General features: G+C 37.1%; 8 protein-coding genes across 10 annotated transcripts; 4 read left to right on the plus strand and 4 right to left on the minus strand.

Moving 5' to 3' along the window:
- Positions 1-789: 789 nt before the first annotated feature.
- LOC141600783 (uncharacterized) lies at positions 790-2,049 on the plus strand. Its single transcript, XM_074421032.1, has one exon. The coding sequence runs from the start codon at positions 790-792 to the stop codon at positions 2,047-2,049; it is 1,260 nt and encodes a 419-aa protein (XP_074277133.1).
- Positions 2,050-8,866: 6,817 nt separating this feature from the next.
- Positions 8,867-9,898, plus strand: LOC141600784 (uncharacterized). Its single transcript, XM_074421033.1, has one exon. The coding sequence runs from the start codon at positions 8,867-8,869 to the stop codon at positions 9,896-9,898; it is 1,032 nt and encodes a 343-aa protein (XP_074277134.1).
- Positions 9,899-14,951: 5,053 nt separating this feature from the next.
- On the minus strand, positions 14,952-17,776 carry LOC141599454 (expansin-A16). Of its 2 annotated transcripts, XM_074419459.1 has the most exons (4): positions 17,328-17,776; positions 16,568-16,886; positions 15,341-15,567; positions 14,952-15,140 (listed from the first exon to the last, which is right to left on the minus strand). In XM_074419459.1, the coding sequence occupies exons 1-4, from the start codon at positions 17,479-17,481 to the stop codon at positions 15,133-15,135; spliced, it is 708 nt and encodes a 235-aa protein (XP_074275560.1). In that variant the 5' UTR covers positions 17,482-17,776; the 3' UTR covers positions 14,952-15,132. The 2 variants fall into 2 exon arrangements, with proteins under 2 accessions (XP_074275560.1, XP_074275559.1); XM_074419458.1 differs by having other exon boundaries at positions 14,952-15,567; positions 17,328-17,775.
- Positions 17,777-19,175: 1,399 nt separating this feature from the next.
- LOC141599455 (damage-control phosphatase At2g17340-like) lies at positions 19,176-23,899 on the plus strand. The gene is made up of 12 exons (XM_074419460.1): positions 19,176-19,578; positions 20,621-20,686; positions 21,099-21,165; positions 21,258-21,326; positions 21,481-21,621; positions 21,837-21,965; positions 22,074-22,160; positions 22,598-22,672; positions 22,802-22,879; positions 22,964-23,041; positions 23,380-23,442; positions 23,516-23,899. Exons 1-12 carry the CDS (start codon positions 19,409-19,411, stop codon positions 23,594-23,596), a joined length of 1,104 nt encoding a protein of 367 aa, XP_074275561.1. The 5' UTR covers positions 19,176-19,408; the 3' UTR covers positions 23,597-23,899.
- A 4,051-nt stretch (positions 23,900-27,950) lies between these two features.
- On the minus strand, positions 27,951-34,068 carry LOC141599456 (calcium-dependent protein kinase 5-like). The gene is made up of 4 exons (XM_074419461.1): positions 33,939-34,068; positions 33,093-33,317; positions 32,562-32,709; positions 27,951-28,218 (listed from the first exon to the last, which is right to left on the minus strand). The coding sequence occupies exons 1-3, from the start codon at positions 34,056-34,058 to the stop codon at positions 32,587-32,589; spliced, it is 468 nt and encodes a 155-aa protein (XP_074275562.1). The 5' UTR covers positions 34,059-34,068; the 3' UTR covers positions 27,951-28,218; positions 32,562-32,586.
- Positions 34,069-41,032: 6,964 nt separating this feature from the next.
- On the plus strand, positions 41,033-42,543 carry LOC141599457 (damage-control phosphatase At2g17340-like). Of its 2 annotated transcripts, none has more exons than XM_074419462.1 (4): positions 41,033-41,265; positions 41,460-41,537; positions 41,876-41,938; positions 42,012-42,543. In XM_074419462.1, exons 1-4 carry the CDS (start codon positions 41,083-41,085, stop codon positions 42,090-42,092), a joined length of 405 nt encoding a protein of 134 aa, XP_074275563.1. In that variant the 5' UTR covers positions 41,033-41,082; the 3' UTR covers positions 42,093-42,543. The 2 variants fall into 2 exon arrangements, 1 of the variants encoding a protein (XP_074275563.1); XR_012523837.1 differs by lacking the exon at positions 41,033-41,265 and adding an exon at positions 41,308-41,374.
- Positions 42,544-44,083: 1,540 nt separating this feature from the next.
- Positions 44,084-51,595, minus strand: LOC141599458 (calcium-dependent protein kinase 26-like). Its single transcript, XM_074419463.1, has 10 exons — positions 51,274-51,595; positions 50,997-51,114; positions 49,834-50,727; positions 48,863-49,006; positions 47,461-47,613; positions 46,966-47,081; positions 46,210-46,377; positions 45,540-45,764; positions 44,744-44,891; positions 44,084-44,497 (listed from the first exon to the last, which is right to left on the minus strand). The coding sequence occupies exons 3-9, from the start codon at positions 50,621-50,623 to the stop codon at positions 44,769-44,771; spliced, it is 1,719 nt and encodes a 572-aa protein (XP_074275564.1). The 5' UTR covers positions 50,624-50,727; positions 50,997-51,114; positions 51,274-51,595; the 3' UTR covers positions 44,084-44,497; positions 44,744-44,768.
- A 761-nt stretch (positions 51,596-52,356) lies between these two features.
- LOC141599459 (mitochondrial phosphate carrier protein 1, mitochondrial-like) lies at positions 52,357-57,590 on the minus strand. Its single transcript, XM_074419464.1, has 6 exons — positions 57,238-57,590; positions 55,284-55,633; positions 55,138-55,181; positions 53,486-53,700; positions 53,278-53,402; positions 52,357-52,845 (listed from the first exon to the last, which is right to left on the minus strand). The coding sequence occupies exons 1-6, from the start codon at positions 57,403-57,405 to the stop codon at positions 52,791-52,793; spliced, it is 957 nt and encodes a 318-aa protein (XP_074275565.1). The 5' UTR covers positions 57,406-57,590; the 3' UTR covers positions 52,357-52,790.
- Between the last annotated feature and the right edge of the window lie 13,313 nt (positions 57,591-70,903).

Consider the following 70,903-nt stretch of genomic DNA (forward strand, 5'->3'; position numbering starts at 1 on the left):
TACCGTATCGGCACCCGTGGTTGCTCGTCGGTAGCGTCAGTCTCCTCACCTTCACCGTCTGTCTGCATCGGATCCTCCTGCACAAACTCCTCCTCCGCTCCGGACGCGACTCTGTCCTCCTCCCGAGCCGCCTCCACGCTTCCTACCTCGACCGCTCCCACCATCCGCAGTAATACAAATAAAAATTAACACAAATAATGATAAATGAAAATTATACAGACTTCTAAATTTTAATAATTTACTCTTGAGGAATACAAAATTATACCAATTTAATCATCTTCATCTTCAAAACCCTCGTCCTCATCCTCATCCTCTTCCTCATCGTCATCATCATCATCATAATCATCTTCATCTCCAAACCCCTCGTCCTTCCTCCTTTTCTCCTCCTCCCTTCTCCTCCTCACCTCATCTTCCCCCCTCCTCTCCTCCTCTTCTTCCCTTCTCTCCTAACTATATCTTTGACGACTGATATATTTTGAGTTAGCATACAAATGGGGTTTGAAAGAAAATCATAACGACTATTTCCATTCCGAGTCCAGAAGATATATTGCCTTTAGCAAGTCCCTAATTTTTTTTTATTTTTTTTTACCATAATTCGTATTCGAAAAAAGGATTATTAGGCGTAACCGTAACCAACTACTGTAATACAAACACCTAATGGAATTAGGAGGTTATGTATATGACTATATTATGACACTATTATATTACTCTATATATAACGGGGTTAAGATGTGATAATTTTATAAGTAATTTTGAGAGATAAACACATACAATAATAACAGAAACAATATGAATGACAATGATAATAACGGTATTAGTCACTTTGACAGCCTTCCAAAGGAATTGATATGGGAAATACTGTCAAAACTTCCGTGCATCAAGTCTGTGGTTATGTGTAAGTCTGTTTCCAAATCTTGCTTTAGCGTCATCTCATCTCCTCGATTTATCGGTAACTTTATCACAAAACATGTTTATGGTACTAATCCCGATGTTACAAATCCCAAACATTCTGCCCTCGTCATTCGCCCTAAGCTACTATGTCCTTCCAAGGGCCAACTCTTGTATCCCAAGGATAAGGAGTCGGGTTTCTCTAATTGTTTCCTGCCAGATTTGTTTTCTAGAATGGTCTCTAGCCCGGAATTTCCGGTCAAAGTCATTGCGACTAGTAATGATTTGATTCTTTGCGTGAGAGATGATCGGAAAGCGTATGATGATTCGATGTACATCTGTAATCCTCAGACGATCAAGGGTATTACTCTCCCTCGTCCCCCTCGCTACTACAAGAGATCTTTCAAGGGATTTGCTAGCGTCCCTTGTTCTACTAAGGAGGGTAAACAAGTCATTGAGTATACTGTTATTGTGGTTAATTGTGGTGATGATGATGGTTACGTCAAGAATGAGTATCAATTAGAGGCACAAGTGTTTTCATCCCGAATTGGCAACTGGAAAGAGGTGAGCCTGATGTTGCCCAAGCCTTTTAAGGCATTTTTCTCTTCATGTGGCAGCCTCTTCCACCATGGTATGCTCTACTTCTATGACGATGAAAATGGGATGATCGCTTTTAGTCCGATAATTAGTAAAGAGAAAGAAAAGGGTGATGATGAAAGACTGTCAATTGTGTGCCAATCCATTGATTGGCCTTTAGATTTTGTCGCGGACCACAAATCGAGCGTGACAGTCGGTTTGTGCCAAGAAAGGCTGAGGTTGACGCAAAAAAGAGGCATGTCAGTAAACATTTGGGATCTGAAAGACAATGACAATAGTAAATGGGAGGTCAGGGACAAGATTGATCTAAGAGGGTTAGCTTCACATGATTCTTCTATTCAATTTATTAATAATTTCCACACTCATTTTGTTTTGCTTGGATTCAATCCGTTTGATGATGATATACTGTATGTATGCGTGGACAAGAACCGTATTGTCTCGTGTGACTTGAAGAAAAGGCAACTAAACCAAGTCTTTGTGATTCCCGACGAGTCTAAATCACTAATTCCTGCACTTCATAAGAAATTTTTTGATGATTTCAGACCCTTCTGGTTTATCTTTTAGTGGTAGGCGCCGGTGGCTCACTCATAGGTTCACAGGAGGTTAGACCTGTAATTCTATGATGCCAAGTTAATTTAGTCATTTTTTTCTAACTATTTCGTATATTATTATTTGTGGTATTAATTTTACGATGTTTGATTCTTTATTCAATTTATATTATCCAACTCTCCGTCTTATGGAAGACTAGCTTATTATAAACATACCCATTCCACATTGAATAGAGATTCTGTCACGATCTCTTTGTATTTGCATAAGCTCAGACAGCTATTATTTCAGATAAAAAGGAATCACGGAACTTGCCAGTTCCCACAGAAAACGACTTGTAATGCAGTTACGCAGCCAACATAAATATCCTAACCCAGAACATTATTAGGGACAAACACCAGTAGAAAAAAGAGACGCATGCATTTATGAGCAAGCCCCCCTACCCTGTAGTTTTCATCATTGGTCTAAATACTTGCGAAAACTAGCCATTCGTTATATAGGGTAGGGGGGCTTGCTCATAGCTCGCCTACGTATATTAGTAAAGAATATCTGATCTTCTTTCAAAGACTATCAAAAATGCTCGCTGTACTGATATGTCCTCCTCGCTGAATTCCTCTCGTACTTTTTTTTCTGCCTGGAAATCAGTAAACAGAAGGAAAACAGAGGTACTACACCAAACTAGATACAAAAACCAAGACACTTAATTGATGCACATTCACTGTGACCAGACTATTTGCTTCTTTTAGAACATCTTCAAATGCTAGGCCAACCTTAGTCACTAACTCCCGTTGCCCTCCATATCATAAAGAGCATAACTGCATCAAACAAATCCAAAAATAATCAGTTGTTAGACAGTAGACACTAACTAAAAACAGTCGCTGAGATGCATGTGGAGTTTGAGACAAGGTAGCCGTTATCCAAAGAAAGAAATCCTAATTTTTGGAGTTTGAGACAAGGTGGCTGTTATCTAGGCCAGCTTTAAACCTTGGAAGAGAGGGGACTGGGGAGGAAAGTCTCCCTTCGTCTCCCCACCGGCTTTATAACATGTGGTCTGAAAGACAAGGCCACAACTTAATCAAACCATTATACTAGCAATTAGCCAATTACCCATTTCAGCAATTCACTTAATCTAACCATTATATAGTCTATAGTCTATACACAGTAAAACCATATTTTATCTGTAATTCGATTTTTACCAAAACTTCCTAATTTTCACAGATCCTAATTAACTGATTTGTTCATGTGGCTGACACCTTAATTTACTGATGCATCCAAACTAAATTTTCACAGAAATTCTAAGACATGAGGAGTGCAAGTGACCAATGAAATATTGAATGTATGTATTCAACAGAATATAGCTGCATTAATTTTCAAGTTAGCTTAGTGTCTCTATGTAATGTAAATGCCTAGAAAATAAACACAACCACCGGAGTGAGCCCGATATAATGTTGTTAGCAGTCTGCGGTGGACTGTGGAGTTCCTCTCGGCACTTTGAGACACAACAAAACAACATTCAGGTTTGGTTTATAGTTCTGTAAAATGTAAATACATATAACATTCCCCCTATTCTACACTGTTCTTAGGTTCCAGTAACTCAACTTTTACAGGAAAAAATACATTCCTGTCATCACTATTGATGGAAACCACAAATAATTAGTGACGGCGAATGGTCACTTGAAACGACAATGGTTTGCCCTTTAAGGTTAATATTAGACTGCCAAAACAGCAGCAGCAGCGGCAGAAGGTTACAAATCTGAACTGAGGATTTACGATACCTGATGTTCGTTTATGTAAAAGAGCATTACCAGGGACTGAGGTAAATAGCTAATACAATGCATTTCCCCTTACTGTAACATTACGCAACAGATATATGGAATAGGAAACACTGTGTTATTGTATTTTACGACCTTATATTACATCATCAAAGATTGTCAGAGTATCAGATCAAACAAACCAGTGTCAAAATGTCAAGCATATGCATAAAATTCAAGCTACAAAACCCATGAAAAATCATTATAGTACATGTTTATCGAACCATCATTATTTAGCTTTAGAGCATAGTACTAGTAATTGAGAGGATGAGCAGTTTATCATCAAATCATTTATTCAGTGTTTAGCATAGAGCATAGTACTAAACGCCTTTCAAGTATAAAGCCCTAGTGAGGCAAGCCTCCTCCCACTTGAGCTTTGTGCAGTCGACCTCCACTTCTTCTTTTCCGTCCTGGAGAGCATAGTAGGAAGCTGTGCAACCGGGCCAACAATTCTGAGGTGTGACCCCCTCCTCTGGTGGATACTCTTCCCCGTCATTGACAATTGCAAGAAATCTGATGGCTATAGAGAAATCTTCCCATGACATAAAATCTGTGGGGCACAAGCTTGTTATCTCCTTCATCTTTTGTAGATTTCCCTTGAAGATCATGCAGAGGCGTGGCCTCATTGGAGCTTGAAACGGGTCAACATGAGTAGTACTGTCTTCAATCTTCTTTGTTTCTGAATCATCTGCTGCTGCCACGACATCAACCATCAGGATGATGTGTAGCAACATAAACAGTTTATGAGCCTGTAAGAAGACACATATAAAAAAAAACTAAGCATTCTTCACTATCAAACCAGTTCAGCATTTCTTATCCCCACAATTCCCCCAATCAATTAACATGATTCAGATTTGCTATCAAAACAGCCTGCCCATAACCGTCCCGATCAATATCTCATCGCAACAACAATTATTACTATCAAAACCGTACCACCAATAACACCCCGCCAACCCATGTTCCCAAACCTTTCCTAGGGAGATGTCAGTATTGTCCAAGTAATGGCCATGTTATCAGAGATTGCCCGGACTTCAAAGCCCTCTTCCCGAATGTCACCTTGCTCGACCACAAGCTCATAGTGCTACTACCCTCAATCCCACCGCAACACACTCCTCGACCCTAGACAGCGGAGGGTCTCTTCTTTACACCTTCACCCCATTTCGATTAATAAATTTCATCAAACCCCATTTTAACGATGATTTTATTTTCCAAGATTAATTTCGTAAAAAGACACGGGCATGACGATTCACTAACCAACATTATTATGAAGTACTCGTACATATGGCGATTTTCTACAATCCATCATGCATGTCGTTATTTACCCAATACACACCTAATAAAAATTCTACGGTTGCGAGTTCCACCATTAACCAAATAAATAATATCGAGTATCGACGATCAAGCAATAAAAAATCGAAAGAAACAGAGAAAAAAAGGGAAATGGGAAACAGGCTTGAGACCCCATAGAGATGACAACATAAAGGTCACTACTAGCAGCATATCATCAAGAACAGCAAGATTAATGCCCTACTTCAATCTACGAACATAAGGGTCAAGAAATTTGTCACCACAGTTTGATTTCGTAGCAACTATAGTCTACTTTAGTAAATATAGTCAGTAAAGATAACATACATGGTTCTGCTTGTTTTCATCTGAGGCAGCCATTGCTTAATCAGCTTCAATGGTTATTCTCAAATTACGTAAGAGCAGAGAGCAACTTGTTTTCTGTTTTTTTTTCTCTATAAAATAATATAAAGTGATTTGTTATTGGCTATATAGTTATTTAGGTAGTTAGAGTAACTGCCAATAGTTATTTAGTTAGTTAGTTCGTTATAACTTGTACGGGATAATAGAAGTTATGAAATAACAAATGGTCAATGGGGTCGTGTTAATGTGTTATGCGCACCGGCGAAGAGAAGTTTTGTTTTAACCTTTCAAAATAGAGGTGACAATCAGGTTACGCGGGACGTGTAATATTTGGTTCGGATCAGTGGCGGAGTTAGGATTTGAACTTAGGGGCGAACGATTAATTTCAGATTTTTTTATGAAAAAATTAACTAAAAACTTCGGGTCAGTGATGGACTGATGGGTACGGTCAGGTAGATTTCATGTCGGGTCATCTTGTTGGTCGGGTCAGTAGCGAGTGGCAAGTCGGTCGGATCATTAGCAGATTAACACCGGCAGGACCGCCTGAGGTATTTTTGAGATCCTGTACAAAATTCTAAAAGCGGTCCCTAATTATTAGGGGTGTTCATTGGTCCGGGACCGGACCGGATCGGACCAAACTCTTTGGACCGAAGACCAAATAAGGGTTAAGAGGTGGACCGAGGACCGGACCATATTAATATTGGTCCGGTCCGGTCTGGACCATAAAAACACGTGGACCGGACCGGACCGGACCAAATGAACCAAATATTGTTGTCATTGACATGTTTTACCATATAAAACTAGAACTCGAAAAGTTCGTAATGATCAAAATAAGTAACATTATTTTCTTACTAAATTTAACTACATAATTACACATCTAATATAATACATGTAAATAAAGTAGAAATAAAATCAGTAATATTGCAATCTTAAAAATTCTTTTCTTATATAACTTCGGTCCATGGTCCGGTCCGCGGTCCATTCGGTTTGGTCCAGGACCGGACCGAAGACCAAAGTAGAGTAAATAGGTGGACCGTGGACCAGACCAAATCAAATTCGGTCCGGTCTGGTCCGGACTAAATGGTCCGGTCCGGTCTGGTCTTTGGTCTGGACCACTGAGTGAACAACCCTACTAATTATTTTAGTTACATACTCCCTCCATACCACACCAATGGTAACATTGAGAATCTTGGCACTATTCATGGTCGTAGGGAATCTTCGATATTATTCTTAATCTATAAGACAAAATATAGTCATGTGAGATCTTGTTTGATTTATCGTCATTAATGCTATAAGAATATCAAATTTTTATACTCCCTCCCAGTCGTTATAATGTTCCCCTTTGATATGGGCACGATACTTAAGGAAAAGTATTAAAATATTAGTAAAAGAGTTGTGTGGGGTTGGTGATAGGAGAGAGGGATGAATTATTAGTAGTTAAATAAAGAACTGTGGGGCCAAAACATAAAGGAAATTAATAAAATAGGAGTAAAAAGAGTTGTGTGGGTTTGGTGATAGGAGAGAGGAATGAATAAAATAAGAGTAAAAGTTTCTAAAAATAGAAAGAGGAACATTAGTTGAATAATCCGTTTTGGGAAAGAGGAAACATTATAGTGACTGGGAGGGAGTAATTTTTAATAATGTGTAACTAAAGATATTCACTTTGCAAAACGTGTCTCAACAAGTGTGAAAAAGTCAATGTTACCATTGGTCTGGTATGGAGGGAGTATAAAATAAGTCTTTACCTACTTGATTTGCAAAAAATTGAGCCCAAAAATCCGGGGGCCCTGTTTTAATGAACAGGTTGAACCTCTTATATCCAGCCCTGAATATCAGGCCAGATTATCAGCATATATTTTAGGGATAATTCTCATGGTACCTTTAGGTTTGAATTTTTTTCCAAATACCCCTACTTTTGTCAAAAAAAAAAAAAAAAAAAAAAAAAAAAAAAAAAAAAGTATGACTGGTCATATCTCTTATTTACAAGATCGAAAAGCCGCGAGTTTTTTCCTAAGCTGGTCGTTTTTGCGAGATCTTCAATTTGAAAAAAAAATCATGTTTTATGATATCTTAGAACGGAGATACGACTTGTCAAAGTTTATTCGTTTAAAAAACTTTGACCGACTTTTATTTTCAGTCACACATACAGAAAATGAAGTTTTTCTTTTTGAAAATGATTGTCTTTTCGAAATCTACAATTCTAAAAAATAAATCGCGATTTTACGAAGTCTTGTCTAAGAGATATGAGCAGTAAAAGTAATTTTTCAGAAAAGTAGGGCATTTGGAGAAAAAACACAAATTTTCGGGGTATCATGTCTCTCACTAAATTAGTGAGAGACGGTCTCTCATGAGACCTACTGACAGACAAATATTCAGTGGAATGATAGTATGTGGAGCAAAATGAAAGTACGAGAGAGAATTGATGGACAAATAAGGAAAGCGGAAAGTCATTGTGACTTACCATTAATGTAGGATCATATTTATACTTTTAAGTTCAAGTTTTAATTGGTTCCTGTTATAAAATATGTATAGTGGATGACCATGATACCCATACATCCTCAACCATTGTATCTATTCCCAACCATTGTAACTTTCCATCTCCTTATTCTTTAGGAACCATTGTTACCTTTCACCAAGAGGTATCTTTGTAATCTATATATATATGTATCACATGTACATGGATGAAAATATATACAACAACAATACTCACTTTCTCTTATATTGTTTTCTCTCTTTAATCTTCTCTTATCAAAGTAGAATTATAATACATTATCAGCACGATTCTCTATTCAAGATCAATAACACATTTGGGAGAATCATCAAATTTAGGTTTGTTGCGAACTTATAGTTTTTCGCCTTTGATTTCGACTTTCGATCCTTGCTTAACAAATCTACCAAATTAATTTGTAAGTTTTCTATCTATACTAAATTGATATTATTGTGATTATGACACAAGTTTTTACACATTCACTTGTATATATGAATTCTTTTGTTCACATAATCTTTGCATGTACATAATCATACATATAACCGTAGTTAAACTCTTCAATGATAAATAATTGATATTAAAGATAATGATAACTTGCATTATGAGACTCCATTTGCATATTACACAATTTGTTTGATAAATTTGTTGATTTTCATGTTACACATCTATATACTATATTCATTCATACATAATTAATTTAATATATTTGGTCTATTGTATACTTTGTATACAGATTACCACTAACATTGGTGTCTACTATGCACTTTTTGTATAGATTACTCAAGAAAACTTTTATTTTATTTTATTATTGTTTTGTTTTGTTATTTTTTTATTTCATGATAATTTTCATGACCTAATTTATATTATTATATTGTTCATAGTGAAAATCATGTCAAACCTTGCAAAACTTAAATTTGCGGCCCTTGAAATTTCGGGAAAGAATTATTTACCTTGGGTGTTAGATGCGGAAATACACCTAGATGCAAAAGGGCTTGGTGAGACGATAAAAGATGGAAATAAAACAACATGTCAAGATAAGGCTAATGCTATGATATTTCTTCGCCGTCACCTCCACGAGGGTCTTAAAAACGAATATTTAACTATTAAAGACCCACAAATCCTTTGGAGCAATCTAAAGGAAAGGTATGATCACCAGAAAACCGTCATATTGCCAAACGCTCGCTATGATTGGATGCATTTGAGATTGCAAGATTTCAAATCTGTCAGTGAATATAATTCAACCATGTTCCAAATTACTTCTCAATTGAAGTTATGTGGCGAGAAAGTCACAGATATGGATATGTTAGAAAAAACATATTCTACTTTTCACGCTAATAATATTGTCCTGCAGACACAATATCGTGAAAAGGGCTTTAAGAAATATTCTGAATTAATATCTTGTTTGTTGGTGGCTGAGCAAAATAATGAGCTTTTGATGAAAAATCATGAATCGCGTCCTACTGGTTCTACCCCATTGGCAGAAGCAAACATTATGTCCTATAATGAAAAGGGGAATTATAGAGACCATGCCAACAGCAGTGGTCAAGGCCGTGGCCGTGGACAATGGCGAGGCCGTGGGCGTGGACGTGGACGTAGATTTGGTGGTCGTAATGGAGGTCGTGGAGGTTATTTCAAAAAGACGCATTCCCACCTGCAGTGGAACCGAAAAGATCATACGGGTGAGAAAGATAAAAGCGAAAATGTGACCAATATATGTTATCGTTGTGGTGCAAAAGGGCATTGGTCACGCGTTTGTCGCACACCCAAACACCTTGTTGATCTTTATCTTCAATCAGTAAAGCAGAAAAGAAAGAATACCGAAACAAATATAGTGATTGAAGATGGCGAAGGTGACTTTGATTCAGGCGATACAACTCACCTAGAAGTGGATGATTTCTTCCCGACCCCCGAAGGGAATTAGATAATAGTTATGAACTTTTAAGACTATCAAATTATCTATATCAATTCGTATTAGGACGTTTTATGCTTGTTTTATCATTTATATGGTGTGTTTAGAATTTAAAGGATCCTATGTATAGTTTATATGTATTATTCAATATGGTATTTTTATTTAAATCTATATTTATCATTCTTATTATATTTATGTTTGTTTTAGTGACGCATATTTTATTTCCTTGAAGAAAATGAATACCCCACGAATTCGAATGGGAATAAATGATGAAGAATTATGTATTGCTGACAGTGCAACTACCCATACAATACTTAAGAATATGAAATATTTTTCTCATTTGACGATGAAAAAGACTAGTGTGAGTACTATATCGGGTAGTACAAACATTATTGAAGGCTCCGGAAGAGCAGGTATATTATTACCTTGGGGAACTAAAATTGAAGTTGTTGATGCATTATACTCTCCTAAGTCTCAAAGAAACTTGTTAAGCTTTAAAGATATTACGAAATGGATATCATATTGAGACAATAAGTGAAGGGAATAATGAATTCCTTCAAATCACGAGTATAACCCAAGGCACGAAACACGTAATAGAAAAGTTGCCTACATTCTCTACTGGTTTGTACTACACGAAAATTAATACGATTGAAGTCAATGCTATTTTAAACCAGAAGTTTAGCGATAACTCTATAATTTGGCACGACCGGTTAGGCCATCCCGGTTCAACACTGATGCGAAGGATAGTGCAAAATTCATGTGGACATTCTTTGAAGAACCGGAAGTTTCTTCCTAATAATTTTCCCTGTGCTGCTTGTTCACAAGGGAAACTTATAATTCGTCCTTCACCAGTTAAGATAAATTTTGAATCAATTAGTTTTCTGGAACGTATACAAGGGGATATTTGTGGACCAATACATCCATCAAGTGGACCATTTAGATATTTTATGGTTTTAATCGATGCATCGACTAGATGGTCCCATGTATGCTTGTTATCAACTCGAAACCTGGCGTTTGCGAGATTACTTGCTCAATTAATAAAATTACGAGCACACTTTCCAGATACACCTATCAAGAATATTCGTCTTGATAATGCAGATGAATTTACTTCTCAAACTTTTAATGATTATTGCATGTCGATTGGGATAAATGTTGAACATCCTGTAGCCCATGTTCATACACAAAACGGTCTAGCTGAATCTTTAATCAAACGACTTCAACTAATTGCTAGACCATTACTGATGAGGTCTAAACTCCCAATTTCTGCCTGGGGACATGCTATACTACATGCAGAATCACTTATTCGCATCAGACCAACGAGTTATCATAAGTTCTCCCCGTCTCAATTGGTTCATGGTCAGGAACCAAATATTTCCCATCTTAGAGTTTTTGGTTGTGCGGTTTATGTACCAATAGCTCCACCACAACGCACAAAGATGGGTCCCCAAAGAAGGTTGGGAATATATGTTGGATTTGAATCTCCTTCAATAATTAAATATCTTGAACCAACCACAGGGGATTTATTTAAGGCTCGTTTTGCAGATTGTCATTTTAACGAGTCAGTTTTCCCATGTTTAGGAGGAGAAGACAAACAGTTGGAAAAGGAAATTAAATGGAATGAATTATCACTATCTCATCTTGATCCTCGTACTAAACAATGTGAACTTGAAGTTCAAAAGATAATTCATTTACAAAGCTTAGCTAATCAACTGCCAGATGCTTTTACTGACCCAAAAAGAGTGACTAAGTCACATATTCCAGCTGTAAATGCTCCATTTCAAATTAAGATCCCAGAAGGACAAACTAGAATTGGTAATGAATCTTGTGCACGCTGAGCGTGGAAGACCAATTGGTTCCAAGGATAAAAATCCTCGAAAAAGAAAAGGAGCAAAGAATGAAAGTGGCCCGTTCGAGGATGTAAATTTACACAAATCTCTTGAAGAGACTATGGACATGATTGAAAATTTAGTTCGGAAGAAACTCGGTACACGAAAACGAAGAGATCTCAATAAATTATATCATGTCCGGTATTATTTGGAACCGAAATCAAATCGACGTCGACAATATTTTTGCATGCAATGTTGCATTAGATGTTATGAAAAATGAAGAGGATCATGAACCCAAGTCTATTGATCAATGTAGACAAAGAGATGATTGGCCAAAATGGAAAGAAGCAATTGAATCAGAATTGAAATCTCTTGAAAAAAGAGAAGTTTTTGGACCAAGAGTCCGTACACACGAAGGTGTAAAGCCGATGGGACACAAATGGGTCTTTGTGCGAAAGAGAAATGAAAATGGTGAAATTGTGAGATATAAAGCTCGATTAGTTGCACAAGGATTTTTACAAAGACCCGGTATTGATTATGAAGAGACATATTCTCCTGTGGTGGATGCAACTACTTTTAGATTTTTAATCGGTCGCAAAGTGAAAGAAGGTCTTGACTTACGCCTAATGGACGTAGTCACAGCTTATCTGTATGGTCCACTGGATAATGATATATATATGAAACTCTCAGAAGGTTTTCAGTTGCCAGAAGCAACCTCATCAAGTTCTAGGGAACATTTCTCTATCAAGTTGAATAGATCTCTTTATGGATTAAAACAATCTAGGCGTATGTGGTATAACCGCCTCAGTGAGTACTTGACAAAGGAAGGATACAAGAATGATCCTATTACCCCCTGCATTTTTATAAAGAAATTTGGATCATGATTTGTTATAATAGCGGTGTATGTTGATGATTTAAATATCATTGGAACACCTGAAGAAATTTCAGTGACAGTGGAATATTTAAAGAAAGAGTTTGAGATGAAGGATCTCGGGAAAACCAAATTTTGTTTGGGTTTACAAATTGAGCATTTAAATAATGGAATTCTCTTACACCAAACAACATACACGGAAAAGGTACTTAACAAATTTTTTATGGATAAAGCACATTCTTTGAGTACTCCAATGGTAGTACGATCACTTGATATTGATAAAGATCCATTTCGCCCTAGAGAAAATAATGAAGAGATTCTTGGTCCTGAAGTACCTTATTTAAGTGCAATTGGCGACCGATGTATATTGCAAGTCATACTAGACCGATATATCATTTTCCGTTAATTTATTAGCCAGGTTTAGTTCTTGTCCAACCCGAAGGCATTGGAATGGGATTAAACATGTACTTCGTTATCTTCAAGGTACGAAGGATATGGGTTTGTTTTTCCCTAACATGTCCAGAGAAAATCTAGTTGGTTTTGCAGATGCAGGTTATTTATCAGATCCTCATAATGCCCGATCACAAACTGGATATGTGTTTACCTGTGGTGGTACTGCCATTTCTTGGCGCTCTATGAAACAAACTATAACGGCTACTTCTTCCAATCATTCTGAGATTTTAGCAATTCAAGAGGCAAGCCGTGAATGTGTATGGCTAAGATCTGTAATTCAGCATATACGAGAAGATTGCGGTTTGTCCTTTCAAAAAGAAGCACCCACAGTTTTATATGAAGACAATGCAGCATGTATTGCACAACTAAAGGAAGGTTATATCAAAGGTGACAGAACAAAGCACATATCACCAAAATTCTTCTTCACTCATGATCTTCAAAAGAGTGGCGATATTAATGTTCAACAAATTCGCTCAAGTGAAAATTTAGCCGATCTATTTACTAAAGCTCTTCCTCTTTGCAACATTTAAGAAGTTGCTTCATCAAATTGGATTGCGTCGTTTCAAAGATCTTGGTGATATACTTGTCGGGGGGAGTTTTTTTGTTGTACTCTTTTTCCTTCACCATGGTTTTTCCCATTGGGTTTTCCTGGTAAGGTTTTAACGAGGCAAAGATTCCATGCGCATCACCGACATTATGTTATTTTAAGGAATGGTCATCCAAGGGGGAGTGTTATAAAATATGTATAGTGGATGACCATGATACCCCTACATCCCCAACCATTGTATCTATTCCCAACCATTGTAACTTTCCATCTCCTTATCCTTTAGGAACCATTGTTACCTTTCACCAAGAGGTATCTTTGTAATCTATATATATATATGTATCACATGTACATGGATGAAAATATATACAACAACAATACTCACTTTCTCTTATATTGTTTTCTCTCTTTAATCTTCTCTTATCAAAGTAGAATTATAATAGTTCCCTACATTTCATATTTCCATCTTTAGTTCAATCCAATCCGGCCTAAGTTCAACCTTACTAACAAAATAAATAGGCTACTCGTCAGTTATTACAAAATGTTTAAGTATCCGTGCAATGCATGGGCATCAAATCTAGTAACCAATAAATGAAATAACAATGAAACAAACGGACGTTAGTTGTGAGTTTTGAATGCCTGATTGCTAAACGGAAATAGTATAGGTCCTTATCACAAAATAATGGTAAAGTTTAGGTCCTTCCCACGCTGTTAGCTCGTTTGGAACAACAGTAGTCTTCGAGACACTCGAGTAATGTTAATTTTAGTATAAATTCTTTCATGTCTGAGTGTCTGACTATATACAAGACCAACTTGTTGGAAAGAGAGATATTTTCATTTTTTTTTTCTTTTTCCGACAGGAACATCCAGTTAAGCTGCAATCATAGATCTAGCATGCTAACAGAAGTTTGATGGATAATCATCATAATAGAGATCAAAGCACTATAGTACAACTTCATGAAAATACGAATCAACCTCTTGCAGATTTCAGTGGCAGAGGTAGGATTTTTTTCCCTTTGAGGCTAACATTTTTTAAGAAAAATAATAATCAAAACTTTCAGCTAAAAATCGAAAAATTTCCATTGTCCAAGGGTGCCCTCAGGGGTGGCGATGACCCTTACCAGCCTCTTTAGATCTGCAACCGGCATTTGTCTTTTTGTCGATCAGGAAACTCTTTAATGAAGCTCTTTTGTCCCTCAGGATTAAAGCAACAAGAAGAAAGTAGTCAAAGATGATGTGCATTGGAGCTAGTCCCACTCTTCCACTCAATAAGTTAATAAATAAACACTTTAAGATGAGCTTTGATAACAATAAGATTATCGCAAACATTATGAAAAAGACGGCTATAATAAACGGTTACTCAGACATATATTGAAAGAGTAACTAAAAATATATAAACCTCATTTAAGATGGATTCGTACAAAAGTTTTTGATATATCTAGTAGTATTTCAACCACAACATCTAGCCGCTTTGGAGAATCGAGGGTTGTGGAAGTGGTTCTGCTATCTCTATTCCAACATCAGAACTGAAGTTCGATCCTCCTGCCCACATTTACCAACCTAAAATAGAAAAAAAAAAAATCTAGCCTCTTCGAAACATACAAACTGAAATATCATCACAATTTTTAGAATTCCCCCATTTTTCAATAATCACAAAATAAAAAACCCCAATCCATTTTAACTGTAAATTTGCCTGCCTTCAAATGTCTGACCAAACTGCCAGTTTCCAGGAGCAACATTGAAAGAAATCACGGACTTACCACTGCTAGTCGTCACCTCGAAAGACAGTGGTTGTCCTTTGAGATTAATATTAGACTGCCAATACTGTCCCCAGTTTCTTGACATTGGAATCCAACCAGTTCTTGATCCTTTGATTTTTACGGCTACCACTTCACCGTCCAATCCCACGTTGGTGATCAGTACTTGGTAAAAGTTGGCATTTCCGGTTACTGTAAATCTCATTCCCCCATCTCTTTCACAGTCCACCCTGCATCATAATCACATTATTTCTCTAGCAATTAAGCAAATCAAAGATCTAATTTCAGTCGGTGCCTGTGACCCTGGTAAAAAAGGTGTCTGATTTTGTGTGCGTGATTTAGAGGCTGTCCTGTGTATTTTAGGATCTACTACTGGTGCTACAACAGCCAAAACACAATCAATCTATAACGGGATTAAACATAAGGAAAACATTTTTATATGGGCACAAGTACAAAAAACGCGACCTTTATTGTGACCTGGTTTCAGTCTCAGCTACGAGCCTACAACTGTCGCATACAGGTATCTGTCTACACTCTACAGCCTACACACAAGATACTGTGAAATTAAAGTGTCGAAAAAATATCAATGTAGGTATTTTACAAGGTTGGCCATCTAAATTATGTGAACAAATATACAAGAACTGATCTTTTGTTAGGAATCTAGCTGGTTGCTGAAGTAATACAAAATTCAATCTTTATGCTAGCATTGTAAAATTTTAACAGAATACTACCATAAGAAAACAGTTTTTTCTGTGTCAGCAATCTAAAGGGGAAGGATAAGGGAAGTGGAGCTGGAATGAAGTCGATTGACTAATACGGAGTATCACTTTGCCTCCAAATCTTTCCTATGTCCAAGAAATATTATTAGGCTTGTTTGAGGTAAAACGGATACCTCTATTTTCTACCTCCACCATCTCCCGACACCCCCTACCACACTTACTAACCAAACACGCCCCTTCCTTTTAACGCCCCTCCCGTGCCCCCCAAATCCTTCCATCAAAACAAAGCCAAAATGTTTGCTGAAGTAAACAAGAACCAATCTTTTTGTTAGCAAACTATAATGTTCGCACAAATAAACAAGAACTGATCTTTTTTATCGCACTTTGCAATGCAAATATTTACACACACATAAATGGGATGGAGGGAATAGAACGGCTGCAAAAGTACGCAAGAACAAATCTTTAGAGGCGAATTATGAAGTACTCCATTGCTAGTAGGGGTTTATTTTACCTTCTGTATTGAACTGGAATGAGATTAGCTGATTTAACAGCGATTTCAGAAAACGCATCCTCAGACATCTCAAAATGCTCATTGGGGAAATTACACCAACCACCATAATCAGCAGAAAGACCATAATTTGGTGGGCAAAAATCAGTAGCAGTGACAACAACGGAAGGGCTGCCAGCGTGGCACCACCGGACATGATCAACACACCTGATCTCGAAACACCCTCCACATACACTCCCTTTGTTGAACAACATTGTACTCAATCCTGTTCCATATCTTCCATATGTTGCCTTGTGTAGATCCCCATATCCACATGCCCCTTCTGCATAATGTAATTATAACTAAATTACAAAACTGCAGTTATAAAAATGTCGAGAGTAGCAACAACAACAACAACATGCCTCAAGCGATCCCACAATGCCACTAATCACAAATGAATTGAGCAATTAGAAAGTTAACTAGACGTCTCGAGTTCCAAATTCTATCAGGCTCTAGCTAAAGTGTCTTAAGGGCTCTCGTAAATTTCGGGACAAGGGTTAAAATGTGCACACCCTTAGCTAAATGCTAACTAGGAGAAGCGGTTTTTAAATGACCCAAAATGAAAATTGCATCAATATGATAGGATCTAAACTAAAAATAAACACTATTTCCCGTCTTAACTTAAGACGACTCTCACACCCCGAATAAAATAGAAGTGGAAACGGTCTTAAACAAGAGCAACTGAATAAATAAAAGGGAAAGAAAGAAAAGAAGTACTCCATACCATTAATGATAGAACCATTAGCCTCTTTAGTAGAAGTTGCAGAAGCAGACTGCCATTCATCTTCAGAAGGGTATTCATCATCATAACTTGAGAGTCCAAATGTTGATGTTTGCAACAATATTAAGAAAATAAATGCAGCTTCAAATGCACCCATAACTGTAGTACAGTATGATTCTATCTGTGTTTCACTTTGGTTTGTGGGAAAAAGAAGAGTTGGGATTTTCTGAAAGGGGGAAATTAGAGGAAAAGTAGGTGAAGGGAAGTCAAAAAGAGGAGAGCATTTCTGGGTATGACACCATTATTGATGCAGTTCAAGGACACTTCAGGGTTTCAGCTTTTGCAGCTGGTGGCAGACACAAGGGAGCCCAAAAGTCTTTGTAAAAGCTTAGTTTTATCAAGTTATTTGGACCAATTTGGGGTTTCATTTGATAGAACCTTCAAAGTGTTCAAACTCTTCTTTTAAGGAGTGTTCTTTTGTAGGCTCCACCTGTCACAAATTGGTAATTTATTTTCACAATACCAATTACACAAAATCTCATCACGTATCCGTCATTGTGGAGTGACGAATACCATTTTCTCTCACAAATGACCCAAATAGAGGAGAGAGGGAAGCACATGGAGGTGCCCCCACCTTGTTCTCCTTATCCGTTTTGTAAGTAGCATTACCCGTCACTTGCTCCGACTCGTCTTCAGCAAATCTAACTGTACCAATTATACCCAATACAGTATTTTGCACAATTCTTTCATTTATCACAATTCTTTCATCGGAAAATTCACGTGGTGCCCTCAAACTTTGCCATTTTTCACGTGGTACCCAACTTTTTAAGTTTGTGCACATAATATCCTTGAAATTTGATTTTCAAGCACAACGTGCCTTTTTATCGTTTTTAAAATTTTCGATTGGTCATAAATTATAGATCAAAAATCGGAATTGACTAATTTTTTTTTTCAAATTGATTACCTCTTCGAGATCTATAAATTGATAAAACGAAAATGGTCATTCGGAAATTTAAGATCAAAGATATAGTTAATTTGAGATTTTCGTTAAAAAAAATCGTATAAAATGTCAGTCGACAATTTTTTTTTTCACAAATCGTAGATTATGACGAGATAATCATTTTAAGAAAAAAATTTGGTCGATTCTGAATTTCGTTCTAGGAGTTATGCGCAATTGAGTTTTTTTATAGCGACAAAAATGACATGTTGTGAATAAAAATCAAACATGGAGGGTATAATGTACATAAACTTAAAAAGTTGGGTACCATGTGCAAAATGGAAAAGTTCGAGGATACCACGTGAATTTTCCGTTCTTTCATTTACATACTCTTATAAACTAAAAACATACCACAAACCTAATTCTATTCTATTGCAACGAAGCACCCTTTTAATACCCTAAATATTTTATAATATTTTACTTTGCATTTATATAAACATATTTATATTTATAATATTTTACTTTGCATTTATATAAACATATTTTGTATGTTGAGGAAAATGTACGAAAAATTGAACATTAGATTTTGGCATGAAAATGTATTTGAAAATATATGTTTTATAGTTGGAGTAGTTGCTTATATGATAATGAGAGGAATGAGTGTTTCAAATGTGAAAATAAGAGTATATTATAAAACGCAAATAGGCAAAGATAATCCAGGCATATTTACATCCACGATGATTTGGAGGTAGAATGGCAATAACATTGTCGCGGGTATTGAACAAAAATGAGCAGCTCTAGGTAGCACAAAAATGAGAAAAAGGATTACGCATCTGAGGTACTACCTCATACCTTGTAATTTTTGAGCATATACACATTTTTTCTGAGCATATTACCATTTATAAATGGATATAATTCAACCGGTGTTTTCCGATTTTATTCAATTTGATGCGCCTTTCTTAGATGCCGTATACGGAGATTATCCATCGTTAACTTACGGCTACGAGATCCACCCGCCATTACAAAAGAAAAAAAGAAGACAGTACTATAAGCTTTGTGAGTCAACGTAGTCTTCAACAACTCTCGATCTCCCAAATCCCAATCATCAAACATCACTCACAATCCGCCATAGATTTGCAGAGAGAAGATGGAGAGCTCATCAGAAATGGTACCATTTCCATTATTAACAACACCCATCGAATCCAACTACAGAGCATGCACTATTCCTTACAGATTCCCTTCCGATAACCCTAATTTACCCACTCCTTCCGAAATTTCTTGGATTAATGTCTATGTCTCCTCCATCCCCTCTTTCAAGTATGCTTTTCTGCATTTATCATATTCATTGAATATTCATCTGATTTTGGTTGCTAAATGTGGAATTTCATATTTTATCGGTCTCAATCATTTTTATTTTATTTTATTTGCGAGTCGTATTTTAATCAAACTAAACAAATGATTTGACCGGAGTCATATTGAATTATATGATCGCATTGTTATACTAATATACCAAGATGTTTAGTCTAGTGGTTAGGGTAAACATTAGCTCCCAGGTTCGAATCTGCTTTCCATTGTAATGGACTACTAGAAATGAATGAGTCCAAGTAGGAATATTCTTAATTGAGTATTCGAAACGGAGAGTTGTTAGATTGCTGATGAGCAGAGAGAAGACGAATGAAATGAAATGAGACGAACGAATATGATCAACCACTCCCAATACTGGAGGTGTTTGACCTCTGATTAGCCCGACGGAACTGCTTTAAGTCTAACATTTAATAAAAAACTCGAGTGTTATATGGATTATGTATGGTTCACTACACTTCATTTTCTGCAATCTGGTCATGAATTTCATGGCCTAAAGCGGGGTTTTTAGTCTGAAGTTCTAGGAGAGTTTAATGTACTAAAACTGTATAATAAAATGCTAGTAAAACCATGGACAATGTTACTAAAATCTTATCCAGTAATAGGCCAAGGAAGATGAGTAATTACTCAGCTTCCAACTCCTCGCATAGGCTGGACCATAGAGTCCTTTGCTGTGAAGACCCTAAGCTATAGCTCATTGTTGTCCTGGTCCTTGCCGGTGGTCCTTTTTCACTGCATGACATGTCCATGGATGCATCACCATGTCGCCTAGCCAAGACCTCTACCTGGTCTTGTGGTGCATAAAGCACACTCATATGATGTAGCCTAAGGGTAAATGAAAAGTGGCAGAGAGGTGGATGGTGGGTAGCGATAAACCTGACATTGGTAAATATGTATAGGAGCTTATGGATAGGATTGTGGTTCGGAACTTTTGTTGTATTATTATTGTTGAATTGTTCTGTCTTCATTTATGTTTGTTTCTTTTGAATCTGTTAAGGAAACGGGCAGAGAGCGATGAAACTGTTCCAGACGCCAAAGGTAGAGCTGAAAAGTTTGCGCAAAGGTGCTTTATTTCTCTTCATTACACTTTGTAGTGGGCATACATATGTCCCTTCCCATTAATTTTTGTAGCAAAAAAATCTCTTGAAATGCAGTAGAGACTTCTTGTTAGGTGGCTTCTGTTCTACTTCAACATGCAATTATATATGAAACTTCAAAAAACAATTGTTCATTTAGCAATGCACAATAAGTTATACATTCTTTATTGATTATTTATGTCCAATATTAGGTTTTCAGCCTAGGGAAAATATCAAAAAAAAAAAAAAAAAAAAGTTGACTGAAAAATTGTACAATATGTTACGAAATGCTACATTCCAGAATCCAGAGCCATCAGCCATGCATGTAGAAACCGAATAAGAGTTGAAGGTACTAATGGAGTATAAATTGTTGATTAACTAGATCTCCTGGTTGCATAGGTATGGAGAAATTCTGGAAGATTTGAAGACAGATCCTGAGAGCCACGGTGGGCCTCCTGATGTCATTGTAAGGATATTACTAAATTCATTGTGGAGTTCTTCTTTTGTGACTCTGGCTGTTTACTCATCATCCCTCTTATCTCTTGTTGCAAAATTTAGCTACTTTGTAGGCTTCGAGAGCAAGTGCTACGAGAAGTAGGATTCAGAGATGTTTTCAAAAAAGTTAAGGTAGACTCATTGATGATGCTTTACTGTTTATTCCCTTAAGCCTGATTAATGCTGTATGAATCTCTTGTTGAAGTATGCCAGTTGAGCCTCATTGCTTGATTTCCTTACATGCTTCCCGTGTAGGATGCATACCTAACAACCATTAATATGTTAGGATGAAGAGAATGCAAAGGCTATCTCACTTTTTCCCGCTGTGATCAATCTCAATGATGCTATCGAGGATTCAGAGGATCGGTTGGAAACTTTGGTCAGAGGCATATTTGCTGGAAACATATTTGATCTTGGTGCTGCACAGGTAATTTCTACTTCTGTGTTGTAGTCTGAGAATTAATTGAGCATTATTTTACTGTCGTATCGAAATAGTTTTTTATCCGTCTTTTGAATTTTAAAGTTTGCACATTAATTTGATGTCAAGCTAGAATTTGTGCTTACATCTCTTTTGTGAAATGATTTTTTCCATATCCATATATAGTATACACCTATATGCTGATTGCTATATATATCCTGAAGCTTGCAGAGGTATTCTCAAAGGATGGTTTGTCCTTTTTGGCTAGTCGTCAGAACCTTGTTCCTCGACCGTGGGTTATTGATGACCTTGAGACTTTCAAGCTGAAATGGACAAATAAGTCGTGGAAGAAGGCAAGTTATACATGTAGCAACATAGTAATGTTGTTGTGGTCCTTTATATGAGGATTATTTACTCAAGCACGTGTCTTCTTTGACACTATCTATGTTGCTTCCATGTAGGCTATCATTTTTGTGGACAATTCTGGTGCAGATATAATCTTGGGAATCTTACCATTTGCTAGGGAGCTACTTAGGCGTGGTACACAGGTCTGAAGGCTTGCTTTACTAAGTCATGACGATGCTACAATTGATTTTCTCCATCTGCGTCGTGATGTATAGTTCATACTTCATATCATACCATAACGCCTTCTAGTTCTACTGCCCCAATCTGGAAAACCGGCTTAACATTACTTAACTAGTCGCGTTAAATATGTAAGCCCTTGTAAGGGTGCTACTTGCTTTATTTATTTGCATGGGATGGATGTATGGTTCATAATATGTATCACTGCCCTATTTGGTCCGACCATAGTTCTATCCCGGTTTCTCATTTAAGTTGCTTGTGTTATAATGTGGCTGATGGTGAACTTTATAACTGATCAGTTTTAATTTTCCTTTTTGTTTTTTCTCACTGCCATTCATGAAACTTTCGTATTTCGTCTATTTTTTAGCTATGCTGCATGCTGATTGAGTTTCCTTATTTGCAGGTTGTCTTAGCTGCAAATGACTTGCCTTCTATTAACGATGTTACTTACACAGAATTAGTTGAAATCGTCTCAAAGGTAATTGAATCCTGTACAGATTACGGATTAGCTGTATATTTTTAACCTGGACTGTGTAATGTCTTATCTTCTTTCTCTACATGAAATAGACGTGCTTCTACTGAAATATCTGTTTTTTTATTGTATTAGTTGAAGGATGAGAATGGGCAGCTCATGGGTGTTGATATCACAAATCTATTTATTGTCAATTCTGGCAATGATCTGCCAGTGAGTAGAAATGTCCTAAACTTCAAATCCGTCTTAATCTTAAGCTTGAAACTGTTGTGTGGTAATTTATCTATACTTTTACAGGTAATTGATCTTTCCCGTGTGTCACAAGAGTTGGCATATTTGGCTTCTGATGCTGATCTAGTAATAATGGAAGGAAATGTATGTTCATTTGCTTTGCTTATGTAGCTGTTTTCTTCATCTCATGTTCTCAAAAAGGCATAAAAATAATAGGGCGACAAGCACGGCAGGACGCGCCACTGGGCTGACACCCAAGCCATGGCTTCATATTTTTATGACAGGCACGACAGCACAGTGGGTTTCCTAGCTGGGCCTCAGACAGGGTATTACACACACGATCCCTAGACTGATGTTTAAGCCTGAGGCAAGAACAAGTATGAAGGGGGTGGGCTGATAAGTTAGATGCCTTTATATGATGGTTTTACACAAGACAAGACATTCCGTGAGATTAACGTGTGGCTACCTTCTTGCTTTTGCAGGGTCGTGGAATAGAAACAAACCTTTATGCTCAATTCAATTGTGACTCCATTAACATTGGATTGGTAATTCTTTGAGCCTTTTTAATATAACCAAACTTTTGTTTACAATAACTCAGCAATTTGTTTCGAAAATCAGGTTAAGCACCCGGAAGTTGCTCAGTTTTTAGGAGGAAGGTTGTACGATTGTGTCTTCAAATACAAGGAGGTTTCCAGTTAACCTGCAAGCCTCTCAGAAATGGTCTTCTTTTCTTCATACGAGATGTAGCAGGAGCTGAGGTCGATGCACAAAGACCTCAGAGAAGTCGACACTCAAGAGTTAAGATTAGAAGCACAATTGATGGAGGAGGGGGAGATTGTGAGGGTTCCCAAATTGCATTATGAAATGGACACATTTTAAAGATTATCATGAAACCGGCCTTTGAACAAGAGTTTCGTACTTTGTTTCAGATTTTAGCAAGTCAGTGCCTATGAATGTGGTTTTTCTAATTAAATAAGCAGGATGGTCGGAAACTACAAAAACATGACACCGTGTTAACTGAAGACCTCTCATAAGCTCCTTTTTCTTTCACCTTTATTTTTAATATTTTAATTAGGTGTGAGAGTGTTTAATTAAAACGGTCTTAAACGAAAATTGGTAACACACTGGCATCTCCCATCAATGGAAGATATCAACGAACAAAAGATAGCTCAAGTGATAGGAGCTCTTTTACCCAAACCATAAAATTGGGTTTCGATTTTTACCCGTGACATAAGTGCGCTCATTTGAACTAAAAATAATAATAATAATAATAATAATAATAATAATAATAATAATAATAATAATAATAATAATAATAATAATAATAATAATAATAATAATAATAATAATTCTCGTAAAAAAGAAAATATAAAAGTAACAATTGGATGGAGGGACTGAGGTATATTTTTTGGAATCTAAAGCAGTATTTTATTTTTCCATAAAAATACTTGCAAATAATTCTTCAAACCGGGGGAAATATGGAGTATTGGAGTATGCCTAAAACTTGGAAAAAAAACCAATCAAAGGTGCACCTACAATCATCGTACACCTTATGATGAATCCTAATTTTTCCTTAAACTTAATAGTTAAAAATTTAAAATCTTCAAAATCTGTCAAAAATCTTTTGAATATACTGAAAAATCCAAAAGTATGCAATAAAAATAATTTGGATATCTCGTATGATACGAATATCCATAATCATGAATGGTAATAATAATTGATTAAGGAAACTTTCACTTATACACACTTTCCTCAAAAACTTTTACCATGCAGTATAAATACAGTCATTATAGCATAGAAGTACATGCAATATTGCAATATCAAATTAATTCTGAATAAAAAGATTACTGTTTTGTGATAGTAAGGATGGACGATAGAGGGGACGAGTATTATTGGCGAATTGATGTTGGTTCAGAACGCATCAAGGATACGACTCTATCAACCTACAATGGTAATATTCTAGTAAAAGTCGAGTTTATAGGTACCACCATGAAACATACATACGCATGTGCTCTGCCTCAAGACGCTGATTATAATCAGTGTGAAGACCGCTGGGTTTCTAATGACAATGGATCTTTTATAGAAATCACTCTTGGTAAACGTTGATTTACCCAGAATAATACTAGTAGTATCCTTAGAGCTATCTATTTATGTATTTTCATTATTGTTCATGGAATATTAGTCTACGCTATTATGAACGATAATATTAGTTTTACAAGCAAATTTTCAAATTGTTGTTAAATTCAGATTTCGATGCTTTTATTTCAATTTTGTTTGTTATCGTCTCGATATGACAAGCCTATTGTCTAGACAGAAAAAAAGTTTTTACTCCAAATTTTAGAATTTTTCTCGAGGTTACCTTATACTATTAATTGCCCTTGCCCGCGCCTGCTGACTTCAAATCATGGCCTTCGCCATTGACTAGTATGTGTAAAATTTATCCGAAGGCCACATGCTGTAAACGGACTTTTCAGCATTGGCTATGGTTTATCGTCGAAAATTTCACCCCCCCTAATATTGAAGATTTCACTTGTGGCAGTGCCGCTGAGGTGAATGTACGCAGTCTTACCCTAGTCTTAAAAACAAAGAAACCTTTTCCACATGATTAGAGACTCGTACTCGTAATGAAAATTACACCTTAAAAAAATAAATCAACGTTCTCGTACTTCACAATACAAAGAAGCAGGAAGAGTTTAGTGAAACATTTCGACTTATTAGAAATGCAAGCGCAATCTTACACAATCAACATACAAAGAGCACTTCTAAAATCACATTGCTAAAACTATCAAATTGAACAATTTTTTTTTTCTTTTCTCCCAAATAGTCTTTCGAAAGCACAAAACTCGGACTGCGCCATCAAGCAAAAAGAAGCTGTAGTTGATCAAATCTTAATCTTATAAGATCTCTATTTTAAGATCAACAATATACCTTTAATTATGAGGGTAACTTTTAAATATTATTTATTGATAGATTAAAGAAATATTATAATATCTCTATTTTGAGATTAACAATAAATGGTTAAAAATCATTCAACACCTGAAAAAATATAATATAAATGATAAAAAAAAAGAATTATTGTCATGGTTGAAAAAGTAAATTGTGAAATTTTAATGGTTTTTCATAATTATCTATATTTTTTTTACATTAATTATGAGGGTAACTTTTAAATGTGGAATGATAATTTTTTTTCATGTATACTACTATGCTAATATTTCCACGTGGACTATATTTCGCAACGTCACAATTAATTGTTGTAATGTCACATTTATTTTGCCGATGTGGCACTAAGCCCATGTCTACTTGGCTTTTAATGCCTAGCTTTTTAATAATATTTATAGATTGGTTATTTACTCAGCAAACAGTGACATCCTCCATCAATGGAAGATAAGTATCAACGTAAAAACATTTTTTTCGTTGTAAATAGTTCCTCCCGTTTTAGTCTTTTCTTTTTAGTGTTCATAAAGAGAATAAGAGTTAGCTCGAATAGTAAGAGCTCTCTTACCCCAATCATGAAATTGGGGTTTTAATTTTTAACCGTGATATAATGTGTGCCCTAAGGACACACGTTAGAAAAACCCCTAATAATAATAATAATAATAATAATAATAATAATAATAATAATAATAATAATAATAATAATAATTCTCATAAAAAGGAAAATATAATATAAAAGTAACAATTGGATGGAGGGAGTGTATTTTTTGGAGTCTAAAGCGGTATTTTTCCATAAAAATACTTGCAAATAATTCTTCAAACCGGAGAAATATTGAGTATGCCTAAAACTTGGAAAAAAAATCGAAGGTGCACCTACCATATGGTCCATATCATCGTACACCTTATGATGAATCCCAATTTCTCCTTAAACTTGATAGTTAAAAGATTTAAAATCTTCAAAATCTGCCCAAAATCTTTTGAATATACTGAAAAATCCAAAAGCATGCAATAAAAATAATTTCGATATCTCGTTTGATATGAATATCCATAATAATGAATAGTAATAATAATTGTTAAGGAAACTTTCAGTTACACACAACACACTTTCCTCAAAATTTTTTACCATGCAGTATAAATAGAGAGTCATATAGCATAGAAATTACATGCAATATTGCAATATCAAATTAATTCTGAATAAAAAGATTACTGTTTTGTGATCGTAAGGATGGAAGATAGAGGTGATGAGTATTATTGGCGAATTGATGTGGGTTCGGAACGCATCAAGGATACGACTCTATCCAACACCAATGGTAATATTCTAGTAAAAGTCGAGTTTAAAGGTTCCAACAAGAAATATACATACTCCTGTACTCTGCCTCAAGACGCTGATTATAATCAGCGTCAAGACCGCTGGGTTTCTAATAACAATGGATCTTTTATCGAAATCACTCTAGGTAAACGTTGATTTACTCCGAATAATATTAGTATCCTTAGAGCTATCTATTTATGTATTTTCGTTATTGTTCAGGGAATATTAGTCTATGCTATTATGAACGATAATGATAAATAAAAATAATAATTATTATTATAATAAGATATGGATTACAAGTTTTACAGGCAAATTTTCAAATTGGTGTGAAATTCAGATTTCGATGCTTTTATTTGAATTTTGTTTGTTATCGTCTCGATATGACAAGCCTATTGTGTAGACAGAAAAAAGTTTAGTCCAAATTTTCGATTTTTTTCAAGGTTACCTTTATACTGTTACTCGTTAGCCCCGCTAACTTCAAATCATGGCCTCCACCATAGACTAGTATGTGTAAAATTTATCCGATTTCACCCCCTTAATACTGAATGATTTCGCTTGTGGCAGTGCCGCTGAGGTGAATGTACGCAGTCTTACCCTTTTGTTCAAAACAAAGAGACGTTTTCCACGAGTAAAAGACTCGTAATGAAAATTACATCTTAAATAAATCAGCATTCTCGTACTTCACAATATAAAGAAGCAGGAAGAGTTTAGTGAAACATTCCGACTTATTAGAAATGCAAGCGTTAATCTTACACAATCAACATACAAAGAGCACTTCTAAAATCACATTGGTAAAACTATCAAATTGAATTTTCTTTTCTCCCAAATAGTCTTTCGAAAGCACAAAACTAGGATTGAGCCATTAAGCAAAAAGAAGCTGTAGTTGATCAAACCTTAATCTTCCAAAAGAATGCAGGTCAATATATACAACAGTTTAAGGGGGTTGTTTTCGACCACTCAAAGCATGGCGCTGCGCATCATTAACAGTGTTTACAAACCATATTACCTTTACAATAAAACTCGAGTGAGGAAAAACACGACTACGCATCACGCCTTTATTATCCATTGCTGTACAGTCCTGCAAGTTTTACAATATCACCCATCTTGCATAAATTCCAGAGTTTGTTGCAGCAGCTCAATTTCAATACATTACGGTACAAGTTCTCAAAATAATAAAACTCGCGAGCTAAGCAGAACTCAGTTGAAGTTGTTGGTGATTTAAGAGTAATTACCGGTTCATTTGGCGTAATTAAGATTGGTTCATAGATGGGTAATTTCTAAATAATGTAATGCGAGTTCGGGAAGTACGGAGTATACACTCGCTTAATTATTTACGGGATTACGGTATAGTTTTCGGTTCGAATAACTATGAAGGGGGTCTCACTACTCGGATTTTTAATTATTTGTATCCGGAATTTCTGAAGAGTTGTAACTCTTCAGAAATACATCTCCCTGTACCCTGTTTTGTCATTATAAATAGACAAAGGGATGAGAAGAAAAAGTTACAGTAAAAACATAATCTTCTACTTGCATCAAAGAACGTATGACATTCAACACAAAATATTTCTATATTACGTCTCTGATTTTTGTGCCAAAAATCAGAGGGGCACCGTCTTATCTCAGTAGAAAGTTCGATTATACCCAGGCACTGTTAAGGGTCGAATTATTCTATTAGGAAAGCAGGAGTCGATTCGGTGCGGTGTTTTTATTGTCAACCCTTATTCGTGCATAGTCAATTATCTAACAATCTAATAGAATAAGTTTCGAAATCTGTCGGATGACGAATGACAAGGAATGACAATGAAGGATTCTTAAGAGTATTTTTCGTTTGTGATAATGATTCTATCCGTATGCGAGGGAACGGTAATATCTGAATTGCAAGAATTGGTGTAATAGTTCCATCTTCAGTATGAAACGGAATGTGCAGATAAGCAATTAAATTATTGCAACTGGGATAATGCATGTGGTATCAGATAAGTGAAATTTCTCGTTGGTAAATGTTTATAAATAGACCAAGTTTGGAGGCACAAATAGCAACAGATAAGTCACTCTTCTGTTATACGATATGCACCTTGTTTTAATATTTAATTGGGTCATGTGCATTAATTGAGAGTGGAATTTCATGATCACAATTGACTGCATATTATTAGAAAGTTTTTATCGTCATCATGAATCGATTATTTGCTTTTGATATTGTATGCGTAATAATGCATGTTTCTAAGGAAAGGGAATCTGTTGGTATAATGCCTAAGATGTGACTGTCATTGAATTTTTTCGCCATGGTGTAATGGTAGTTATCAAATGCTATTTTGATATACATCAGTAGAATTGCACACCATGTTTCAATCTTTGTTTTGATTGTGTAGTAAAACAATTATATTTTTATAATTGATACCTCTTACAAGAAGTCCTTTTAAGACTGTTTCATGTCTACCTTATACATATAAGAGTAAGATATAATTTATTATGGTTGTGATGTGTTTTAGAATTTTGATCATGTTCATAATCTGGTTAAATCTCGTTCTAGCACTTGTATTGTATAATATTAAGTGGGGTTGTATACTTGTATAGTAGAATATCTTTTGATTGTATGTTATGATTGAGAGTTGTTTGTTTTGCAATTTATGTATTATAACCACAATGGATGATTAGTTTGTGAAGTAAGTATGGTTGTCATTATTAAACTTTCTTTGGGATGATACACGGAAATGCGGGATTGAATGATATCATATGGGTAATTGTATGATTCAACCAATAGTATAGTGTATTGGTATAGGGTGTTGTCAAGATCCGGTTATGTGGACTTGAGACATCATGACTTGGTTCAAGGAAAGTTGTAGTTACCTTGTAAAAGGTGGTTATGTCTCCGTGTTCCTTTATGAAGGACATGGGGAGGTAATATGATCCTTGGTATTAGGATCAAGGGTGAGAATATGATTATCATTCTCCGGTTAATATTCCTAAGGATTGAGTATGACGTTATCCAATAGTAAAAGTGGAGTTATTACTCGAGTTTTCACAAGGGCTTAATTATTGCGGTTTGACAAGTTGAGTAAGTATACTAGTATAGTTAGTACTCATCTTTGGCAAGGGATTAAGCAAGTGTGACAATCTATAAAGTAAACCATGAATTATGGTTTGTTCTATGTCAATTTTCCTTCGGTTTTAGAGGGATAGTATTTTGCAAATTGAAGTACCAAATGTAGAAGGTGATTTTCTACTATTGGTAATGTATTTTACTTGGGAAAGTACCATGAGTATATGGATTTCCAAGAAGCAGATTTGCATTATGAGTTTGACATTGGAGTTGGAATGTGTAGTATTAGCATAGCCGGTTAAGGCATAGCAAAGGAAATTAATCTACGGTATTACTAAAAGTATTAGACCAATTTCATCATTGATTTTGATAGTGAATAATGGTGCGCACCGCGGTGTTTGCTATAACACGGTTTATGGACTATCATAAAAGGGGGTTGATCTTGGTTGTCTTTTGTGAGATCTCAGTTTCAGTTTGCATGAAGGGTCAATTATGGACTTGGTTATAAAGTCGGTTGACGGGATGAGTTTAAAACTCGTATAAGATCCTTGGCGATAGGATACCCAATTCCCCTCCAATACAACGTTAGAGGCTGAATTCAATGTGGAAGGCTTATTGTTAAGAGATTGAAGCACACAATAATTTATATCCCGAGGTGTGTGCTTAGACTTGCATGTTGTAAGGTTGATCTTTTGAAAAAGTGTGTTTGCAAGGACACGATGAAAAGAATCAACCTATATGAACATGAAGTACAGCCGCTTCAAGGGAGTATGGGTTTGACTCCTGATATGTTCATGAATAGATATGGGACACTAGGCTTGTAAATAAGTGTCGGTTTATGTAATTTTTAGAAGTAAATTAGTTTATGTGTGAGTTATCTTCATGTATTCAAAATGGGTAGAAAGGGTTCAATGCTTAGTCACACCCCGATACTCGAATATTTGGAATGTGTAATTTCACTAAGTGGAAATTCAATCTTCGTGACATTTCCATTTATGCATAAATTGGTATGTTTGTTAGCTGTTTAATCTTGTATTACGCTTAAATGGGGGAGGATTGTTGGTGATTTAAGAGTAATTACCGGTTCATTTGGCGTAATTAAGATTGGTTCATAGATGGCTAATTTCTAAATAATGTAATGCGAGTTCGGGAAGTACGGAGTGTACACTCGCTTAATTATTTACGGGATTACGGTATAGTTTTCGGTTCGAATAACTATGAAGGGGGTCTCACTACTCGGATTTTTAATTATTTGTATCCGGAATTTCTGAAGAGTTGTAACTCTTCAGAAATACATCTCCCTGTACCCTGTTTTGTCATTATAAATAGACAAAGGGATGAGAAGAAAAAGTTACAGTAAAAACATAATCTTCTACTTGCATCAAAGAACGTATGACATTCAACACAAAATATTTCTATATTACGTCTCTGATTTTTGTGCCAAAAATCAGAGGGGCACCGTCTTATCTCAGTAGAAAGTTCGATTATACCCAGGCACTGTTAAGGGTCGAATTATTCTATTAGGAAAGCAGGAGTCGATTCGGTGCGGTGTTTTTATTGTCAACCCTTATTCGTGCATAGTCAATTATCTAACAGAAGTAAACTTCATGTGAATAGAAGAGGGCTAACAATCAGATATATCTTTTAACAAAGCGTCTTGCTTGTGACGGGCTAATCCCGTCACAAGCTGAAGACCTCTCACAAAAAGGGAGAGGGGACAAGGTAGACCTGGCAAAAGCAACCCGACCCGATTGACCCGACCCGAAAAAGCTGACCCGAGACCCGAAGTGACCCGAACTACATCACCCGAATTTGACCCGAAAACCCGAATTGACCCGACCCGACCCGAATATGACCCGAGCTTTCTTGACCCGAACTGGCATGACCCGAAAATGACCCGATCCGAAACCACCAAACCCGAAAATGACCCGACAAAATATAACTCCAATTGAACCGAAAAGACTTGAAATGACAATTTCTCTATTATTCATTGACCCGAAAATGACCCGACCCGAAACAACCCGACCCGCTTGACCCGGAACTGACCCGACAACAAACCCGAAACAGACCCGAAACCCAAAATGACCTGTCCCGACCCGAGTTAACCCGAAATCAATGAGAAACCCGAACTGACCCGACCCGAATTGACCCGACCCGAACCCGACCCGTTGACCCGTTTTGCCAGGTCTAGGACAAGGTGGGGCACCCCCCATATGCTTCCTCACTCACCACTTATGGGTATTTTGTGAGAGGAAACAGTATCCGTCACAAGCTTGTGACGGATATCGCCGTCTTCAATGAGATTTTGTGATCTTTTAAATCAACAATAGACCACGCTAATGTACAGGTGCAATATTCAAGCCAAGTTAAGAGAAATACGATACCATCTCGTGGAACAACTGTAAAAGGCTAGACATCTCCAGAGGCATCTCTCATGCTCATATTTATGCTGTTGCGCATTGTCCTTCTTCCTATACCACCATTGCCCTTCATCATCATTTGCACAAATTCCCCATAATCAATTGTCCCATCCTGAAATTCAAGTTAAAACATAAAAACAAAGGCGGTGACAATGTGAGCAAAACAAACGCACAAATCCAATTATTATTTGTCATTGGAATATTTCCATTTCTTTTAGTGTTACAGACTAACTATTCTTCGGTTGTGGACTATTATAGAATAAAGCAAAATGGCTTATTTAAAGTGGCAACCCGTTTTATTGTGAAAAAGCACACACTCAATGCGATTTTTGACATACATTTTCATTATGGGCATTTGGTAAAGAGTCTATGTATTATTTACACAAGCCCGAGAATAAGGTTGCCTGCATCTACTCGGGTAATGTAGTTATGTTTTGCCTTCCGAAACTCGACAAGCTCAGAATATCCACATCTCAGAGTCAGAAGAGAACATACATTATTTTGGTCGACCTCTTTAATTATATCTTCAAGGAATAGATCATTAAGTCCCTGATCTATACAGGCCTGCTGGAGCTCATCAATTGTAATAGATCCACTTCCATCCTTGTCAAAATACTGAAATGCGGCCATAAGATGTTCATCTCGCTCAAGCTTGTTGAGATGAATAGTTGCAGCAATGAATTCCCCGTAGTCTATAGTACCACTGTTGTCGATATCAGCCTGCAAGATAAATGGTTTGGAGTAGAGCATGCTTAGCAAAGGAAACTGAAGTCTAAAATACAAACACCAACCATCCAAATATAACTTTTTTCACTTTGATGTAGTTTGCACAATCTATCATCGTGTACAAGACTGTATTATTATGTTCATTCGACTCTGATATCTAGGGCCTAGTGCCGCATCCGTGTGCGACACAACACTCAAGGATATGGGTATGAAATATCTAACCGCCCTTACCAATCCGACACTTTTCCAAATATATAACAAGTATTGACTTTTTTCATTTTGATGTAGTTTACACAATCTATCATCGTGTACAAGACTGTATTACTATGTTCATTCGACTCTCACATCTAGGGCACTAGGCGCATCCGTATGCGATAAAACACTCAAGGATATGGGTATTGCGCCCTTACCAAACCGACACTTCTCCTATGAGAGCAAAAAAAGGAACCCACATGACAAATGTAGAGGAAGAGAGGCATTCTAATTTTTGAATGATATTTAATGATCTAAATCATGATTTCTCAACCATCTCTCTATATCAGACTAACAAACTTTAAATACGGAGTATATTCTAATCTGTAAGCAAACAAGAATGTTTGGTATAAAAATCATTACCGCATCCATCAGATCACGTATCTCTGTATCTTTAAGATTTGTACCATATCTTTTTAAACCAGCTTTAAGCTCCTCAAATGTAATTGCCCCGCTGTTATCAGTATCCATTGTTTGAAACATTTCTCTTAATCCAGCACTGACAAGCTTTCAGCTATTACCTGCCAAAAATAGATGAAGGAAGGAAATTCAAATTCATTTCTCCTCTATCTTAATTTCTCTAAGAATATTTCATTTACTTGTAAAGTAAATATCAGCTGATAACAGGTCGGAAATGATTCATGGAGAAATATTGCATTCAGACAACCACAGCAAGAGTCAGAACAAAAAAACAACTATAGCCGGAGTCCGGATACTGATGCTTGCCTCATACAACACATTACTTGGACATTTCATTTTATGCCAAAAACACACTTTTCAGGAAAATAGCATGTCTGACTCTTGAATAATATCAGTTCTACGTTGTACCGTGAGTTTTTCGGTTTTCTACAAAAAACAATTATACAAAAAACAAATTTTTTAAATTCTATGGTGTACCCCTTACCTTTATAAATTAGTCTATACCATGACCATATTTGTTGTCTTTGCAACTTAGTTTCTTAGTTGATCTATTAAATCGTCTATTTACCATTCCAATTACTCGATAACCTACTCATTTACTTATTAGTTCGCTGAACTACCCATTAACCCACCAAATAGTATAAGAATCTGTTAGGGTGCAAACCCTTGTCCCACATCGGTAGAATAAGGATGGAAGATCATCTTTATAAGTATCTACAAAATATAATAGTACGAGGCCTTTTGGGAAGGAGCCCAAGAGTAAATCCGTGAGGGCTTGGCCCAAAGCGGACAATATCGTACTATTATGGGTTGTGGACACAGATGCAGCAGAGGCCCAACACGGGATATTCACGCTTTCGCACAACAGAATCTAACTAAAAATCATGAAATCTCCATTAGAGTCGGAATCCATTAGAGTCGGAATAAAGGTTGGTGTACGGTTGTTTGATAGCGATAAAGTTAACGAAGAGTTGAAAGAGGTCATGATGGAGAAATAAGTAAGAAGTTTAGGGGTACATGATAGTGTCAAATTGTGACGAGTCAATAGGTTAATGTTATCACAATAAACATGCTTGATACCGGGTTTTATTTGGACTTCTTGTAATATACCGGTTTGCACTTTTGGTTGTAATTTTAGAGTTTTAGCTTATAACTTACCAAGGCAAAGAAGGAGAGCAAAAGGAAAGCCAAGGGAATAAGTGCAAAATCAAGAGAAGCAAGCAAAAGGAAGAATTGATGCTTTGGCATAGACAAACAAGAGCCAAAATGAAGAATTGAAAACTCGGTTTCACAAGGGTCAACTTCAACTGGATATATCTCGAGTTCTAGACCTCGTATCGATTCAAGGCCAAGTTGAGGTGAAAGCTTGTGATCTTAGCTTTCCAACGGTATATCACACGCCTTATTTGTTCAAGAAACGAGGGAGATATGGCTCTCGCAAAAACGCGCTGCAAGGCTGAAATGCGCAGGCTGCGCTCCTAACGCGCAGGCTGCGCTTTGTCTCGGGATTCACTAATTTGAAGACCCAATTTTGCCTTAACCTAATGCCAAGAGCCAAGGGTATAAATACCCACATTATGATATCTTAGATGGGGACTCCTACACACATCATACAACTTCCTTACCATTAAGATCTCATGCTTGGCTTTAATCTTGTAATAATTAAAACTTAATCTTTCCTTAATTCATGTTAATCTTTCTTCATTTTATGGGTTGTAAGCAAACAATGGAAGGCTAATCTTTCTTTACTTGGTGTAATTTGATCAAAGTATCCAACTTTGATGTTGTAAGACTCCTAAATCTCTCTCAATTTATCTATTGTTCTTTCCTTTGTTCTTAAATTCTTATGTTGAGTAGATGAATGTATGAATTGATCACTCTTGCATCTTATTTACCCAACTATTGCAAATTCTAGAGAAATGGTTTAATCTATCTAGAATTGTTTGGAGCAAACTTGTTGTATGTTGATTTGGTTTAAAGGATTCATATTTCAAGTAGGAAATTACATGTCTTTTCTTGCTAGCATGGTTTAATCTAGTAGGATTTGATTCTAGCTTACATCTCTTGGCAAAAGCTTCATGCTCAATTCTAGTTTTCATTCATGGTTTAATGAGTTGTGGTTGGAATTGAAGGACTCACATATATGGTTTAATTGTGTGTGTCAATTTCTTGAGATGATAGTATTGGATAGATAACAATAGAGAGAAAAGAGTCAAACTTTGTCATTGTTGGATTACTAAGAGAGAATTACACCAAGTCTTTCCCATATTTGATTGTTGCATATCTAGTGTTTGTTGTTTTGCTTCTATGATAAAAATTGCATCTTTACTTTTCCTTATGCTACTTCAAAACCAAACTTTCTCCATTTATGTCATACTACATGTTAACCATTGTTCATAATCATTGTTTGTTGATAAACATAATTAGTAGGTCTTGATTGTGGTTAGTGTCTTGATTAGTCCATAGAGTCCTAATTAGTAGTCAATAGTTTACAATTCAAGTTTTTAGCTTAAAAGTCCTTCTCTTGGGTTCGACCCTTACTTCCCTTTACTACTATTCTTAATTGCATAGTGTAGAGTCGAGTTTGGCTTATAAATTGTTAATTTGGTAGGTTAATTCTAGTATATATACGACACCTAGTTTATTCTTTATCAGTACACATTCTTTCTTGATTATTTATGTCCAATATTAGGTTTTCAGCCTAGGGAAAATATCAAAAAAAAAAAGTTGACTGAAAAATTGCACAATATGTTACGAAATGCTACATTCCAGAATCCAGAGCTATGCTTGTAGAAACTGAATAAGAGTTGAAGGTACTAATGAAGGAGTATAAATTGTTGATTAACTAGATCTCCTGGTTCCATAGGTATGGAGAAATTCTGAAAGATTTGAAGACGGATCCTGAGAGCCATGGTGGGCCTCCTGATGTCATTGTAAGGATATTACTAAATTCATTGTGGAATTCTTCTTTCGTGACTCTGGCTATTTACTCATCATCCCTCTTATCTCTAAATGGGATATGGTTAGTGTTTGGCAACAACTTGAAAACTTGGATCTCCCTACCTCCATCTACAAAAACTATGAAAAATTGATGAACCCCAAAGCTATTCACTCCCCTCGGGTCTATAATCAATCTTGATACGAATCTCCCGCATTTCACTCCGTCCGAGATATGATTGCTGCTCAAGGTTGGGAAAATCTACTGGAAATTCGTGAACATGTGTTTGTAAGTGAAGTGGTTCAGTTTTTTGCAACGGTACATGTGGACAAGTCCGGTGATTTTCTCACGGCTAAGGTCAATGGTAAGCCCCTCAAAATCTCTCAATCTGATTCTGCACCTATCCTTAAAATTTCACCCGGAGGCTATGACGACCTCCCTGCCGAGACCTGGGTCTCCTTACCATATGCCTCCCCTCTAGCAGTTGCAAAAGTAGTCTACCACAAAGCAGTGACCTGTGGACCCGTGAGTAACACCACAATACCCTCTCCTCTTCGTTTAATTTTCAACATCCTTTGCCGTTCTCTTTACCCCTCGGGTAATCGGGGTAAATTATCCATCGCCCAACAATACCTCATCTATCACTTGGCCACTCACAAAAAGATCAACCTAATTGGCTAATGTTCAAACGTTTTGCCCTCATCTCGGCTAAACTCCGTAAAACCTCAACTAGTGTCCTTCATCTTCTTTATGGTATGTGGTTGTCGGTGGTGCTTAAGGCACAAGGAGTCCTTATTAGCTCTAGTGTGGGATCTTTGAATATGTGTGACACGATGAGTGACGGACAAATGGGAAAAATGTTGATTAAGGTTGAAAATGATGAACTTATTTCGGTGAAAATCAAAACGGATCCGGAGGGTGGGTCTTCTAGTCATGTTGGCACGGGTAGTTTGAGTGAAGTGTTTCAAGTCATTGCAGATTTGAGTGCTTGGGTGAAGCAAGACGCGCTTCAAAAGGATGCGGCTATCTCGACTCTTGCCTCCACCGTGGACATGATTCGTGGAGAAGTGGATATCATTTCCACTCTTGTCTCAACCAAGGAGCACGGTGACGATGGTGTAGCTGACCCGTTGGACGAGGACCCCTTGGGTGAAGAGTCGGATGGTGACCAAGCCTCCTCCCCTTAAAGAAACTCCCTATCCCGTATTAACCTTGCCTTGTTTTGTCCCACCTTGTTGCGCCCTCTTAAGACTGTTTTTTTTCACTCGTAATACTTTGCTTGGTGGTGTATGTTAAACTACCTTACCTTGTTATCTTATGACGTTTGTGTGTGTCTTTTCGTGTTTTCTTATGCATGCTTGATCTTGAATGCCTTTGACATCCCTGCCCTTTTGATGATGTCAAGAGGGGGAAAAGGTAAACTCATGTTCTTAATCTCCTTGTATATTGATTAACTCATAACTAGGCCTAACTTTCACAACTTTTACTCTTGTTTTGGGGCAATTTAAACTTGCCTTGGTAAGATTGATATAAGTTCTTGCTCCTTTAAGGTAATATAGTCCCCTCTCTCATATGATCTTACTTGATTAAAATCTTGAAATAAATTGTTTACATTCGTTTTAGGGCTTGTCATCATCAAAGGGAGAATTTGTTGGGTTCCTTTGATTGATGATAACATGCCCATTTAATGTGTGCTATCTTAGTTTACCTTTTCAGGATTTATGATTAAATCAAGCTTGGACTAAGAAGTGTTGAGTTGTTGATCACCCAATTGTATTGAGTCCTAGGCGTCATCTAATGTACAAGTTAGAAAGTAGAGTATTTTAAAAAAATAGAAACAGTCAAGACCACTGTTACTTTTACAAGTAACAGCAGCCTGGACCGTTACCGTGATTCGTAACACTTGAACTTCTTTTTATCTGTCAAAAATCATTTACGTGTTTTGTATTTGAAAAAATGACTTTCAGATTTTTACAAGGATTTGGCCTTCTAGAAAAAGTGGTTTGAGTAATTATCATTTCAAATTGTTTCCTCTTTGTGCAAATTTGACTCTTTGGTCTTTCATAAAATAAGGATTGCTTTTTGCCATTTTTGTGAAAGTTTGTCATCATGTGACTTGTTTTCCATCCTTTGTTTTCTGAAAACTTATGATCTCTTTTGGATAATTTCAAACACTCTTTCTCTCCTTTGCCTTTTGAATAAGAACCCTCTTTTGTGCAAGTTTGGGAAGTTGTTGAGACTCATCACATGTGATGGTCTTTGACCCTTAAAACCCTAACAACCCACCTTGCTTACCCTCCCTATAAAAGGCGTGCCTCATCCTCTCAAAATCTCAAGACTTTTTCTGAGATTTCATCTAAGTTTGCAAATTGTTTTCAAAGTTTAAAAACTGAGTCTTTACTTTGCAAAACTTTTAAAGTCTTCAAGTGTTACAATCATGGCCCTACTGTTACTTTAATATACTAGACTCTCTCACTTATGAATCGTTGATCTTGTAAAGTTGTCCATCTCAATTCTTTTTAAGAATAAGCTAGTGGAAACTTGATCCTTATAACATTCTAAATTTGTGTGTAGAGTTTAGGACGGAGTAGTCTTCAACTCTTTGGCAATCGGAGTAGGTTGCGAGTTGACTTGTTCTAGAACGGAGTAGTTCTTGAACTTGTGTCACAACCGGAGTAGGTTGTTGTCTTTATATTGTACGGGTTTTTTAGTAGTCGGAGTAGATCACTAAAATTAATCAATAAAAAGTAGATTGGACGTAGGCACTTGAGTTCTTGCCGAACCAATTCAAAAATCTCGTGTTTGATTTTATTTGTTTTATTCCGCTGCTCTTTATTTCGTTTGCATTTGCTTTGCTTAACTCTCGAAGTAACAGTTCCACATACTGTCACATTTGGTCTGCAGTCTGTACTTCATAAACTGAGACAAATAGCTACAGTCAGAACAATTGTTACCTTCTTACTTCAGCAAACGTTCATTTTAATACTCGTTTAATTTCTCTATATTATATTATTCGAAGTATTCTTATGTCTCCTTCTATTCTACAACTCACTTTAAATTGATAAAGTTGAAGTTAAAATTTTTAAACAGTACATAATTCACCCCCTCCTCCTCTTAGGTATTTGAATCCATAAACTCAACAATTGGTATCAGAGCCTCGTACTCTTGATCGAGGCTAATCGCCTTAGAGTTTGATTCGTGGGTAATGGATTCCGAGAAACACTCCAAGATCCCGGTCTTTACCGGTGCGAATTTTGGATGGTGGAAACTCAAAATAGAACATTACATCAAAAGCATAGACTATCAATGTTGGAACATCATCCAAAATGGACCTCTTGTTATTGAGGAAACCGATATCTTAAACGGTTTCACCAAAACGAAAGAGGAAAAAGATTACAATGAAAATGACTTCAAACTTGCCGAAAAGAACTCCAAAGCAATGTCGATTCTTCAACGTTGTGTTGGTGATGGGGAAGTTAGTCGAATCTCTGGATGTCCTACGGCAAAATCTATTTGGGATTCCCTTGTACTTGCTTATGAAGGGACATCCCAAGTGAGAAAACACCGTGTTGACCTTCTCATGCAACAATATGAGATGTTTAGAATGTCAAAGGACGAGTCCATAAATAGTTTTTTTTCACGTTTTTCTTGTATTATTAATGAGCTAAAGAGTCTAGGAAGGAATTTCGAGTCCGAGGACATCATTCGAAAAATCCTTCGTAGTCTAACCTCTAAGTGGCAACCCAAGGTCACCGCCATAGAGGAAGCTAAAGACTTGTCAACCCTATCTCTTCATGAACTAATGGGATCACTAATGGCTCATGAGTTTAATCTCGACAAGCATTCTAGTGAGTCCTCAAAGGGAAAGAGTCTCGCCCTCACATCATCTCCAAGTGATGGAGAAGATGAGGAGGAAGACGAGTTTGTATGTTCTCAAGGAATCTAGCCGGGTTAGTCAATGGTCAAGGAAACAAAAAGTTCACTAATAATTACTCGAAAAAACGCTTTCCTAAGAAACGACCTAATTCCACCGTTGGATGCTTTAAATGTGGTGATAAAACTCACCAAATTAAAGAATGTCCGAAGTGGGATGACATCAAATCCAAGGAAAGAAGAGAAAAAATTAAAAAGGACTATAAACATAGAGTCATGAGTGCTATTTGGGGAATGTCCGACTCCGAGGAAGATGAGGAACTCATCGAGGAGGAATTAGAGGCTAAAATGTGTCTTACAAGTCATCTTAAGGACAAAGTCTCAAAAACCTCAAAAATCGAACACCTAAGATGCCTCATGGCTAATCCCGATGACTCCGAATCCGATTCCGACAACGAGGTAAATCATCTAAAGGCCAAGGCTAGAACTTCAAATCCGTCTTAATCTTAAACTTGAAACTGTTGATATCACAAATCTCTTTATTGTCAATTCTGGCAATGATCTGCCAGTGAGTAAAAATGTCCTAAACTTCAAATCCGTCTTAAACTTGAAACTTGAAACTGTTGTGTGGTAATTTATTTATACTTTTACAGGTAATTGATCTTTCCCGTGTGTCACAAGAGTTGGCATATTTGGCTTCTGATGCAGATCTAGTAATAATGGAAGGAAATGTATGTTCATTTGCTTTGCTTATGTAGCTGTTTTCTTCATCTCATGTTCTCAAAAAGGCATAAAAATAATAGGGCGACAAGCACGGCAGGACGCGCCACTGGGCTGACACCCAAGCCATGGCTTCATATTTTTATGACAGGCACGACAGCACAGTGGGTTTCCTAGCTGGGCCTCAGACAGGGTATTACACACACGATCCCTAGACTGATGTTTAAGCCTGAGGCAAGAACAAGTATGAAGGGGGTGGGCTGATAAGTTAGATGCCTTTATATGATGGTTTTACACAAGACAAGACATTCCGTGAGATTAACGTGTGGCTACCTTCTTGCTTTTGCAGGGTCGTGGAATAGAAACAAACCTTTATGCTCAATTCAATTGTGACTCCATTAACATTGGATTGGTAATTCTTTGAGCCTTTTTAATATAACCAAACTTTTGTTTACAATAACTCAGCAATTTGTTTCGAAAATCAGGTTAAGCACCCGGAAGTTGCTCAGTTTTTAGGAGGAAGGTTGTACGATTGTGTCTTCAAATACAAGGAGGTTTCCAGTTAACCTGCAAGCCTCTCAGAAATGGTCTTCTTTTCTTCATACGAATGTAGCAGGAGCTGAGGTCAATGCACAATCACCTCAGAGAAGTCGACGCTCACAGTTAAGATTTGAAGCACAATTGATGGAGGAGGAGGAGATTGTGAGGGATAACAATGTCCCCAAATTGCATTATAAACGTCACATGATAAAGATTATCATGAAACCAGCATATGAACAAAGTTTCAGAGTATTTTGTTTCAGATTTTAGCAAGTCAGTAGCTAAATGAATGGTTTTTCTAATTAAATAAGCAGGATGGTCGGAAACTAAAAAAACACGAGACTGTCGTGTTAACTTAAGACCTCTCATAAGCTCCTTTTATTTTCACCTTTATTTTAATATTTTAATTGGGTGTGAGAGCTGTCTTAAATTAAGACGGTTTTAAACACAAATTGGTAATGTATTTACTTAACAGCACACAGTGACATCCTCCATCAATGGAAGATATCAACGTAAAAACATTTTTTTCGTTGTAAATAGTTCCTCCCGTTTTAGTCTTCTCTTTTTACCGTTTATAAAGAGAACAAGAGTTAGCTCGAATAGTAACTAGTAAGAGCTCTCTTACCCCAATCATGAAATTGGGGTTTTAATTTTTAACCGTGATATAAGTGCGTTCATTTGAACCAATAATAATAATAATAATAATAATAATTCTCATAAAAAGGAAAATATAAAAGTAACAATTGGATGGAGATTGGAGGGAGTGTATTTTTTGGAGTCTAAAGCAGTATTTTTCCATAAAAATACTTGCAAATAATTCTTCAAACCGGAGAAATATTGAGTATGCCTAAAACTTGGAAAAAAAATCGAAGGTGCACCTACCATATCATCGTACACCTTATGATGAATCACAATTTCTCCTTAAACTTGATAATTAAAAGATTTAAAATCTTCAAAATCTGTCCAAAATCTTTTGAATATACTGAAAAATCCAAAAGTATGCAATAAAAATAATTTCGATATCTCGTATGATACGAATATCCATAATCATGAAGAATAATAATAATTGATTAAGGAAACTTTCACTTATACACACTTTCCTCAAAAACTTTTACCATGCAGTATAAATACAGAGTCATTATAGAATAGAACTACATGCAATATTGCAATATCAAATTAATTCTCAATAAAAAGATTACTGTTTTGTGATAGTAAGGATGGACGATAGAGGGGACGAGTATTATTGGCGAATTGATGTTGGTTCAGAACGCATCAAGGATACGACTCTATCAACCTACAATGGTAATATTCTAGTAAAAGTCGAGTTTATAGGTACCACCATGAAACATACATACGCATGTGCTCTGCCTCAAGACGCTGATTATAATCAGTGTGAAGACCGCTGGGTTTCTAATGACAATGGATCTTTTATAGAAATCACTCTTGGTAAACGTTGATTTACCCAGAATAATACTAGTAGTATCCTTAGAGCTATCTATTTATGTATTTTCATTATTGTTCATGGAATATTAGTCTACGCTATTATGAACGATAATGATAAATAATTGTTACTATAATAAGATATGGATTACAAGTTTTACAAGCAAATTTTCAAATTGGTAAAGAATTCATATTTCGATGCTTTTATTTGAATTTTAGTTGTATTGTCTCAATATGACAAGCCTGTTGTGTAGACAGAAAAAAGTTGTCCAAATTTTCGATTTTTTTCTCAAGGTTACCTTATACTATTAATTGCCCTTGCCCTTGCCCGCTGACTTCAAATCATGGCCTCCGCCATCACCATGGACTAGTATGTGTAAAATTTATCCCAAGGCCACATGCTTTAAACTGAGTTTTCAGCATTGGCTATGGTTTAGCGTCGAAAATTTCAGCCCCTAATACTGAATGATTTCGCTTGTGGCAGTGCCGCTGAGGTGAATATACGCAGTCTTACCCCAGTCTTAAAAACAAAGAGACGTTTTCCACATGATTACAGACTCGTAATGAAAATTACATCTTAAAATAAATCAACCTTCTCGTACTTCACAATACAAAGAAGCAAGAAGAGTTTATGCACGCGTTAATCTTACACAATCAACATACAAAAAGCACTTCTAAAATCACATTGGTAACATTATCAAATTGAACAATTTTTTTTTCTTTTCTCCCAAATAGTCTTTCGAAAGCACAAAACTAGGACTGAGCCATCAAACAAAAAGAAGCTGTAGTTGATCAAACCTTAATCTTCCAAAAGAATGCAGGTCAATATATACAACAGTTGAAGGGGGTTGTTTTCGACTACTCAAAGCATGGCGCTGCGCGTCATTGACAGTTTACAAACCATATTACCTTTACAATATACCATCATAGAACTCGAGTGAGGAAAAACAAAACTACGCGTCACGCCTTTATTATCCATTGCTGTACAGTCCTGCAAATTTTACAGTATTACCCATCTTGAATAAATTCCAGAGTTTGTCGCAGCAGCTCAATTTCAATACATTAACGGTACAAGTTCTCAAAATAATAAAACTTGCGAGCTAAGCTGAACTCAGTTGAAGTAAATTTCATGTGAATAGAAAAGGGCTAACAATCAGATATATCTATTTAAACCAACAATAGACCACGCTAATGTACAGGTGCAATATTCAATCCAAGTTAAGAGGAAATATGATACCATCTCGTGGAACAACTGTAAAAGGCTAGACATCACCAGAGGCATCTCTCATGCTCATATTTATGCTGTTGCGCATTGTCCTTCTTCCTATACCACCATTGCCCTTCATCATCATTTGCACAAATTCCCCGTAATCAATTGTCCCATCCTGAAATTAAGTTAAAACATAAAAACAAAGGCGGTGACAATGTGAGCAAAACAAACGCACAAATCCAATTATTATTTGTACAACAACATTACCCCAGTGCCTCAATGGCTCCCGCAAATTGCAGGGTAAGGGGGGGTCGGATGTACGCAGCCTTACCCTTGTGTTAGCAACACAGAGAGGCTGCTTCCGAATGACCCAAGATGAAAATTGCGTCGAGAACTGCATCAAAGGGCCACTACTTCACAAGAGAAAGAAGGGCAGCCACTTTAGTGAGCCATTTTGCTTTATTCCATCATAATCCAGAACCAAAGAGTAATGAATCTTTGGCTACATTGGAAATATGGAAAATCCAATTATTATTTGTCATTATAATAATTTCACTTCTTATAGTGTTACAGACTAACTATTCTTCGGTTCTGGATTATTATAGAATAAAGCAAAACGGCTTACTTAAAGTGGCGGTCCTTTTTATTGTGAAAAAGTACTCACTCAATGCAATTTTTGACATAAATTTTCATTGGGTCATTTGGGTACAAAGTCTGTATTAATTACACAAGCACAGCCACTCGGGTAATGTCGTTATGGTTTGCCTTCCAGAAACTCGGTAAATTCAGAATATCTACATCTCAAAGTCAGAAGAGAACATACATTATTTTGGTCCACCTCTTTAATTATATCTTCAAGGAATAGATCATTAAGTCCCTGATCTATACAGGCCTGCTGGAGCTCATCAATTGTAATAGATCCACTTCCATCCTTGTCAAAATACTGAAATGCGGCCATAAGATGTTCATCTCGCTCAAGCTTGTTGAGATGAATAGTTGCAGCAATGAATTCCCCGTAGTCTATAGTACCACTGTTGTCGATATCAGCCTGCAAGATAAATGGTTTGGAGTAGAGCATGCTTAGCAAAGGAAACTGAAGTCTAAAATACAAACACCAACCATCCAAATATAACTTTTTTCACTTTGATGTAGTTCGCACAATCTATCATCGTGTACAAGACTGTATTATTATGTTCATTCGACTCTGATATCTAGGGCCTAGTGCCGCATCCGTGTGCGACACAACACTCAAGGATATGGGTATGAAATATCTAACCGCCCTTACCAATCCGACACTTTTCCTACGAGAGCGAAAAAAGGAACCCGCGTGACAAATGTAGGGGAAGAGACTTTATATGAGGCATTTTAATTTTTTAACGATATTTAATGATCTTAATCATGGGTTCTCAACCATCTCTCTATATCAGACTAACAAATTTTAAATATATTCTAATTTCTAAACAAATAAGAATGTTTGATATAAAAGTCATTACCGCATCCATCAGATCACGTATCTCTGTATCTTTAAGATTTGTACCATATCTTTTTAAACCAGCTTTAAGCTCCTCAAATGTAATTGCCCCGCTGTTATCAGTATCCATTGTTTGAAACATTTCTCTTAATCCAGCAATTTCCTCCTCTGACAAGCTTTCAGCTATTACCTGCCAAAAATAGATGGAGGAAGGAAGTTCAAATTCATTTCTTCTGTATCTTAACTTCTCTAAGAATATTTTATTTAATTGTAAAATAAATATCAGCTGAGAACAGGTCGGAAATATTTCACGGAGAACTATTGCATTCAGACAACCCACGGCAAGAGCTAGGACGAGAAACTACTATAGCCGCAGTCCGGATACCAATGGTTGCCTCATACAACACATCACTTGGACATTTCATTTATGCCAAAAACATAATTTTCAGAAAATAGCATGTCTGACAATTGAATCTGAGTGACTGAGTCTGGGTAACATCAGTTCTATACTTCTATAAAATGCAATTATACAAAAAACATTTATAAAAGTGGGGACCAGTGGACCACAATACCAAGCAGTATGTATGTGATTACGACATACTAATGTGAGTTGGAAGACCCTTAATTAAGTTACTCGAAGAGACTGCGAATGCGAACTATGAAATGAAATGAAAGACTGCCCCAGCAATATCATGAAATGAAGCCTAAGGTTGTGATAACATAGTGATATTCCATAGGTGTTGCCAAAAGTTAAGTCGGGTTATTAGATATCACATACCCGTAAAGCCATTTTCTTCAGTTTGTTCATAGCAGAGAAGTGTTTGAGACGAGAAAGAACAGCAGGGTCCAATGCTCTATCGGGTGCAACCCCATTTTCGCAAACCCAAGGATGACCTATAACACAGCCATTGCATTTTTGGTAAAGCAGAGTCCCACAAACATTACAGGAAAACATTAACTAAGGGGTCGTTTGGTTCAATGAGATGGAATGGAGTGGACTGGAATCTCATATTTTATAGAGATTTAGATCCCCATACCCCGCTAAACTTGTTTGGTTTGATCAACTCTTACACTCGAAGGTGGAGTTGAGTTAGAAACTTGGGGAGAGAGCAAGGAATGAATTTCTAGGAGGTTGGAATGGAGTTAGAATCAATCAAGTATCTAACTCCGTTCCAACGTAAGCCAACCAAACATTATACATTCCAAAATACTCTACCAAACATTCCATAAGAGTACTTATCTTAGACACAAAATAACTGAGAATACAACTCACATAAGACTTGATGGGCAGTTAATCGTTCTGAAGGCTGCGAACAAAGCATCTTTCTAATCAGATCTTTTGCACTATCAGAGATTAGAGGCCACGGATCTGACTCAAAGTCAATGTGGCCCTTTAAAACTGCATCAAATATTCCCTGCTGGGTTTCTGAGAAAGAATACACAAGAACATGAAAATTCAATTACTCGCCTGAGAGAGCGGAAAGTCTCATTTCAGACGGTTCGTAACCGTCTTAAGTTAAGACGGATAAAATGTGACCATATGTGAACATTTCCTGCTAAAAAATCACCGCAAGTTTATTGTTAGAAAATGACAATTTTAGTTATAATTTTTTATCATTAAATAGTCACTTTTTGTTATAAATGGTGGCTGAAATGAGAATTTGTGCTGAGAGATAGCCTCCTATAAATCAAATGTGAGACCAACTCATATAACTTAATATCCTACTCATCCCCTATTTACTAAAAGAATAGGCGAAATTCCAAATTTTCCCGCCTAAACATATTTCCTAAAATAAAGTTTAGTTATTTTTAGCATATTCTACAAGTATGGTGGACTATATAATACACATAATCTTTCAGATTTATATATTTATGTCACTTAGTATTTTACATTCTACACAAAATTATCTCCAATCTTTTTATGATTTAAAAAGGATTTTTTTTTTTGTTTAAAGAATCATACGAAAAAAATTCATTGATTTGATTTTTTATGATAAAAAGTTGCGGCCAAAAATATATTATCAGTAAAATTTTATAAAATAACACCATTAATCTATCGGTAATTAGGAAAAACTTTCATTGAAATACTCATTTCATGATTAATACAATTTTGACTTTGATTTTTCAAATCAAAATATAACGATGAGAAATGTAAAAAAAAAAAAGATTAATTAATTTAAATTTCATAAATAAAATACACTAAAAAAAGTAGAACTCCACATATACCGTGCATACATTGCACGGGAGCTAAACTAGTATAACCCATTATCCCACTAAAAACTGATATTATTACAGAATAACCACTCCACCATATGGGGCGGTCGGTTTCATGATAATCTTATCAAGACACCGATTCATATGAGAATTTGTGACCCAAATTTATGTAATTATATTTGTGAGCTGCATGATACTTCCGCCATCCAAATTTATTGTCTCCATTTGATTGTAATGGTAAACCAATATTTAACTTTGATCATCAATTTCTCCAAATAAATGTAGAGCTACAACTGTACTATTTGTGCTGTTTAATTTATCAAAACAACTAATCCGTACTACACTACTGAATAGTTGTGACTATTACATGTGAGAAAAATCAGTCAAAGTCAACATCTGTTGACAACCAAAGTCAAACAAGACGATAAATGTGAGATATTGGGAGTATAAGATCTACATACCAGCCCAAAACGGTGGTACACCACTGAGAAAAATGTACAATATGACTCCGGCAGTCCATACATCTGCTTCTGGGCCGTAATGCTTTAAAAGAACCTCAGGTGCAACATAATAAGGGCTTCCAACCACATCTCTAAACACCTGACCTGTAATAACGAAGCACATTCATTTAGTCCTAAAATGTTGAAAACTCCATGATCAATAATCACAGCTAGAAAACATTACAGACTCCCTCCAATCCATCGTTTGATATTAAATTGTAGGTCATTTTAGTTGAATGTGTACATTTCTATTTTTTGGACGAATATTACTTAATAGAAGACCAAGTTGCCTAAATTTCTGCATGCGGGATTGTTAGGTTGAAAATCTTGTTAGGGTACATGTGTAATTTACTACATTAGTAGTCCTTGTACCCCCACCTTTCTCACTAGATTGGAGAGAGTAATATGTTAGTGTCATCTATGCAGCAAAAATCATGAGTTAGAAAGTACTAAAACCATCAAAATTTATTGTCCCCATATGACTTTGGTGCAAGTGATTAGCTCTGAATATTTTTTTCAATAAAATTTTTAAAAGTCATAACTATTGTGTATATTCTAAGAGAATATCGATCAAAGATGACCATTTTTGACAACTAAATTCAGATGAAAACTATATAGATGAGATCGACGGAATATTATGTTAGGAATATAGTATAATCAAGATTTGAGCGCCCCTGGCTACCATTGGACATCATGTCATACAAATTAAATGAATGCCATGTTTTCATTATATGGTTAACTGACCTCGATGCCATGAATAACACTAATGTTATCTAAAAGCACATCCCTTCACGTCTACTATAAACGATGAAGAAGTTAAAAAACATAAGCCACTAGTAAGAGACTAAGAGATCATGAATGATGTAAAAGCAATACCAAAAGGTAGACAGTTTTGCGGGGACAGTGAAAAAGAAAATCAATTGCTTTAGTACCTGGTTTGAAGAAGACCGACAACCCAAAGTCAATGGCTTTGAGAGAGAAATCATCATCCTTATTGACCAATAAGAAATTCTCGGGCTTGAGATCTCTGTGCATTACGCCAAGCGAGTGACAGGTCTCAACGACCCCCACAACAACCTTTGTCAGTTCAGCAGCCTTTCTCTCACTATAATGCCCCCTCTGAATAATTCGATCAAACAACTCACCCCCGGAACAAAGTTCCATCACTATATGTACATATAAAGGATCCTCATAGGCACCTTTTATCATCACAATGTTCTTGTGACCAGCCAAATGGTGCATTATCTGAATCTCTCTCCTAACATCCTCCACATCTTCCTTGGATATCAGCTTCCTTTTAGATATTGATTTGCACGCGTAATCAATCCCAGTAGCAATCTCTGTACATAAATAAGTAGTCCCAAATTGCCCTTGCCCCAATTTACGGCCTAACAAGTAAAGATCACGAATGTTTGCCGTCTTATGACCCATCACACAGTAAGCTTGGTTATCATTTGGCTTCCTCATGGGATTGTCTTTACTATTGGACATAACAACAGGATTATGATCTTTCTTCGGAGGGTTTTCCCGGGCAAGTTCCTGATTAACAACCTCTTGGTTCTTTAAACTAGTTGGAGAAAGATCAGAAGGGTTTTTCTTAGAATGATTACTATTAACTGTATTGGAATCGGAATTGGAATTAGTCGTGTGCGAATGATCCTCGGGCTTATTTTCAGTCTGATCAAGTTTTGTTCCTAAGGATCCGCCACATGTATTGCCCATGATTCCATGAAACAACTTCAGTTCCTCCAGTTATTACAAGATAAAGTTCAATTCTTTCTCATCAAACACCAAAGTTTTCACCCAACCAATATGATATAATTACTCTGAAATAACAAAAACCCAATAAAAAGCTTTAATTTCCACATTCAAATCAACAACCCATTTGCAAAAGCTTAAGACGGATATACCCGTCTTAAATGAGAATCTGCCTTGCAATAAAAAGGCTGAAAAATGATCACAAACAATAAAAGAAACAAACCCATCCAACAACATCAACAATCACATTGAAAGTCATCATTCTTTTCACAACAAAATGCAAATAAAACAATTACACATAAACAATATTAAATAAAAAAGAAATAAAAGGGTGTACCAAGGTAAAGTGAAGGAATTGATGGAAGCAACAATGATGAACAAAAGAGGAGATAACCAGCTTGGCAAAGGAAAGATCCCAGATTATTGTGTTTATTGGGATTTGGGAATTAACAAATCTGGAAGAAAAATGATTAATTATTAAGCTGATTAAAAAATAGTTGATGTCAAAAAAATAATTTAATTTATTTAATTAATCATGAAAAAATGGGATTAAAGATTGTTTCTTTATCAAATTTTCTGTCTTTTTTTTTTAATTATTTTTAGGAGGTGCTGACCAGCTCTGCTATAACCTGTAGCTTTCCAATCTCATCAAGCAACACAATGAAGGATTGACTTTTTCTTCAGCCATATGTTAACAAATTCTTCTCATGGTTTCCTAATGTGTTTTTAGAGGAATAAAACCAATCTACGACTCCAATCACCAGCTTAAATTGAAATATTTTTTTACAGTGTTTATTTTGTACTGAATTATGAGCTTGTTGTTCTCTTTGGACCGTTTGGGATGAGGTTATTATTAGGGCTAATAAATAAATTTAATTTAGCCCTCAGAATAGAGTTCGGAAGCGAATTTATGACAATTTTGTTTGAAAAGTGTTTGTTGAACCAATTGGAGATATGTAGACTAATCAAGTTTTATCATTGTTGTAATATGTCACTTAGACGAGCGTGAGATATTCCAGATACAGGAGAACTTTGTTTACTAAGGATACGGATGTGGATGCACTCTTACAACAAAAAATATAATTGTAAATTTGAAATATTGAAGTTTTTAAAGCGCAATTTAGAGATTTTAGAAAAAGAAATCTAAAGATGAAACCATTGTCCCAAATGTTTCATACACGATCTCTTGCTATATCTTTCTCATGCAATTTCCCATTCGGATCGTTTAGAAGAAATGTCGTAATAAGGGTGAGTACAACTAAAATATAAATACATATCTTAAATGGCGTTTGGGACATAATACAAATTGAAAGTAAAGTGTCAAATTAACATAGTTCATTCATACAAGTAATTTATTGTACGAAGTAATTGTAACTTTGTAAGAGTTTTTATATACAAGTAATTTTACTGTGCGACATTTCTTCTAGAGCAAACATCCGACCTCAAGTTTTAAGAATTTGCTCATATAATCCTGCATAAAATTACAAAACTTACATTAACATCGGACAACTAAATACAAATGTTCGACTGTGAAATTGCAGAAAATTCAAGGCACAAGTTGTGCTGTTGATTGTTGAACTAGATTGTGGGTCGACATGAAGGAATTCTTCACAAAATATAAATGTTTTTGTTTTACTATATCAATCTGAAGTTGACCTGCCACAACAATGGTCCATGGGTTTGATGACATGCTTATAGAACAAGTTAGCTGACATCTATAAAACGACGACATCACGACAGTATACATAATACATACCCCGAAATCATCTGAAAGCATAAAAAAGATCGACATTGAATCTCCTCTCCAATCTATATTTTAGCATATAGCTTAAATGCCCAAGCGGCCTTTTATACAATCCAAGATACAGCATCTATACAATCGCCTATCTATGTTTTTGTCTGCAGAAAATAAGCTGAGAAGTGATATATATGTGCATAATCAGGATCAGTTAGGCCAATGCTATAATATAGTATAGCTCTTCACTTCAAAACCATCATTTCGGAAAGTCAGCAGCAATGCAATACAACTTCGCAGTCACCAGTATAAAACACTGGATTTATGGCTTCGTACTTAGCTAAGGTACTCGCTTCACCTAAAAATTGTTGCTGGAAGAATCGTAAGTTTCTGGGGTTAACCAGCGGAAATCGATTCCTCAACACGTGTGGGAAGCCCTCCACTTGCAGGCCTTCAAAAAAGAACAAGTCGGGAACACATCAAGTTACTGAAAGACTCGACAAAATCATGAGAACACTAAGGCAGTTTAATAAGTAATTTTGGAAGCTATTTTCTTCAACCTTAAAGTGTGTGTTTAATTTAACCCTAATGAATCTTATCCGACTGAAAACCCGAATCTGACTTTATCACGACTGAATTAAAATTGGAAGTAACTTGATTCAGAAATGACCGGAACCACACTGAACACGAATTGAACTGAACCGGAATCCTGTTTGACAGGTCTAGGTCAAAGTGAAATCTAATATAAGGAATCAAGTCCAAAGAACGAACCACCACCAATTAGAACTTCACCAGTCCCGGTTAAGTCGGCTTTTACAAAATTCGGTGTTACACCAAGCCAGACAAGAAACTCATCAAGAAAATTAGCTAGGAAAGCACTTACAGTCCACTTAGAAGTTTAATAGTGTCATACAAGAACCATTGTATAGTCACAACAGGCCCCACAACTGCAATTCGAACAGGTAGACTTCTTGTGAAAAGCTTCAAGACTCCTATTTTCTTCACAGCCTGAAAAACATATAAACATGTTAGTTCAAGTATTTGAACATTTACCATGATGGGTATGAATGAGGGTTCTCTTGCATCCAAACCTGAATCACGGAGTCCGCTTTTTTGTTGTAAAGAGAGGAAACAATGACATCAGCAGGATTTGAGATGACAGTACCGACAGCTCCAGCAGAATACCCAGCCAAGCATGTCACTCCGAGCTGCTGGAGTCTTGTGCAGTTCTCCTTTTCTCGCTGAATGATGTTACGATATATGAGGTCGGCTGAGTACTCGAATGTTGTAAACATCACCATAGAATCTGTACAGAAATAGTAGACACTAATCAATTATATATATCATTCCTATATCCGAAGATTGACAAAAGAAATTCAATTCAAGAAAGCACAACACTGCATGAGAGTTGGGAGGACACCGTATTTATTCAATTTCCTGATCAGGATAGCAGAAGAGAAAGCTATGCTCTCACAAAAACAGACAAAAACATCTAAGTTTGTCCGAATTGCTCAAACTAAACATCACAAGCATATGCAGTGTTCATAAGGCCACCACAAATAATATTCCTCATTAGTTGATAAACCCCATTATTCAAACTCCTCACAAGAGGAAAAAAAAAAAGGCAAGTGGTGTTTATTGACTCAAATGGAGGGAGTCATATAACATGGTTTACGTGGTAGCAATCACAATCCTTGATATAAGACTACAACAAAATTACCCATGTGCCTCAAGAGCTCCTGTAAACTGCGGGGTAAGGAGGGGCCGAATGTACGCAGCCTTACCCTTATGCTAGCAACACAAAGAGGGTGTTTACGACTTACGAGTGACCCGAGATGAAGACTGGGTCGAAAACTACATTGAATGACTGATACTTAAGAGTAAAAATAAGCGCAGCCAGTTGGTGAACCATTTTGCTTTATCCCATCATAATCCATAACCAAAGAATAACGAGACTTTAATTCCATTGGAATTTGAAAAATCCTTCATATCAGACTACACTCATAAATCGACAATGTAAGAAATTCCAGAAATCATGTGTCAATTCTATCAGCACTCAGCGTCAAGACAGAAAACTAACGAATATCGCATAACACAATCAACACTGACAATGAAATCAGAAAAAATAAATGAAAAGAGGTCCTTGATGCGAACAGCCTTAAAATGATTGCATATGAGCTCAAATACTCTGACTTCCGCTGCTACTTCATTGTTTGTTTATACAAAGATGAGTACCACATGATATGTTATCAAGTATACAGGAGAACTGTATAAAACATGTACTCGTTCCACTCCCTTGATTACTCAATACATTTGCTTTTGGACCATAGTTTTAGCCCTTTAGGAGATGAAAAAACATGTGAGAAGAGAGTGAGACGCACAAGCAAACGGAAGCGCATGCTGAGAGGGTCATTTCTTACTTTAAAGTGGAAGTAAATTTATTTCAATGTCCCAAAAAGAAAAAATGATTTCACAAATGAATAGAGGGAGGTAATCAGCAACAAGTATACCATGGATTGAACGCTGGCTGACACTATAGTGCTGTGACTGGAATAAGAGATAGCATGAGCAGGTCTTTAATCAACCACACTGAATAAACATCATATAGCTCATCCAAAACATGAAGCTGGTTTAATTTATCTAATCTCGTCAAGCTAACAAGCGCACGCACCTAGCTAAAGAGAGACAGTATGACGCACAGGAAACCAAGTAGAATTCTGGACGCAAGAAAAGGGAATATTACATGGGAGATTACGACACCAGAGTGGAAAAAGACCTTTGTAGAATCTGCAAAGAAGATGCCAGTGTTCAGTTGCCTATATATTTTGAAGAAACATTATAAAACCGCAATTTACAGCAGCAAACCAAGAATTACGTTTTCGTATTTACCCAGAAAAGCCTTCAGTTCTGTACACTTTTGGAAATCCATCAGCTAAACCCCTGGCGAAATTTGTTTGTGTTTGCACCCGGACTTTAATTGACTCAAATGGGCAAAGAGCCACATCAGCAAACACTTGTGCTGACGCACCACTCAAGAAGTATATCGTGCTCTTGTTTTGAGTAGCCAGTACATCCGAATATAGCTTCTTAAAATATTCATAAAGACCAAACCTGAAGCCACCTTGAATTCCATAACCAAAAAACTTTCCTGACCAACCTCTCCAAAGGCCAGAAGCCCCGTGCTCACTCCACAAGATGGTGAACCCCGACGAAATGCCATTATATTTGATAGGATTTACCTGACATTTTTTAATCAGTGCACAAAAGATAGAATCAATTGGAGCTGAGACAATCCAATCTACAGTAATTGTGAAATTAAATGTACAAGGCACCGTGGACAAATGGGTTTATTTTTACATGCTTGGAGCCACCGTAGAAAGCAATTAGCATCACCAGAGAATACCCACTCACAGAAAATTTAAAAAGTAGAAAACTTGGATCAAAAGCAGTCAAGAGAAACCCTCATAAGTCATCCACCATCAGTTATTTCACAAGTATCCATGTGAGAAGAGTGTTCTAGCCAATAACGTCAACAACCATAATGTCGTACTCCTAGGATTATTTGGGGCCGGTTGACTTAAATCATCATTCAAAACCGTCATATTTTTGGTGTCAAATGAGACGCAAGGCCAGTATAATATATTGGGGAGGGGGATTTGAACCCTCATAAGACATATTGTCACGATACCTAAAGACCTATGTATAATGTATATACTATATAGCGATAGGCCAATAATGTCAACAACAATAGTGTCATACTCCTATGAGATGTAAAGCTAAAGATTTTGAAGACCTACAAAAGCGGAATCAAGAGTGTTCTAGCCACAAGTCCACAACAAAAACTTACCAAAAAGAGACATTCACAATGGAAACGCCCAGATGCAACTATGAATCTATACTATAAAGAACCTCAAATCACAAGATACATTAGAGGCTTGTTAAGGTTACGAGGGTTTTACGGTGAAACCTAATTTGCATCGATTAAAAGCAATCAGCTCATTTACAGCAAAATGCAGTCTCAGCAACATATGTATATAGCAGCCATATAAGCCAAATGCCAAATCCAGACATTAAACTTCAAGTAACTAATCAGAAAAAACAAATGGCTATAAAAGCCAATACAAAAAACAGCTACTCCCTCCGTCCCAATCATTTGTTTACATTTGATTAAAATACGCCTGACAATGAATATAAAAGGTAAACAAATGACACAGACAAAGAGAGTAATAATAATACAACTCCCACAACATTTCAACATTTAAAAGGTAAACATATGAAGGATTTTTCAAAGGGAGTAAATCAATGCACAAAATATTGCAGACTAAAAACAATTGCAGACCACCATTAGTAATAATAATACAACTCCCACAACATTTCAATTGCATCCCAAAAGTCCAACAATATAGTCAACAAATCAAATCAAACCATGAATATGCATTCAATTGATTAATCACTTGCCGATATCAGCAAACGCAAATACTCCCTCCGTCCCAATCATTTGTTTACATTTGGTTAAAATACTCCTCGCAAAGAATAGAAAGGGTGTATGTATGATTCATCATCTATACAAGATAAAGTTACTAACTTTGAACAAAAAAATTAAAAGGGTTTAAAGGGGGTTTAAGCTTAAGCTATAAGGAAGAAGAAAACAAACTCCCACAACATTTTCAATTGCATCCCACAGTCCAACCACCCATCAATATGCAATAAAATGATTGATCACTTTCCGAAATACTCCCTTCGTCCCAATCATTTGTTTACCTTTGCTTAAAATACTCGTTGCAAAGTTACAAACTTTGAACAAAATAAATCAAAAAAAATAAAAAGGGAGAAGAAAACAAACTTGCATATTGACTTTAAGAACATCAAGAGGAGTAATAGCCAAATGGGTAGTTCCAGCACTAAGCATGCCACTAATTGCACATAGACCATAATACCCTGCTGTAAATTCTTCACAAAATCTGCCTCCTATCCTTTCTCCCTTCAATCTTTCCCTTACATTCATGTTCATCTTCAAAGCGCACACAGATTGATTTGATTGTTTTCTGGGTATTTTTATGTTCCAAGATTGTTGGGAGATGGAAAGTAGGAAACGGTAAAAAGGGTTGTTTTTTTGTCTTGGTTTGGGTTTACGTCATTGATTCTGTTTTGTGGAAGGCTTTGAATTAGGAAGGGTTTGTTGTACACTTGTTGTATGGCAAGCCAAGGAGGCAAGGAGGCTATAATTAGTGTTGTGAGGAATTAGTTTTAGCATCTCTTGTTCTTGGTACGTCCACGTTCATATGTTTAAATATGGGGTTTAGGAAGGAGTTGAAAAATGACTTTTTGATGGGAATAAAGGCTTAAGTTTTCAAGTCATGTTATGGACAGGGGCGAATTTAGGGCTAGGCTACTCGGGCTGAATCCCGGGTAGTTTTTGGGGGAAAACATATGTACTATATCTTGTATTAGAATATCAGTGTTATTTAGATGGTGTAGTGGTTAGATTCTCACTTATTTCACAGACAATCCGTGTTCAAGTCCCATGAGCGAACAAAATATTTGCCAGCTATTTATCTTTTTATTTTCATTACTTTTTTTTTCTTCCCCTCCATCATCAATATATGAAATTTTTTTAATGGAGTACTGTACTTCCAAGTTCCAACGTCTTCCATCATTACAATAATTTATATATGTTTTTTAAAATTTTCCTCGTATGATTTTGATAAATGTGTACATTATTTTCAAATTGGAGTATGAGTGTACATCAATTTAAATGAATTTTTTTTAGAACAATTATAAATTAGTTCCATTCAACATAAATATTACAATCTCACTAAAAATTAATGAAGTGTGCTTAAGAGCTTTTTTTGCTCAAAGATTACGAAAGTGACCGTGAATATCCGTTAAAAACATTTAGAAATTATCAGTTTACCATGCCTCATATTTTACTTTATATTGCAAATCTGAATTTTTTTTCTATTATCCCATAAAAAATTTAAAATCTAGCCCCAGGTAGTTTGAATTCCTGGATCCGCCCCTGGTTATGGAAATGTATTTTGTTGTTAAATTTGACATTATTCATTGTGTTTTTATTATGAGTCAAACACTTGAATTCTAGATCATGTAAGGGCGGATTTAGGCAGTACAGGTGGGCAGGTGACCACCATGAAAATTTAGAAATAAATATTTATGAGATCACATATATTCACAAATTCAATGTTTCTCGGTTGGTTAAGGCTTTTGTTTGTGAGTGAACCTTGCCAGGTTCGATTCTTGGAGACACTTATTAACCATTGAGCCTTGTAAAGTTTATGCCAACATAAACCACTCGAAACCGAGGTAGAAAAATAATTAGAGAACAAAAGGCTCAACCTCAGAATTATCGCTGAACTCATCAAGCTTTTCTCAATAGGACTACCCAATTCGAGCTATGAGCTCATTAAGAGTAAAAACTCACCTTAACATCACTTTGTACATAAATTCGGGTATCAACTATAAAATTCGCCAACCAACGAACTTGAGACTTGAGCCTCATTCCCCTCAACGATTATACGACTAACTTTCGGTTGACCCCTTTAGTCTAATGATCCGCAATGTTTCCTTCGGATCTCACAATTTCCATTGTGAGTACTCTATTCTCAATTAGTTACTGCCTTAAGCCGAATACATATATGTCTCTTTTTACTATTGTATACACCATTTTTGGCAACCCAATTAGCAGCTTGAGAATCACAGTGTAAAGACACGGGCAGAGTCGGAAGCCCCCACAATGGTACATCAACCATTAGGCTCCTCAATCACAGCTTGAGAATCACAGTGTAACACAGGCAGAGTCGGATGCCCCCACAATGTTACATCAACCATTAGGCTCCTCAATCAGAGCTTGAGAATCACTGTGTAAAGACACAGGCAGAGTCGGATGCCCCCACAATGGTACATCAACCATTAGGCTCCTCAATCACAGCTTGAGAATCACAGTGTACCTGCTAGGTCTACTAACAAGATAAGTCGTTCCTTCAAGACTCGCCGTGGAAAGTTGAAATACATCACGTGTATCGTGAAACAAACTCGTATGCTGATTGGCTAGCAAATTTAGGTGTGGTGCAACCACAACAGTTTCAAGTGATAGAGGTTTCAGACATGCCCATTTCAGTTGCTTCAAGACGATGCTGGAGAAAGGGCAAGACCTCCTTATATTTCGTTTTATGCTTTTTAGTTCCCTTTTTATTTTTAGTTGTTTAATTTTGGGTTAGCCACGCTTTTTTTCATAAAAAAAAAAAAAAAAAAAAAAAAAAAAAAAAAAAAAGGAACGCTAGGACAGTGTGAGCCCTTTAGGTGTTGGGCATTACATATTTATATGCATGGGCGCGAGTAATATGGAGTAGCATTCTAAAAGGCCAGGGATATGGAATTATCTAGCAGACTAGGCTAGTGGGACGATCTCTTGTCCATTGGGAAGCCCACATTGTTAAGCTAATTTGGAACTAGTGACTTTATCAATATCCATTTGACCGAAGCTTGTCCAAAGGTTGCCGTTTACGACGCTTAAGAGCATTCGCAAAGGTGGGGAGGTGCCTCCCCATATGTCCTTTCTCTCTTCATTGTTGCACAAAGCTCCCCAACATTTGGGGTTCCACTATTTTTAGAGGAGCTCCCCAAAAAAAAGTAAGGCAATTTGTGTTACTTTTGGGGAGGTTCTCAAATTTTTGTGTGTGAATTGGGGAACCCCATTGTTGCATAGATGTAATTATGAAATGGGAAGGGTAAATGAAAAAGTTAGTGGAAAATGAGGTGGACGAATAAGAAAAAGAAAGAGAAAATATGGGGAGCCTCACCTTTGCGGATGCTCTAATGCAGTTTTAAAGCACGCTAGGAACACGCTATTTTTCATTAACAGCTAGTCTTGTTATAAACGGTTATATCCATCTATAGTTAAAGACGGGTCAAATAACTTCAAAGTGGTGACATTTTTTACCCCCACCACCCCACTTGTTGCTTGTCCTATTAGGAATGTGGTATTGTATTTGACTCGTCTTTAGTTATAGACGGATATGTGCCGTTTATAATGAGATTTTGTGTTTTCATAAAAGTTAACCGATCATAAACTTTAGTTAAGGTTCTGTTTGATAAAGCTAGCTGAAACCTGAAAGGTATCTAAAACCAAAAAGTTAGCTGTCTGGGGCGATGATCACTTGGCCACTGCAGCCCCCGAAGGGGGTGGCTTACATGGTCCATGTGGTGGTGCCGGAATGCATAGGTCCGGGGGGGATTCAACCCCCTCGTCATCAAAAAAAAAAAGTTAGCTGAACTTGAAAATGTAGCTGATAAGTTAGCTGAAATTTAGGAACTCATAAGGTAACTGATTATATGTTGAGATAAAAAAATATTTTGCAAACTAAAAATGTAGCTTATTTTGGTGAAATGACGTAAAAAATTAATAATTATTTAATACTCCATTATAGATTAAAGGGTAAGAAAGGAAAAGAAACTAAAATCGGGTAGGTAGCACTTGAAATTTCAGGTAGCTTATTTGGACAAATAAGTTACTTGTTAAACACTTGTAAAAAAAATAAACTAACTGAAATTTTTATAAAAAAAAATACTGCACTTTAAAAAAAAAGTACCCGATATAACTTGTCAACAGAGCCTAAGAGTTCAAAGCAGTGCGTGATCTGTTTTTCAAACCGATCGCCTAAAGGTGATCTTCGGTTCGGAAAAAAATAATTGTAATGTTTGATTTTAAACACTTGGCAAAAATTTATGGACGGTTAAAGTTTTTGAATTGCCATAACTCCCAACAATAAGTTTAAAATGCGTAATTTTTTGGTTTGGATTCATGTCTCGATAAGATTAGTGGCTTGGAAAAAAATCATTGTCTTCTGAACACATAACTTTATCATCAGTAAAAAAAAAAAAATCTTACGAAAAAGGGTATAATTTAGAAGATTAAATTGTTTAAGATGCGAGCGAGAATTTTTTTTTTTTTTTTTTTTTGTTCTAGTAAAAGGACATCGTTTTGTTTTAATAAATTTGAATGAATGACACTAACGACGATTTTTTTTTTTTTGCGTGTGGACTATCCGGTTTTAATCCGGATTTAAGTCAGGTAGGACCACTAGGACGGTAAAGGCCTTCCTCGCGAGTTTTAACACTGCTGCATTTACAGGGCTCAAACATGAGCGCTCTGGTTAAGCACTTAAGCTAGAACAATTCTTTGCCAGTTGATCTAAGTGCTCATGAGTTATGACACTAACGACTGTAAAATGTAAGAGTAATATGAAGTATATTGTATCAATCAGCAAGTCTTGCTATAGACGGATATATCCGTCTATAGCAAGAGACGGGTCAAATACCCTTAAAGTGGTGACATTTTTGGGCCCCACCACGCAAGTTGTTGTATGTCTTATGCGTAATGTGGTATGTTACTTGGCCCGTCTTTTGTTATAGACGGATAGTTGCCGTCTATAATGAGATTTTGTGTGTATCAATATGCCTAACCTAAGATTATGTCATTTTATTTTATTTTATTTGAAAAGGATATCTAGAAAATAAAACATTCACATTGCCGAACCCACTTGATAATAACATTTTTTTACTGTATCACTTTCAAATAACTAGTTGAACTACATGATTTTAGTTTTTGGAGTGAACTAAATAATTTAGTAATTTACAATCAACTTATCAACATCACTGCTTTAATGACCATTGTTGGAACAAATATCACATATGCAAACAATATGCTCAATCATATGGCCATCCAGGATCCTTGTAGAAGGTTTGTTCGAATAAATATCCCATCAATAAGTCTTGGTTAAGGTAAGATGCTATTCACTTGAAACAAAATGTAACCATTTTTTTAGCAGTTAGTCTTGCTGAATACGGGTTAGAGCAAGTGACGGGTAATGTCACTCACAAAACGAATAGGGGGGACAAGGTGGGGGCACCCCTATGTGCTTCCCTCTCTCCTCTATTTGGGTCATTTGTGAGAGAAAATGGTATCCGTCACTCCAAAGTGACGGATAAGTGCCGTCTTCAATGAGATTTTGTGTTTTTTTAAATACAAAGAAAGAGAACAATTTTCTAAGTTATTAACAATTTGTCATTAAAATAAGACATTTGACCCGTTTTCACCTTATGACAAAAAATGTCCATCTTAAAACTAAATTGGTAATATCTCATACTATCAGTAACGGAGCGCTGAGAAATTAGCAGGAGTGGCGGTTCTCACTAAACAAAGAAAAATTGAAGTTTTTAGTTACTCCCTCCTATTCTATATATTCTTCCCTATTTTCTAAAATGGATTATTCAGTTTTTTTTTCCCTTTCTTATTTTGAAAACTTTTACTCTTATTTTATTCATTTTTCTCTCCTATTACCAAACCTCACCCAACACTTTTACTCATATTTTATTACTTTTCTTAAAGTTTTGGCCCCACCATTTCTTATTTAACTCATAATTATTCATCCCTTTCTCCAATCACCAAACCTACCCAACTTTTTACTCTTATTTTATTACTCTCCTTAATTCTCGTGCCCATAAACAAGGGAAGAATACATAAAATTGGAGGGAGTACAATTTTTGATCTTTTATTTACTCTATTACCTTACTAATTACCACGTTTAACTTTTCGTCACTTAATACTCCCTCCTATTCCAGATAACCGTCCCCTTGTCCATTTCCGTCTATTCACAATAATGTCCCATTGTCCATTTTTGGTAAGTGTGGTGTGGTCCAAATTCAATTCCATTTCCGTCTATTCACATAACTGTTCCATTGTTTGTTTTGTGTGGTCTAAACTCACTTTCTTAATTCTTGTGCCATCTTCACAACGAGACGGTTACCTGGAGTATGAGGGAGTATTAAATTCTGGTTTCGCAACTCCATATCACCAAGTTTTGTTACAATATTATTTAAATTTTTAGTTGCCTCTTTCGAAAACTATTTGTAATTTTTTTTTTATATTTTTTTTTTTGGCAGCTGTAAATAAAGATATACCTAACTAGGTTTATACAGATGACATTTGACTCATTTGGTCAAATGCACTTATTTTAGAAATACCCCCATAAACAAAATCAACAAAGTAGCTACATCCGCTAACATACGAGTGTTGATGGCGTACGACTGTCTGCACACAACGATTATCTTCAACATCCCCATCATTCATGAAGGGGCAGCTAGAGCTGGCCAAATGGTCGATCATACCTTTACTCATCTTAACAGACAAAGCTTCGGAGAAATACCTGCAACAAGACACAAAAATGTGTCTTGGAGATTCATCCCCTTGGCTATGAAAAAGGGCATCTGAAGACCAACGAGAAGCTTAAACCATCAAGAAAACATAAAGTGCACTTACGTCACTAGGACGTAGAAGGAGGAGGCGGAACGCAGACCAAAATCTGTCTCCAAAGGAGCATAAACTCCTGCACTTTAGAGGACAATCCCAATAGACAAGAAACGCGTAGCCTAGAAAAGCGAGAAAGTATGTAACCAGCGATAAAGTAAGCAACTTGAAAAGACCCCTACCCAAAACCATCTCAACAAGCCAGAAAGAGATGTGTCACAACACCAGCCGGATGCAAAATTACATTTGTTGTTATTGACTCTCTAATAAGATGACAATCTATTCCCCGAAAGGCTAAGGGACAGGACACCCTCAACCAAAGGAAGGTTATTATTTGAATAAATAAAAGACAAAGACATTGTTTAAACATTAGAAAAAAGGGGGACCACCGCAACCGGCACAACCACCAGCACCACCAGACCGAAACTTCCCCTACCGGTCCCAACAAAGACATTGCAACCCTCACAATCAGACCTTACTCCAACCGAAAACGGCGGCGCAGCAGCCCAAACCAAAGACACCCATTTCACCAAACGAAACCTCCCAGGACCACCGCCATACATGCAACAAGACCAAAAAAAGTTCTACCAAGACCGACACAACAGACAGAAACAGGAATGAAAACATAACCCATACAAACCAAACCAACCGACAACAAAAACGAAAAGATCCGATGGGGGGAATGGGGGGATCACCCCTGGGTTAAAACAGACCGACCACAACCTAAACCAAAAGACACGAAACCAGGTGTGGGGGGAATGGGGGGATCACACCTGTGAAGCATGCAACAAAGACGGTGACAGGACAAGGATCCGGAGGGACAAGTCGTCAAGCGACAGACGCAACCCGAACATGAACACGGGTCCCAAGAAAACAAACGCTGCTGCGAGCCTGCCCGGAGCGATCCATCCAAATTTCGATGGAACCCACAGCAAGGGTCACGGTTGATCCGCTCAGAAAGCCGACAAGGGAGGGCGATCTAACCGGAGGAGCAAAATCCGAGGGACGAAAAGAGATGAATCGCCGGAAATAGGCCATAGGGAGGACCCATCTCCGGCGATCAGGTAGAGGAAGAAGGGTTGGCGATGTGGGGAAGGCGATGGCGGCGGAACACTAGGTTGATTTTTAGGGTTTTTTTAGAGAGAAAATGTTAGAGAGAGAGTGGGCTGATAGGCCATAGGGAGGACCCATCTCCGGCGATCAGGTAGAGGAAGAAGGGTTGGCGATGTGGGGAAGGCGATGGCGGCGGAACACTAGGTTGATTTTTAGGGTTTTTTTAGAGAGAAAATGTTAGAGAGAGAGTGGGCTGATGTTGCGTTTTATTCTCCCCTTGAAGAAACGATGTTACTATTTGTAATTTAGGAAGTATATAATCTTGAATCATTTAATCAGCTAGTCTTGCTATAGACGGATATATCTGTCTATAGCTAAAGACGGGTTGATGGGGCATATTCTGCACCGCTGACCAAGTCAACACACTGAGCAAGGTCAAAGATATCCACAGCAAGTCAACGACTTAGACAGCCTAGCCGATGCAGCCCATCGGCTGTTAGCTGTGGTCTCGCGCGACAACGCCCGGCCGGGACACATACCCGCGTACTCATATCCAAGACCCGTCGGCCGGCCTGCCATAGGTCCATCGGCCGAGGGTAGAACGGTCTTTCCACCTGCTAGCCACTTGGCCACTTGGCCACTACGTGACAAAAGGTGAAAGCCTATAAATACTCCTCAACCTTCTTTGAGGAAAGGATTCCACAACTTAACCTAAATACACTATTCATCTGGTAATATCTCCCTTATCTCTCTACAATACATATCTAGCCAAGTAACACAGCTTAATCCTTTAAGTTTACTGACTTGAGCGTCGGAGTGAGTACGCTTGGCACAAAGCCAAGCCCTCAGTTCGTTCATTGTTGCAGGAGAGGCCGAGAGGGACGATAGAAGCAAGAAGGGTTCAACTCAAGACATTATTCTACAAGCCACGGGTGGTAACGATACTTGCTCTGGAATTACACCCGGAACAATTGGCGCCGTCTGTGGGAAAAAGACACTAGAAGCTAGTCACATTCATTCCCAAACAAAAAAAAAACAAATCAACAAAAACCCACCCAAAAAACTAAGAAAATGTCGAAACAACAAGACGCAGTCGTGACCGACGAAACCGCGTTCTACCAAGATGATGCTTTCAACAACTCTGGAGTCGTGCAGCCCTCCACCGGCGGAGTAATCCAACCGAGTTCGGGATGCCAATAATACCCGACACGCCGGCGCCCCCAACCAGGTCACCATCATGGGACGGTGGTTGACGTAGCGAAACCGAAAATGCTCCCGGACCTAATCGATACGCCCGCTCACACCGTCACGCCGACAAGAGCGGCGGAAACCGTCCAGAGACTAGGGCCCTAAACGTGACTCGAGAAATTTGAACGGAGCACTAGGAGAAGCCGACCAAGCCAAGACGCCGGGGGAGCCCAAAGTGGGCGCGGTAGACCTAAGTCCTTCCCGCACTCGTGGGAGGACAGCGTACCCGCCACACGAACGAGGCTCACCCCGAAGGAGCCAGAGGAGTCCGACTCAGCAGAGCTGGAGAAGAAGTCCGAGTCGAAGAAGGAGCCCCTCCCGCTACGAGGGGAGGAGCCAGGTTAGGGATGCGAGGAGCCGATCGCCGCGTGTCGTTCGACACGTGGTTAGGCGACCCCTCAACGCCACGTCCTAGAAGTCCGGTGCCGACTAAGCTCAAGTTGCCACCCGTCATACAAGGGAGATAGTGATCCCCGACCACGCCGAGGCTTTCGAGTCTTACATGTCGGTATGGGAGCGCCCGATGAGGTGCGGTGCCGAATTTTCCCAACAACTTTGCATGGGATGGCTCAGAGCTGGTACAAAGGGCTTCCCGATGGCTCGGTGTACTATTACGCCGACCTGAAGGGCGCTTTCCTAGCCCAGTACTCCTGCAATAAGAGAAGAGTCGTAGAGACATCTGACCTCCTGACTATCAGACAGGAGGGAGGCGAGTCTCTGCGGAGCTACGTAAAGAGATTCGACGGAAAGGTCCAGCAGATTCGGGAAATCAATCCCGAACTGGTGTAGACACCTCGTTTCTGCACCCCTCGCAAACCACCCGGTGATGATTGGGCCGCATGTTTGGTACGCGGAACGCTTTGTGACAGTTCGTAAGATTATCATCAAGTGATTGCTCAAATATTGATGTCTACCTCTTAAATGTCATCTACACGCCGATACGGTCGTTTTGACAGTAATTAGAGTTCATTTGGAGTCCGGGTCAAAAACCGTCTTCATTTTCCTAAAACCGTCAAATCCCGAGTCAAAGCAATGGGCTTGTCTACCTAAGGTTAGGATGTCATAAAATGTTGAGATTATATCTCATTTTGAGTCTCAAGTCACTTCATTAGGCTAAACTAAAAGTTTACATTACAGAATGTGCATTTCATTTAGCTAAAATGATAACCCGACCTTTAGGCCCATTTTACGAGGTCATAACGAGTTTTTTGGGTCAGGCCTATTTCACAGAAAGTTCTAGATCTCTTTCTTAGCTTTCCAACACCACCGAAATCACCTAAATACGAGTCTTGTAGAGAAAGTTATGCCTAAAATACGACAGACTGTCAAACGCGCGTTTTCTACGCGAGATGAACCTACCGGGAAAGGACGCAGCAAGTCGCGCCTCTTCCAAGGGACCTTGATCCTCGCTGCGCCTTTTCTCGGGTTTTCTTTTTGTCCAAGTTTCCGCGTTTAACCTAAGTCGGTTGTTTCCGGATCTTTCTCTCCTTTCCATATTTCCGTCGCGTGATTAGTATAAATAGGAGCCTTCGTTCCTCATATTTCTCACGCGAGTGTCCGCCCTTCTCTTCTCCCTTTGCATTCTAGACTTCGTTCTTACTAATTGGCGCCTACGTGCTTGGACTTCCGACCACGTAAGCTCGGATCCTTCCGGGTACCAGCCTCTCCGTTGCATGACCGACCAATTTGACCAACTACACTCAATCAACTTAATTAATCAATTTGTCTCAATCGTTTTCCTCTTACGAGGACACTTTCTTTGCATTCGCGTCGAGCATTCACTAGTCGATATCTTAGTTCATCTCGTTTCGTCAACATGTAAGTCTGAGGGTGTATAATCCTCTTTTATTTATTGTATTTTTTTATCTTTTTCCGTATCACTAATGTAAGGTTTATGTCGAAAACACCGTTAAAATCGATTTCTAAAACCCTTTGTTAAAACCCCTTTTTACGGATTTCCAGTAGACAGACGTCGAGAAAAGACGCAGCAACTGCTGCGCCTCTTCGAAGGAGCGCAGTTCCTGCTGCGCCTCTTCGTGAGGCTGCCGCAGTTCCTGCTTCTTTTCTTCTTCTTCGTCCTCTGTAATTTCGTCTTGCTTTTATTTTGTTTGTTTGATTAATTATCCGTTCACACGATAGTTTAATAATCATATGTATATAATTCATCATTAACATGTTTTAATCGTCATAAATCCGACTTAAATCCCTTTTAATCCATATTTGCGGGTTTTCGTCATTAAATTCAATTCCGGGTTGTAGAGATTCAATTTGTTCATATTGAGTTTCTGGAATTCGTCTTTGATATAGTTTTCATCTGTTCATTCACATGTTCGTCATTAATTTGTCATTAATTCATCATGTTTAGTTTGTTTCATTCACCGATGTCACTAATTAATCATTCAACCTTGTAATTAATCCGTTTCCGATTCATCCCGTCCATGTTTATCGCTTTTATGACCGTCATTCACATGTAACTAACCTGTTAATCACTTCCATCCGAGTAAAAAATTTAATCGATCCATAAAATTACCAATTAACATTAATGATTTGCAGTTCCGGCTTCACAGCCAGAACTCACCCTTGGAACAGACGCAGCAACTGCTGCGCCTCTTCCAAAGGGCGCAGTCCTGCTGCGCCTGTTCCAGGATGATTTCTGTCTCTGAACTCCGTTGTTGCCTTGACCTAGTTTAATTAGCTTACGTATTTAATCTACTATTAATCGTATTATCACCTAATTCCTGTTCGTTAATTCCTTTGTTCTTTCTTTCTCAAATTATCCGTTTTAGAGGTATTTTCGACATAAATCGCCTAATCCAATGTAATTATTGTAATTTTCATTATTGTAATTTATAATTATTGTATTTCTTTTATTGCTTGAATGCTTTCACATGTAATTGAGCATTAAATTCCTACTTCGACCCCAATTGTATGCTAATTACGTGTCAACCGACTTAGTCTAATTCTCACATGCTAGGATTAAAACTTGGATGTTGCATTGCATGCATATAGCCGACGATATATCAAGTGCGAATAACTTCCCTAATCATTAGTAGAGGCCGCTATCGAGGCGGGCGGGATTAGGTGTTCGATTAAAAGAGCTTCCTAATACGTACCCTCACCCCTTACTCCAGATCTCCGTGAGCACCCGTGTTCATTGGCATCCACGAGAGTCATTCTAGACATAGAATGCTAAGGGTAACGATTGCTTAGTGTTCATGTCACTACTTTGTGTCTTGACATGACACGAGGTATTCGAACGGTTCCAATTTCCCATAAAAATTGGTGGCGACTCCATACAAAATGCAAACGCTTGTCTTCGCTTCTCACCAAGCGCCCCCGTGGGCGGCCCGCTGTCCACAGTTTGGCGACTCCGCTGGGGATAATACACTTACGTGTAGCCAAGGGTGAAACTTGAACAAGGTTAGGGAATAGTTTGTACAAGACAATTGTCGGTTTTCATAACTCGGTCTTCCTAGACCGTTTCATTCGGCCTTCCTAGGCCCAACCCAACCCATTCGACCAATCGTCCCGTCTAAACGGTCCTAATTCTTATTTGGGCCTAAGGATGGATAGCGATTGACGTCATCCATACCATGATGCTTACTCTTGTTTGTATCAAGGGCCTTCACTACTTGAGGAAATGGACTAGGAATCGGCCTTACTCTTGTTTGGTACGAGCCTCTCCACAGACTTCGGGTTTGATGGTTCGGTATGGCAACCTACCCTTTAAACCAAAACCCTTTTTAAATGCACTCAGCATACCGTTATAATGCTTGTATATATGTTTGTATAAATACGTGATCACCATTTTGTAAACGAAACCATTTTGTAAAATCAAAAATCATTTTCAAAATACAAATATTTTCAAAATAGCGCAAAACCCAGTCAAAATTTTGTCCGTTTATCGAGTCAAATTTCGGGCCTCAAACCCATTTCAAAAAACCAAAAAAAAAACAAAAACGCTTTTAAAAAAAAAAAAAAAAAAAAAAAAAAAAAAAAAAAACAAAAACGCTTTTTAAAATAAAAAAAAATAAAAAAAGATCCAAAACAAAAAGAAAACGTTTTATTCAAAACATTTTCCAACATGTAAATGTAAATATGTAAATTCAATTGGGCTAAGTTAGAGTCAAAGTTCAAACCGACTATGTCCTAGTCGGAACTCCGTCGAGTCATGAACCCGTCTTCCTTTACATTTTGGGTCTTTTCAACATTCAAGTCAAGTCCTGAGGCGTCACGCCATTATTTTGGACTCCCTACCCCAATTCAGTTAGGATCTAAGCATTTTCGACACATCGAGTCACACGTTTCGAGGCTCAACACACGAGTCTCAATGGGCCTCATATCTGAGTCTAAACTACAAGTCTTCTTAACGCCTATAAGCAGACCTCGTGTCAAGTCCGTCTTAAAACATGCGTCTTAGAATCACGTGTCGCCAATCTCGTCAATCAAGTCAACCATATAAATGTCACTCCGTCCGAGTCAACACTCGAGTCTAAAGGTCAAGGTCAAACACCGTGAATCCAAACACGAGAAGTCACTTACGACATTCTCTGGATTCACAAGTCAAGAGTCTAGTCATCTCGTCTCGTCATGTATCCTTTATTTGTTGCCTTAGTATGCGTGATCCCATGTCAAATCAAGTTATAATGCGCATCATTTTCTTCTCGGTAGGAATTCTGCAACTTCCAATGAAAGTGTTCAAGAACGTTTATCTGTCGACGTCAAGGGACTAAGTGCTGCAGTCATTAAGCTTCAAGCCACCGTTGAAGACTTGAGAACTCGTGTCACCAATATGGAAGACAAGATAGACATGATGAAACCTTTACCATCCTCTCATACCCCAAGGCCAAGTTATAGCTTCAACGCGACTCACCCATCTTAGAAG

The sequence above is a fragment of the Silene latifolia genome, chromosome 9 (assembly GCF_048544455.1).
Source record: "Silene latifolia isolate original U9 population chromosome 9, ASM4854445v1, whole genome shotgun sequence".
NCBI lineage: Eukaryota > Viridiplantae > Streptophyta > Magnoliopsida > Caryophyllales > Caryophyllaceae > Silene > Silene latifolia.

Bases quoted from the DNA above. Each gene is read 5' to 3' on its own strand.
- LOC141600783 (XM_074421032.1), top strand. From the start codon at position 790: ATGAATGACAATGATAATAACGGTATTAGTCACTTTGACAGCCTTCCA.
- LOC141600784 (XM_074421033.1), top strand. From the start codon at position 8,867: ATGTCAAACCTTGCAAAACTTAAATTTGCGGCCCTTGAAATTTCGGGA.
- LOC141599454 (XM_074419458.1), bottom strand. From the start codon at position 17,481: ATGGGTGCATTTGAAGCTGCATTTATTTTCTTAATATTGTTGCAAACA. The intron at 16,887-17,327 runs GTATGGAGTACT...TACATTATGCAG, and splicing joins TAATGGTTCTATCATTAATG to AAGGGGCATGTGGATATGGG. The intron at 15,568-16,567 runs GTAAAATAAACC...ATTATGATGCAG, and splicing joins ATTCCAGTTCAATACAGAAG to GGTGGACTGTGAAAGAGATG.
- LOC141599455 (XM_074419460.1), top strand. From the start codon at position 19,409: ATGGAGAGCTCATCAGAAATGGTACCATTTCCATTATTAACAACACCC. The intron at 23,042-23,379 runs GTATGTTCATTT...TTGCTTTTGCAG, and splicing joins TAGTAATAATGGAAGGAAAT to GGTCGTGGAATAGAAACAAA. The intron at 23,443-23,515 runs GTAATTCTTTGA...TTCGAAAATCAG, and splicing joins ACTCCATTAACATTGGATTG to GTTAAGCACCCGGAAGTTGC.
- LOC141599456 (XM_074419461.1), bottom strand. From the start codon at position 34,058: ATGTTTCAAACAATGGATACTGATAACAGCGGGGCAATTACATTTGAG. The intron at 33,318-33,938 runs GTAATGATTTTT...TTTATCTTGCAG, and splicing joins TACGTGATCTGATGGATGCG to GCTGATATCGACAACAGTGG. The intron at 32,710-33,092 runs GTATGTTCTCTT...CTTGAATTTCAG, and splicing joins AAGAGGTCGACCAAAATAAT to GATGGGACAATTGATTATGG.
- LOC141599457 (XM_074419462.1), top strand. From the start codon at position 41,083: ATGAGTGCTATTTGGGGAATGTCCGACTCCGAGGAAGATGAGGAACTC. The intron at 41,266-41,459 runs GTAAATCATCTA...ATACTTTTACAG, and splicing joins AATCCGATTCCGACAACGAG to GTAATTGATCTTTCCCGTGT. The intron at 41,538-41,875 runs GTATGTTCATTT...TTGCTTTTGCAG, and splicing joins TAGTAATAATGGAAGGAAAT to GGTCGTGGAATAGAAACAAA.
- LOC141599458 (XM_074419463.1), bottom strand. From the start codon at position 50,623: ATGGGCAATACATGTGGCGGATCCTTAGGAACAAAACTTGATCAGACT. The intron at 47,614-48,862 runs GTATGTAGATCT...ATTCTTTCTCAG, and splicing joins TGTACCACCGTTTTGGGCTG to AAACCCAGCAGGGAATATTT. The intron at 45,765-46,209 runs GTAATGACTTTT...TTTATCTTGCAG, and splicing joins TACGTGATCTGATGGATGCG to GCTGATATCGACAACAGTGG.
- LOC141599459 (XM_074419464.1), bottom strand. From the start codon at position 57,405: ATGAACATGAATGTAAGGGAAAGATTGAAGGGAGAAAGGATAGGAGGC. The intron at 55,182-55,283 runs GTAAATACGAAA...TCTTCTTTGCAG, and splicing joins AGAACTGAAGGCTTTTCTGG to ATTCTACAAAGGTCTTTTTC. The intron at 52,846-53,277 runs GTAAGTGCTTTC...TCTTTTTTGAAG, and splicing joins ATTAAACTTCTAAGTGGACT to GCCTGCAAGTGGAGGGCTTC.